Source organism: Acanthopagrus latus, chromosome 18 (assembly GCF_904848185.1).
Source record: "Acanthopagrus latus isolate v.2019 chromosome 18, fAcaLat1.1, whole genome shotgun sequence".
NCBI lineage: Eukaryota > Metazoa > Chordata > Actinopteri > Spariformes > Sparidae > Acanthopagrus > Acanthopagrus latus.
In genome coordinates, this window is record NC_051056.1 from 18360648 (window position 1) to 18431688 (window position 71041).

General features: G+C 41.7%; 5 protein-coding genes and 1 long non-coding RNA gene across 7 annotated transcripts; 2 read left to right on the plus strand and 4 right to left on the minus strand.

Moving 5' to 3' along the window:
• The first annotated feature begins 1453 nt into the window (after positions 1–1453).
• On the plus strand, positions 1454–4493 carry c1qtnf2 (C1q and TNF related 2). Its single transcript, XM_037077002.1, has 3 exons — positions 1454–1625; positions 1972–2229; positions 2572–4493. The coding sequence occupies exons 1-3, from the start codon at positions 1598–1600 to the stop codon at positions 3210–3212; spliced, it is 927 nt and encodes a 308-aa protein (XP_036932897.1). The 5' UTR covers positions 1454–1597; the 3' UTR covers positions 3213–4493.
• Positions 4494–4943: 450 nt separating this feature from the next.
• ccnjl (cyclin J-like) lies at positions 4944–25302 on the plus strand. Of its 2 annotated transcripts, none has more exons than XM_037077001.1 (6): positions 4944–5208; positions 5904–6014; positions 10491–10701; positions 20360–20659; positions 20755–20914; positions 21518–25302. In XM_037077001.1, the coding sequence occupies exons 2-6, from the start codon at positions 5937–5939 to the stop codon at positions 22041–22043; spliced, it is 1275 nt and encodes a 424-aa protein (XP_036932896.1). In that variant the 5' UTR covers positions 4944–5208; positions 5904–5936; the 3' UTR covers positions 22044–25302. The 2 variants fall into 2 exon arrangements, with proteins under 2 accessions (XP_036932896.1, XP_036932894.1); XM_037076999.1 differs by having other exon boundaries at positions 5907–6014.
• Positions 25303–31481: 6179 nt separating this feature from the next.
• LOC119007517 (gastrotropin-like) lies at positions 31482–32588 on the minus strand. The gene is made up of 4 exons (XM_037077269.1): positions 32437–32588; positions 32183–32343; positions 31974–32063; positions 31482–31832 (listed from the first exon to the last, which is right to left on the minus strand). The coding sequence occupies exons 1-4, from the start codon at positions 32501–32503 to the stop codon at positions 31773–31775; spliced, it is 378 nt and encodes a 125-aa protein (XP_036933164.1). The 5' UTR covers positions 32504–32588; the 3' UTR covers positions 31482–31772.
• A 2650-nt stretch (positions 32589–35238) lies between these two features.
• LOC119008125 (5-hydroxytryptamine receptor 4-like) lies at positions 35239–38728 on the minus strand. Its single transcript, XM_037078195.1, has one exon. It carries the CDS (start codon positions 38404–38406, stop codon positions 37276–37278), a length of 1131 nt encoding a protein of 376 aa, XP_036934090.1. The 5' UTR covers positions 38407–38728; the 3' UTR covers positions 35239–37275.
• A 132-nt stretch (positions 38729–38860) lies between these two features.
• On the minus strand, positions 38861–51206 carry LOC119008124 (alpha-1A adrenergic receptor-like). Its single transcript, XM_037078194.1, has 2 exons — positions 48222–51206; positions 38861–40058 (listed from the first exon to the last, which is right to left on the minus strand). Exons 1-2 carry the CDS (start codon positions 49192–49194, stop codon positions 39493–39495), a joined length of 1539 nt encoding a protein of 512 aa, XP_036934089.1. The 5' UTR covers positions 49195–51206; the 3' UTR covers positions 38861–39492.
• A 5437-nt stretch (positions 51207–56643) lies between these two features.
• LOC119007865 lies at positions 56644–58085 on the minus strand. Its single transcript, XR_005071254.1, has 3 exons — positions 57964–58085; positions 57771–57885; positions 56644–57215 (listed from the first exon to the last, which is right to left on the minus strand). It is a non-coding gene; the product is annotated as an uncharacterized LOC119007865 (long non-coding RNA).
• Between the last annotated feature and the right edge of the window lie 12956 nt (positions 58086–71041).

Genomic DNA, 71041 nt, shown 5'->3' on the forward strand with positions numbered 1-71041 from the left:
TGTATTTTTAAAAGAAGTTCATAACCTGAAGTTTATGCATGGGTTGTTTCACAGAAGATTGGAGAAACCAGAAATGTATATATCCTATCTTCTTTTTGTAGGTACTGGTAGGATCTCGCTTCAGTGGCTCATAAGTGTTAATGTCACTTGGCAGATTAGTCACTGTGGTATGGCGGTCTGCTGTGGACTTAAATGTCTAAATATTAGTGCTGGGCTTCATTCTGATCATTTATATCTACAGTAATGTTGTATGTATCAATGTCTTTCCGCTGTGGGACATCAGAGCAAAAGTACTGCATTTTTATATTTCTTCATTTTATCAGCAATCTGAAACACTAATACCGATAATCAGAATGCTGAATATCAAATAAGTAGGTAGTTAAAAATCCATGGAAACACTTCTGTTACCATGGAAACTCTTGGTAACCATGGAGACACGTCGCAACCATGGAAACGCATCCATAACCATGAAGAAGTGTCTGTAACCAAGGAGACACGCATGTATGCTTGGAAACACATCCGTTACCCTGGAGATATGTCCATAACCATGGAAACGCAAAAGTAACCATGGAGACACAATGGTAACAAATGACCCAAAAAAATTGTCAAAATTGCCGGGGATTCAACTAACAGTTGACGACTAATTGATTAATTTTTGCATGTCTAGTTACCAAAAATATTTTTTGATCATTTAACACAGATGTTAAATTATCCACCTGAAATAATGGTCATTTATTGAGTCATTAATGATGGATAGAGAAGCATTGTGTGACATTTGAACGTAACTGAAAGAAGAAATGAATAATATTTCAGGTTTTAAGCAAGTCATCCGTTGTTACAATCTGCAAGGAACAGATCTCAGCTTCATGAGATCGATGTACATTGTTTCATAAATAGCAGTGTAGTTGCACATGCATCAAATCCAACAGTTAACTCAGTCGGGAAGTGTTTTGGAGATCACTGATGTTTGATATCGAATAGGTTTTTGTCACCGTCACACAAGTTAAATATTACTCCAACAACTCATTTTGATTCTTTGATGGCTGTAGGATTTTGTGATTGTGATTGTGATTTAGTTTATATAATTTCTGTTCACATGTTTCCAGTTAAAGGTGAATGCAGTGGAGTGCTCAGCTCCAGGCTCTGCCTCACCCAACAGCTGCAACACTTTTATTGGTCTCTCAGCTATCAGCTTTGCCATAAACACATCTGGTATTATTCACAGTGCATTCTATAAACTTCTGCAGACCACCTTGTGCTGTTTGATTCTGAACAACGTTGTAACTGTTGACTTTGTTCTCTATGTTTAATCATGTCTGCAATACAGTGTGCTGTTTTCCCACAGTGTGAGTGTGAACACGGTGCGTCACCACTTCAGCTGTGCAACACTGCTGCACTGACTTGAATTTAATGACATCATGGTGAAAGTATTTTTTGGCAGTGTAAACAGGGCGGATGTTATGGACTGTGATTCACTGGGCTGCACATTTCTCTGCCGCACGTCCTTTGCAGAATGAAATCTCACCGATTATTGGAAAATCATGTAGGAGAGTTTGTGCACTCTCGTGCAGAAAAAGGACTTGGACAGAGCTGAAAAATGTCCATGGGTCATAATTTTTCCACTGGTAAGTTGTTTCTCCATGTTTTTGAAAGGGCTGGTTCACACCCGTCACTAAAACATGCCTTTAACGCCATAATTTGCTTCGATTTAAGCATTATTTATGGATTATTTATGTTTGTATCTCTCATCATGGCTTTTAGTCACAGCATGTTACTGACCACAACATTTACGCAACGACTGCTCAACATGTTTTTCGTCTGATTCTAGTTGTAGATAATATGCATGTACACTCTGCTCTCCTTTTCAGACTCTTTAACTGGGCACATATTATATTCTGTAAATCACCTGATTGTGACTAACTCAAACCTTAAACAAATATATTGTTGTGAAGAGTTACTTTTTCTCTACAGGGACCATCATGCTCCAGATATGTGTGATGTTCTGCTTGCTGTCAGCTGTCTTCTCCCAGTCAACAAATGCCTCACTCAAGAAAGGTCGAAACATCACCATCCACTCCTCCCAGCTGGTCTGCAGCCTGCCAGGCCCAGCCGGACCTGCAGGGAACCCTGGAGCCCCTGGATCACCAGGGTCCATGGGTCCCATGGGTCCCCCTGGGAAGGATGGCCCAGACGGGAAAGATGGAGCGAAGGGACAAAAGGGAGAGGGAGGTATTTACTCACTGACTTGCTGCTGTTGTAATTTGGCTGCCTTTAACAGCTCACACAACATATTTAACATTGTTTTATCAACATGACTCATCATGGTTTGTATAAGAATCGCTAAGAAACATGATTTTGTGTGTGTGTGTGTATATACACACATATACATATATTATGTGTACCATATAACAAGTAAGACATGAATAACAGTAATTTAAGGATGAATACATGTTAACCTGATACACTAGGAGACAGGTTCCATTAGAGCAGACAATAAACTGTGAGGTACAAAATCATATTGTGGTGCTTTTCAGTCCTTTAAGTCCTTCATCATTTTGCATCTGTTATCAGGTGATCCAGGGAGGCCCGGGAACCAAGGCAAGCCAGGTGTGACAGGGCGTGAAGGTGTCATAGGCAAGGCTGGACCTCGAGGACTGAAGGGACTTCGAGGAACACCTGGGACGGCTGGAAAACAAGGACCAAAAGGAGAGCAGGGTGACAAGGGTGAGCAAGGAGCTCCTGGAGGCTGCAACTGTGGCAGTACAGCCCGATCAGCCTTTTCAGTGGCGGTGACAAAGAGCTACCCCAAAGAACGACTGCCAATCCGCTTCAGCAGGATCATGCTGAACGAGGGAGGTCACTACAACACCAGCAGTGGGAAATTTGTCTGTGTCATCCCCGGGGTCTATTATTTCACTTACGATATCACTCTGGCCAATAAGCACCTGGCCATCGGGCTGGTCCACAATGGACAGTACAAGATCAAGACGTTTGATGCAAATACAGGGAACCATGATGTGGCATCTGGTTCTACTGTCCTCCATCTGCAGAAGTCAGACCAGGTGTGGCTGCAGATCTTCTACTCTGAACAGAACGGACTCTTCTTTGACCCTTTCTGGACAGACAGCACCTTCACGGGCTTTCTTATCTATGCTGACCAGGACTATCTTACTGAGGCTGATAGAAAAGCTAATGCTCAGGATGGAAGTTAATACAGTCACCATGGATTATGTTTATTTGATCCTAATAACTTGTAATTCTTATCAAAATGTTGTAAAAATACACATTGGCAGAGACAGCTGAACTATGGAAGGCTTCAGTGTATTTCAGTGTTTAACATGTTCTGACACCAGGGGGCGCACAAGGAGAGAGGAAAGTCAACCACAGTTGGAATCCACTCAATATGATTTATTATTGAAATGTGTTTTGCCTGCACTAACCTTAACAGTACCAAAACTCTGATAAAATATATTTCCAAAGATTTCTCCCATAAGTAACACATGGAGTTTCCTTTAAATTTATCGAAGAAGATCCACAAGTCTTGTTACATTTTTTTTTGCTCTTTAGCACAAAGCCATCTTCTGTCATGCAGAAGATATTTTAAATAGCAAAGAGCAACATCACATTGCAAGTGAAATTAAACCAATATTTGTTATATGATATTAAACATATGTGGCATACAGTCAATAAAAACCAAGACATTAATATATATAAATATATAATGCCTTGGTTTTAAAAGACATACATTGCTGTAAAAAAGGCACATATATCTTTATATGTACATATATTGTATACATATAGTTATATATATATATTTTTTTTACAGCAGTGTATTAAAATGTGGGTTGAAAAAAACAAAAAAATGGCTAAAATATTCTTAACATGTATTACTACGATATTCCCAGAGTCAGGTTCTCTGGATTAACGAAAATGTAAGAAGTAGTTTAAATTAACCAATTTTATTTAGATCACTTTAAGCCAATGAGATGCTTCAATGTAAAAGATACAGAGAAGAGATGGAACATGTGGATAGACAACTAGAGTATTATGTCTTGTATTGTTGTCCTATTCATATAACCCTGTTTATATCATCACATCATCATGACCATGGCTGGATTCCAAACTGTGTGTGATGTCACAAAGTCACGCTCATATCTTAAAGGCAAGCCCAGAAAAAAACAGCAGATGATTTTAAAACAGCCTTCTAGTGTTCAGCTTATACACACGGGCCTAATTCTGCACATTGAAGTTAAAGAATCCAAGTGATAATGAGCAAAACACATTTTTCAGTGGAGGGGGACTTTAAATTAGAAACCTCAGACAATTATTGTTCATTTTGGTGGTAATTAATGGCGGCGATCAAAGCATTGTTGGTCTTTGACATGGATGAAAAGTAAATGAAAGAATTTGTTGAATAGTATTTGTATTTAGTATTTGTGTCATTTGTATAGTGTTTAATTTACAACTTTGATTCTGCTCAGTGTTACCTCTTCATCTGCAGTGTTGATAGATGTCTTTGTTTAGCATTAGCTGACAGCATGTCCAAACAATTAAACTGGGCTGCCGAGAGAAAAGGTCATTTTTAACTAGAGGTTTTCGGTTTACTTTGTCCATGTAAACATTGAAATTAACCTCCCAGTCAAATGTTTGCTAGCTTGAAGAAGCTAGGTTCTCAGTGAGAAGTGCTTCGTCAGTATGCAACATTGTGAAATAAAAAAAAAGAAAAACAACTAAAATGAAAAGTGAGGTTATGAGTTGGACACAAATATAGCACAACAGAACAGGATAATAATTAAATGTCACGGTTTTGTGATCAATCCCGACTGTTTGTAGTCCTGACTCTGACGTCTGAAGGACTACAACTCCCAGGTTGGAGGAGGGACCTTCACGTCGAGCGCACGAGCCGCAACAGCAGCAGCTGGTGCAGCCGAGGAGGTTACTTTTGTTACCGCGGAGCCACCGGAGAGAAGACGGCCGAGCGAAACCTCTCGGAAAAGTGTGAACAGTTGGAGGAAAACGGCACGACCAAACGCCTGTTGCCGGTGCCTGGGGGTGGCAGGTGTTCCTCGAACTTGTCAGCGGATTTGAGCGTTGTGTTTTCGCCGACAAAAGGGGGTCTTTTTTCTCAAAGTTGAGCCGAAGAGGAGTTCTCTCGTTCAGGATGTCGGACTGAGACAAAGGGGTCTGGGGGGCATTCCCGTCGGAGCGGTGAGTGGCACATGTACTAACCACCGAGATGAAAAGTTCACCAGTGTGCTGCCGTGTTGACGATGCCGTCTGTGTCGGTGTGGAGGCGTTTAGTTTCATCTCAGCGTGTTGTTTTCGTTCTTTAAACCAGTATTTCTGAGCTGGGTGGCCAGTTAACTTGTGTAGCCTCACTGTTTGGCCAGTGTCTCGTGGTGCCGATGCGTTTTGAATGATAAGTGTGGGGTTTGTTAGTAATACTGTCCTCACACCGAACAACTACACGGTAAACGTAAGTGACATTAGCGAAAGGGTGTTTTTATTCGTTTGACCCACAGCGTGGTCGAGCGGGCATTTAACAGAGCCATTTAAATTCCCGAGTAGAGAAAATGGCCTGTGTAGGCAGAGCGACCACTGCTGTGGGGTTAGCTAGGTGTTCAAAAACTTTACCAAAACGGCTCTATTTCCCAAAAAACATTATTACTTTTCTTGCCAGTACACACACAATTATCTAGCTGATAAAATCCGAATTCAATTTTAATTAGCAATTGTGGAGAACAATTTAAAATTGACCCCTCTCTTGTAGCAGAGTGTTTTCTCTGTAAGCATCCTGTTTGAAAACTAAACATTTTCCAGCTATCCTCACTACTTCTGACCCAGCATGTCACTTCTCGTTTATTTTTATTTATTTATTTAAATTTTGCACACATCTGTCTCAGCAGGTTAAACTTGATTCTTGAGGTCTCCTCTGGATGGGAAAGATGGAGAGGGAGTTGCATTGGTGGAAAGGACAGCTAGCTGCAGATATCCATCAATCCCTCCGCATCAAGGTGAGTCTGCTCTAATTTTTTTCTAGCATGTCAGGAAACTGATGCTGACATAACGATTGCTTGTGTCTCACAAATCATGGTATTTACAGTGAAAATCCTTAAATCTGTGTAGCTTTTTCCAACCTCCAACAACATAAGAATACCATTTGGTGTTTAAAAAAACAAAACAAAAAAAAGGTTGGAACATCTAGGAAACTTAAATGACCAAACAGAAACAGTCAATCAAGAATATAAGTTCTGCAGTCATTTATCACTCTGCAGATAAGTGAGAGAAAATTTGCTGGGGAATTTTCACAATTTTCTTTCTTTTACGAGATTATATTGCCAGAAAAATGTCTTGGTATTTAATAATTATTGAAGTCCTGTTGAAGTTTACCTTTTCATTGTGTTAATTTAATTCTTTACGATAAAGATTGTTAGCTGTAAAATATCCTACCTCCAATCCCCGTTTTTGTCACAGTTGTTTGATAACCTTTTGAGAGATCAAGTGGCCAATATATGGATATCAGATATATTTACTCATTTATCAGTTCGGCTGTAGTCTTAACCAACAAACCTGTTTTGATATTCCACAGCAGCATCTAAGCGCATTATACACCACACAATATATTGAAAGTTATGGGGAAAATATAATTACATGGTCCTGTTGTCTATTTAAACATGGTCTAAATTAGATTACATGGTGGAGTTAAGGCTCATTAATTGAGAATGTCTTAATTAACCTCAGAGCACGATCATATTTCTTCCCATGTGTCACTTTAATGGAGACATCTGTCACTTGACTGGCATGTCAGAGCTGGGACTCTGCTGCCAGCGTCACACTCAGGGAGCTGAATACAGATCTGGTTTTAGATATCAGGTGCCTGAGCATATCGCAGATTGTATGTATGTGTAGAGTCAGGACTGAAGTCTACATCAGATTCTGAATCACATGTTTGTGAGCCTTTTATAATGAGTCATTCGTTTACGCACAGGTTTACTCATGCTGCACAATGTCTGACTCACAGTGAGCTGTCAATTAGCCTTAAAATCTGTATGCAGAGCGGGAAACTAAATGACACACCCACTCTTTTCTAACATACTATAATGAGATAGAGAGAGATGGTCCATCTAATGTTAGGTTTGATTGTTCTATGTCAGCATTTCTGGTGAAATCCCAAGCAAGTGGCTCACCACAGCATATAGTTTATATCAAAGAAATATCAGCTAGTGAAATGAGAAGTGTTCGCTCTTTTATTTTGTTTTGAGCAGATTATATTTGATTGCTTTATTCAAGGCATGCGTAGCAGACAAAATACTGTATATCTGTCTTTGTGTTTTATCTCATAGTAGTTCTGCCGGACCTTTAGAGCCTCTTTTCCTCTTGTTTGTAGATACTTTTGACTGTGTATCTCAAGCTTAGGGCTTTAGCTAACAACTGTTTTATGATCGATTACACTGACAGTTATTTTCACGATTAGTTGATAAACTGTCTTGTATGTGAAAACCCAAGATTATCTATTTTGATAGCTTGTGTAAATGCTCAGCAATAACTTTAACCATTAAATGATCTTTTTTTAAAATAGCTGCAGATTAATAACTGTTGATAGATAATTGTTGTAGCTCTGCTCACAATACATAAAGATACTTAAAAGTTTTTCCAGGAAGGCAATCTTTTGATTCCTCAGAGGAATAAAGGCTTGGGGTTTTGAAGACTTAAATATGTGTATTTAAGTGCTGTAACTTGCAACACTCTTGGATGTTATCAGGATATTTTTCTAATGTTGTAACACAGCATATTTATTTAGTTAAGTAATTAAGTTTAGTTAAGTAATATATTTAGTAATTAAATTGCACTTTTGCTGGAAAGAAAACTTGAATGATTTGACATCTTTATTTTTCACTTGCATGCAAGCAAAAGCAAAGCCCAGGGTGTAATAAATTGGAATTATGGTGACGAAGACCATAAGACCAATAAGGAAGACCAGGTCCTTACACTTAAGAACTTTCTGTGCCATGGGCCAAAATACACAAGATAAGAACAGGAACTCAGCTGGCTGACAATAATAAGACAACGCTTGGAATGGAAAAATTAAACAATAACAACAGATAAATAGATAAGCAGCACTCACTCATATCTAATACAAAGTAATATATTTACTAAGATGACAGAATGGAATTAAAGATACTGATATGTTTCATGGGTGCTTTATGTTCTGAAGGAAATTAATTGATGATGCTTGTATAATTAGATGATTATCAGAAAATACTGCAGAATAATTGTCTTTCCATTGAGTTATTGATTGAACAATGTTATGGGATTTTTTTGTATTTGGTTTGTGTTTTATTGACTAATCAACTAATCTGCAGATTGATTGAAAAAATCAATCATTTTCAGCCCTTATATTTCCTGTTATAAAGGAGCAGATTGCTATGAAATGCTTTACAGCACTAAAAACCTTTGATGGCTCGTGGTGTATATTTTACAGATGTGGGGTAAATTGAAAGCACAGTAAAATTTGTACTGGTGAAGAACGGTGAAACTGGTGTCAGAACTGCGTGTAAAAAGGCCCTCACAGTGTTCAGATTTCCTACATGGCGCCTGCTCCCCCACCGTCTCATCCAGCCTTAATGACGTTTGCTGCAGCGGTAATGCCCTGATGTGGGAGATAGCTGTGGTGTGTAGCATGTGGCAAATTATCAGACATGCAAATCAGGCGGAGGCAGCTGTGGAATCCTTAATTATGGTGCGGGTCCCCCACAAAGGCACCTCTCCACCCCTCACAACCCCCCCGTAGCCCCTCCAGACTCGGGCAGCCTCTCCCCCCTTCACATCCACCCCCATTCTCCTTCTGCCCTTGTACCCCCAGACAGACAGATGGACCAGAGGCAGAGGCTGAAGCAGTGGGAGGAGAGGAGAGTTTGGGGAGGATTGGGTGGTATGGGTAGTTGTGGCACTGGGGGTGGAGTGGCTGTATGTGGATTTGGGAGGAGGGCAGCTGTTACTGTTTATTTTTGGATTCCATTGAAGTGTCAGATTGAGCATCATTTGTTGTCTTAGTTCAGCTAAAAATAAAAAGTTGACATTTTGTCTGACAATGTTGGTACATTTTGCCCGCACAGCATAATGTGTTTTCAGGGTTTGTACAAAGTCTTGAAGTTTGGAAAATTCTAGCAGTTTTCAAGATGAATAATATGCTTGATTTCGTGTTTACTCTTGGAAACGCTTGATTTTCAACATAATCTTGTCTCATCTACACAAGCACTCATGTTATCAAAAATATCTTAACATTCTGAATGACACAATCCTGTCTGCATTGAAATTGGCAAACATTTAAATAATTATTAGATAACATAATTTGAGCAGCTTGTAAAAAAAAAAATACAAAAACAAAGTGATGATATTCATTGATTGCTGTGGGTGTAAAGGAATTCTAGAAGTTTATTCTTCACAGCTACATTTGTAACATGTTTTGGTTTAGGGACCTTGAAAGTGCTCAAACTGCTTAAATTTTACCCTTTACAGCTGTACGAACCCTGTGTTTTTCTAAGTACTGGCTGAATCATGCGTTCTTCTGATAAATACAGAGCCTTAAAGCCACAATGGGGCCCGTTGAATCCAGCTTCAGGTCAGGAATGTTCCTAAACAACAGTCCCGACATGATGCGGATGTTTCTGTATATCTCCTCTAATATCAGGACCCCTCGCGGTTTGAACTTAAGGAGATTAATGTACCAATCCCCAATCTCTTATTAAATCCAAATCAAAAGCCCTTGTTTTTACTCAGACTCACAACAAGCAAAAAAACAACTAATAAAATGTTTTTTTTAAATAAGCAGCTTAGACACAGAGATGGTACTTGCTGTTAGTTTTTACATGCACTACTACATGTTTTTTTTTTTGTTTGTTCCTCTGAGGCAAATTTTGAAACCGGAGCTTTGTGCTCTCCAGTTTTCTGTTGCTGATTGTAAAGATACCCGAGGCTGATTGAATGCTAATGCCCCCGAGTATCTTCCTTCCACTTTGAAACACATGCAGCTAATTGAACATGAATAGGAGATGTGCTAGGGGTGAAACCTAATCCTATCTTCTACTCAACCTCCGCTCGAGGAACCATGCCCCCCCCCCCCCCACCACACACACACACCCCCTCGGTTCTTTGCTCTAAGACCCCTGCAATGACCCATATTAGCTCCTGCTCTCTGCTGCGACGGTGAATTAAATGAAATTGAAATGAGGCTGAGGCATAATCAAGAATTTCTGATGGTAAATTGAGTTTTATTCTTGGTGTGGGCATTTTAGACATATAGCAGCTCTCCTGTCAGCAGTAAAACCCAGTCAGCAGGAGACATGCATGGCTCACCATTATTATGCATATTCCTAACAACCCCCGTGTTTCTCCGCGGCTTCTTCCTGGCCACCCTGCTCCTCTGCTGCACCTCACACCCTCCCTCGTTTATATCCCCCCCTCATCCCTGTTCTCTTCTCCCTCTCCAGGAGCTGAAGCTGCCGGTCTACCGGGCCCACTCCCCGCAGATTGGCATGCGACGGTACTTTGCAGACTTGTTGGCCATCCTGAGTAATCGCTACCAGCTATGTCCCACAGCACGCCACCTGGCCGTCTACCTGCTGGACTTGTTCATGGACCACTACGATGTGGCCGTCAAACAGCTCTATGTCATCGCCCTCTCCTGTCTGCTCCTAGCTAGTAAGATCATTACATCTTTCATTTATTCCATCTACTTGATTGTTTCATGCTTTAGGTGGCTTTTTGCTTGACAGGAACATTTTTGGATTTTTCTCTCAAGACTTGGTATAAATTGATGCTTTGGAAACTACTTCTTAACTAGGCTTAGGTTTTGTGTTCCATCTTGAAAAGCACAGTATGTTGACTTGATCTGTTAATGCAGAGGAGCTACACTGCAATTGTTCTGTGTTAAAGGAAATACTGTGACTGTAGTTTATGCACAGATGGCACAAGGTGAAACACTTCCTTTAACAAGGCTAATTTGAGTTATGCTCAAGAGACCATGGTGGTATTTTTTTCTCCCAGCTTCTCTTTTCAGACCGATCTGATAGGCTGTAATGACAGTTTACTGAAAAAAACAAGGTTGCCATTGTGGTAGGATGACTGTGCCATTGTTTAAGGAGAAACTGTTGGGGATTTAGTTTTCATCTGAAGAAAATTCAGTATGTCTTTGAATCCTGGCTGTGCTAACATGTCTGAGTCTGCTGCTGTTACTTTAGTCCCATCCAGTCAGTTTGACATGTACTAGTATCACACCTACTGAGGTCAAAATGCCCTCTAATCACAGGTGTGAGATTTAGTTTTTCTTTTTTTTTACTGTCATTGAACGGTTGCAGAGGACAGCTTTCTCCTAATACCCATACTACAATTTTGTCTTCAGGATTATTTTCCTGTGGCATCTTTCTCTGTGATCAGCTTATGTTTTTATACGTTAAGGATAGCTATAATTAAATTCATATTTGACCTATGAAATCCCTCAAAAGACCCAAACTAACAATAGATTGATCCGACTAACAAGTATTTCCTGTATCCAAAGCCAGATGTAGCTTAGTCCTCTGTGCCTTAGAGCTTCATTGTTTTCTCAAGGCCACACAAGTATACTGGGTGACATATTCTTTCTTTACATGAACATCTGTAATTTATTTTTAGATAGTCACACATGGAAAGTGATACTGCTGTAAACACTGACTTGAGCACTAAATGTGTATTAATCCACAGCTGAAAATAGTCCTCAACACATTTCCTCCAGTTTGAGTAATGTTTGCTGAGAACAACACTGACCAGCCAGGTTTCAGGAAATTACTGAACCATTTAAAAAATGAAAACAACAAAGAAAATCAAACTATAAGTAAAAGTTGTAAATTATTGAGAGTTGAATTAAGGAAATGGTCTTGGTCTTTTCATGAGATTTGTTAACAAGTAACACCTTCTTGTGAATTCCTGTCTGATGGTGTGTGGATCTTTTGTAGTCTCACGATTCTATACAGTTCACTATTTTTCATTATTTTCCCTTTGAAGATGAACTACCAAGTCTTGGTAGCGTGTACTCTAGCGTGTACACGCTGTAAATCAATTTTTGTTACTCTTACTCATGTTGGTCTTTGCTTGTACTTCGTTTCTTCCTCAAGCTGTCTGTGTTTCTGCAGGAGTGAGTGATCTAATGATCTAGCCTGATGATGACTAGTAAACATGCTTTTCTGCTGTGAAATGTAAAATTGCTTCTCTTTGTGTGTCTTGAGTAAAGCAGGTGTGATAATCATTCTTTCCCTGCTGATGCACGGTGCAGGATGTGTGGTAGTTATTAGTGTCTCTATGTCTGTCTGGTGATTAACAGACTGAGGTTTTCTGTACATTAATGCAGCCCTTGGCATCATGGGTAATTAGACTAATGATGCCGTCAAAGTGGGAGTCTGGAACAGGGCCTGCTCATTTGGGAGGGCTCTGTGTGTGTGTGTGTGTGTGTGTGTGTGTGTGTGTGTGTGTGTGTGTGTGTGTGTAGTCACACACAAGCCATCTTTGCAATCAGAGTAGGTTTCTGTGGTGGGATAAATTTGAATATGAGACTTGAAAGAGGTTTTATTTAAAAGCAATCTCCTGAGAATCCAAGAATAGCTTTGAGAGTTTGTGCACAAGTGATATAAATATTATCAAGACAACCTGGACAGAGGTTCTTTTTCTATTCTCTAATAGATTAATGAGTTTTTTTTATTAAATCTTCTGATTGTGTCTCTCTGTTAGTCACACTCTCTCTCCTCTCTGCTCCTCTGCCTCTGACTCCTCCAGGACTCTAGGGAGCCTCTGCCATGATTGATGAAGGCTTGAAAGGGCGTTTGATTCAAAGTTGTCTTGGGTTTTTATCTGTCCTGAGGTGCTTTGGAATCTGGCCTAGTTATTGAACAGCCTCCCCAGGTCCCTCTGCTTGCCTTTAACAAGCACATACATTGTCTTTCTTAAAATGTTCCTGGATTCCGCACTCGGTTAATTAATTGCTAGCTCTTTTGTGCCTCTCAGTAGTCACTGCTTAATCCTGTTACTCTATTGTGTGTGTGTTTTTGTGGGTGCGTGTGTGTTCATGTGTTTGTTCAAGGATGAGCTCTTCTTCATTTGCGCGAGTAAGATTATGGTCAGTTTTTTAAACCCTTAGGGATTGAGTGTTATTGACTGTTGGGCACTTATTTAGAGACTTCATCCCATTCCAGAAAATCCAATTACTCAAAGAACCCCAAATCCGGTGTAATTTAATGTGAATTTCAGTGGAAACGGAATTTTTCCATTTAAAAATTAGTCAGCTTCCTCAAACTTAAGTTTCTATTGTGTTTCATTCCATGAAGTCCTGCAGAGATCACATCAGTCTTCCTGGCAGATCCTGGTCCCTGAAGTCACAGCTCTGCATACTGCAGCTATTTGTTATGGTAAATGACATCACTGATGTGCCTCTGCTGCCAGCCAGCACAAGAATGTTAGATTTCTTTTGTTCAAGGCTTTGTTTATATATATTGTTAAGTTTTTGTTTAACTTCTGATTGTGGAAGGTCTTGTGATCTGTTCTGTGGTGGATCACTGCTGTAAGTTTTGTTGAAACTGGATTTAATCTATTTTGTTCACTGAACCGGATTCATTCCCAAAACAAAAAAAGAGCATCCTGTGAAATGCCCAAGAAGGTTAGTCATATTGACTGCACAGTGCACTTAGATAGGCCTTGGAGCCCGGGGGTGGGGTGGAACTGTGTGCTGAGGGGCACCTGCCATATGCTCTCCGAGCCAGGCCTCAAACAAAAGCCCGTCAAATGCAAGCAGGACAGCCAGCCAGGCAGCCAGACCCTTCCCAGAGAGGGGGAGGGGAGCAGAGACTGAGGGCTGGAGGTTGCAGTGTGTGCAGACGTGTGTTTGTGTGAGTGTGTATGGTTTTTGCTAAATGAGGAGATGGTCGCTGTGGCAACCTTTGGATAAACCTATGGACTTTTTTTTTGATTATCTAATTAAAATTCACATTGGAGTGTAATCCATTAGAGAATTTCCAACTGAAAGGGCACTACTTTACTGCCACATAACCATTTAAGCGACTGGGCTCTGGTGGTGTCTTTTTACCTTTTGCTGGCGGCTCTGTTTCCTCCTGTTCTCGCACCTTGTCGGGGACAGGCAGAGAGAGCCAGTCCTGGGACAGGCTGGCCAGTAAAAAGCAGCCCCACATCCCTGGGGGTTTGGGAAACGAGGGGAGCGGTACTTCAAAGGCAGGTTGGCTGCTGATGTTAAACAGGGCAGAAAGGGAGTTAGAGGTGGTGGCCTGCAAAATGGGATATGTTAGAACTGAACCACTCAGCAGGGGGCCCTGAAAATGTAGATTAACAGAAACCCACTTCCCCCATTTTCCCCCTCTTAGAGGTTTGACAATAATTCTGATGGAATGGTGGTGCTCTTGTAATTAAAGGAATTATGTAAAGAAGTACAGATGGGTTTGGAAAAGTTAATATTATTCATTATTATCACATGCTACAAAAGCACCAGTATTCTTTTTTTTGGTTCATATGCAAGTGCAAATGTTAGAATTTGATTACATTTTGTATTTTGTTGTGTAACGCCTGAGGCTCCGTTTGCCTACACACTCCCTCTGTCAGCCCTCATCACCCATACTGCAAGGTGCTTTACATCTTCAGTCAATAGATACCCTAAAAAACGCGCCACACACACATACAAAGATACACAGGGCTGGGTTTCAAGGATTCTCCTTGGTCACCCAGGCATTAGCATCAGGGGTCAAGGGTCGGCTGAGGCCTACATTGTGAGAGCTGGCAGGGCCAGGGGTGGCAACATGGAGATTCTGTGATGGAGCTGTGACCAATTTCACACTCCCAATGAAAGATGAACCAGCTAATAAAAAGGGTTTAAAGAGCAGAGGAAATTCCTCCATGGCTGTCAAGTCAAGGAGAATAGGAAGTGGAGAATGTGGGAGAAATGAAGATCACTTTAAATCTTCAATCTGTATTGGCAAGAGATCATCAACATTAAATAATAGTCAACTGTAGATGACTTAAAAACAGGTTAATATATCCACATTCTTTCCATCATACGGGCCAGTCCTGCTGATGGATTCATTTGTAGCGCTGCTTCCAGATGTGCTTCTTGTAGACTCAAGATATGTGCAAGTTTTTCTTCATGGAAGATACCTTCAAAAATGATAAACTACTAGCCCTGTGACAGGGGAGCTATTGGCTCCCAGTTCTTTGACATCGTTTTTTCAGTGGCTCATCTTTTGTATTTTTACCAAATCTATCTAGCTAGCTATCTAGTTAGCTATCTATCTATATATCTAGAAAAATTACAGAGATTGCAACTCAGAGGGACCTTCTGTCCTAGTACTTGTTGTAGCACTTTACATACAGTTATGGTTTGATATTCTTAAAAATGTGTGATCAGTATCCTGTCCAGCATGACGGATTTCGGCAGCTGCTTAATTTCTAATAGTGGTTTAGGGATTTGTGCATAGTGCATAATTTATTTTGGTCACCTAAAGCCATGTTTCCAACCAAAGTATCCACACTAAAATAATGTCCCCAGAACTTAATTTAGATCCTGGTCCCTGTGGTAAGTCCCTCCAAAAATTCCTAGTCTCTCAGCAAAGTTCCTGTTGTGCAACTGTGGCTTTACATTTCTTTTAGAGGAACTTAACTACTTTGAGGACTGATGGAAATGCACTAGAATTACATGTCTGCACTGTGAAGAGCAACAGAAACAGAGGCCTTTCTTTGTGTGAGAATACAGCTCTCAGGTTTCCAAACAACCCTATCACTCGAAACCTCTCCCCACCCCCACCTCCACCTCCACCTCTTTCTCAAACAGCACACCTGGGGGAAGGCCTTGCATCCCAGCCTTACCTCTCTCAAACCCCTGACCTTTAACTTCCCCCTGTTAACCTGACCTTTTCTCTTCATCACCATCACCTGTGGGTGTGATGAGAAAGAAGAGGTAGCAGTGTATGGACATAGTTATTTAGAAGAAAAGGAGTCTGGTTTTTTTTTTTCTTCATCAGTGTTTCTTCCCACATGGCTGATTAAAGATAGGATCATTCAGCCGTCTGCATTCCAGGTACTTGCAAGAGAGGAATGCGCCGACTCTTTTGGCCACATTCACATAGTAAAACGTTACAGGGGGCTGCATTAGTTTTGGCATGTCTTTACAGGGTATCCATGAGAAGATGACATACAGATAAGGAAGTGCAGTTTATGGCTCATCACCTAAAACAAGTTGTTTCAGATGTGCAACTTGTGTGTCAAAAAATGTAACAGTTGAATGACTACAAAGTATTCAAATTGGTATGTGCACTTGAATGGTTTTGATTACCCAGTGTGGTATACTGTGTGTCTGTAACTAGAAGCTTTAACTGTTGACATTTAATTTTTGGTCAGGTTTTTAGTCTTCTATACATATTCGATATGTCCTGGTCTAAATAGTTACTCAGGTAATAGTAGCTTCCATGTTCAATTAAAGATCCTGTACATCTGTTTGTAATGACGCTTTACAAACAAATCCTTTTTTTCACCCTAACAATTTGCTTCCTGTTTACAACAGCCTGCACATGCTGAGTGTATGTGAAAGGCCGTGGGAGATACAGTCTCAGCATTTTCAACACTGGTTATTCCTTCATTAACTGTGAACTCTTGAAGTCTTAATGAGTTGAACTACATTGTGGGTAAGAAAAGCAAGGGGACAACTCCTCTTCTGTAACTTTGTCAATTTAATTAACACTGATCATGGTGATAGATCACTTCACAGTCTTTCATGTATCACTCATGAGCTTAACCATCGCTAACAGGAGAGGGAAGTTGGACCACAGAATGTAGTTCCAAATTTAATGTAAAGAGGAGAATATTATTGATAAAAATAAAAAAGATCAATAATGAAATGATGCCAGTTGTCTTCATAAACCAGAAAATAAATATGTTAATCTACAAAATAAAATAAACTATCCCAAAGATACATCTTATTTTAGCTGAGATCAGTGAGTCAGTCAAATAGGTTTTGTAAATGATAGTTAGCCCTGGCCGAAATCAACACTTCAAAGGATGCCTGCCTCTGTTGCTTGATGATATTTGGTTTGACTGCAGATAAAGAAGAAACTGGATCAACTGTTTTTGCTACCCTGTGGCTGCACCCCTGCTGTGCCAGCTCATTGAAATGAATGAAACCACTGTTTTGTCATACTGACTGTAATATACTCAGGAGTCATCCCTTTATTCATTAAATGCAACCAGTTTGTGGCTCTAATCATACTGTAATTCTGTAGGTCCCTCTGAAGTTGCTTTGTTTTTTGTTTTTAAACCTTTTGGGCATCTCGTGTCTCTCATGTGCCTGGTCACCCACAGAAGAGTAATGACAGAGCACAATGATGAGATTGACTCGTGTGGTGTCTTTCCTAAGATCAAAGAGGCTGGGCCTGTGAGGAGATTGGGCCATTGATGGCTTTTTATGGCAGCGTCTGTGTGGACATAGGAGTCTAGCAACAGACAGTCCTGATCAAGAGGATATGAGGGTGAGAGAATGGGGCAAGTGTGGATGAGGGTGGTGGAACGATCGTGGTGGGTGTAAACAGCCCTGCTTCATAGTACTTCCTGTTCTGGTGGAGAGTTGCCATTATTGCCTCTCTGCTAATTACCCCTGTGGCCTGTTGGGCTGCAGACCCCCCTCCCCTCACCCTCTCATTCCCTCCCGCTTCCTCTCTCCTGCCCTGCTTAATGGTCGGTCACAACATCAGTGGTAAAACTCACACTTGGTAGGCAGACGCTCCACTCCCTGAGACGTGGGTATAAAGAGGTAAATGAGGTCCTTGAAAGATGACCGCAATAGCTCTATAGTCAATTGTTGTCCACTTCTCACTGGTCAATAAAGCCCTTGTTTTTAATGTTCGGTTGCCATGGTTTTAGATTAGAGGCCAAGATTTACCCCAACAGAAGATTAGAATTTCCAACTGGATGCATATTTGAAATAACTTAATAACCTAGCCAGAGGATGCAGTACCAAGCAGCAACTGAATGGCACAGTGTGTGCAAATGCATTCTTATTCTTGGTCTCATACTAAGCATATTTTCTTTAAATGAAGAATAATTCTGGGTAAATCTAGAGAAATTTAGAGCTCAAGCTCAGTAGGTCATGGCTAAATGAGCCATCTCTACAGTCTAAATAAGGCCAGTATATCAGTCAGTGTTAGATTATTGCAGACCTAAGTGCTGGTGTACATTTGCTGGTAAATAAGAAGAAGTGGGAGTGCAGAAGTGCGAAAGATTTTTCCAGTCATTTAGAATTTGTTGCCATTAAATGGCTTGTTTTTTAACTCCCCTACCGATCACAAAAATCGGTTAAAAAAAGAGCTCTTTATCAAAGTTAACACTTTGGGCCTCTGTGGAAGTTGTGCTGGAAGTCAGTCATTAGTGTATGGTAGCAAACTCTAGTTTCTAATCTGATGTTTGCCTCAGTTTTTACTCAGACCGGGAAGAGGCACTGAGCTGAGACACTCAAGAATGTGTATCAAGTCACATCCTTTGGGCTGTTGTGGGATTAACAGCCTAAACAATTAAAAAAAATCATCCCCAGGCTTGTGTAGGCTATTGAGAGAGGACGGGGAAGGTCTCATTTTCAGGTCATGCAACAATCTGCTCTCTCGTGGCCAATGACGATGTGAATGATTTACGAAAATTGCTTAAAGTAGTTATCTGCAGCCACTCTAAGTCTGCCATTGATGTATTGAAAACCTGTAAGGCCATTTTAATTTACTAAAAGGTATTTTCTGTTTAGGATTGTTCACAAAAGGAGTTATGATTGTTGACAAATACATGATCAATAAATATTTGCTGTTACTTTGATAAACCATTTATTGAATGTTGCTAAAAAGGGATCTTAGTGTTACCTTATTAAAAATAGTCATTCTTTTTTATAATACACATGTAAATTGGTCCACATATCATGCTTGTATTTGCAAATATTGAAGAAAAACTCCAGTATTGGTCAAACTGTAATTTTCAGTTTCAGTTTTTTCTGCCTTTCATTTTCATTGTAAGTTTTCAGTGTGTTCCCACATCTTCCTACTGAAAGCTATGAGTAGCTAAGGCACATGCTCCAGAGGGAAACCTGACACCCCCTCACCCTCATTCTTTAAAGTTTGAGCAGAGGAGGCCTGTTGGACCCTTGGATTAAAGGCAGAATTGCCCCTCTTCATTGGTCACATGGACCCTGGGGGCCTCGGGCTGTTGCCATGGAAAGAAGGATGTCTTGGGATGGGGAGGGGGCTCACCATAATGGCTCGACTGTAATGTCTGCAAGGGTCTGTAGTGAGTGAGAGGGACAGAAATATTAGAGATCGAGCCGACTGGCTATTTCATAGAAAGTGTGAGGCTATATAATCCACACTAAGTGCCCCACACTCTGTAAGCCTATAGTGAGGCTTCCCTGTTAGTGTTGAAGCCCAGCTTTACAGCCAGATGTTCAGTAATAGTCAGCTTAATTGCTAATGCTTAGCAGACACTTGTCAGGTTTTGTGGAAGCTGGAGTAAGTATCCTTAGGGCTGACCATAAACATTTTCCATGTGGTTGCAGATGATGATATTCATTGTGATAACCGGAGAATGCAGTTAATAATCCCTCTTTCACACAATGAACAAGGCCACATTTTCTATTTTAATAGTCCTTGCCCCATATCTAAAATTAAATTAATGTGTTTGTTGCGATTGTTTTGAATGAACAAAAATAATCTATATTTTTGGATTCCAGCTTCTTAAATGTGAGTAATTACTGGTTTATTTACTCCTTATCATGTGACAGTAAACGTCTTTGGACATTTGAACAAGACATTTTCAAGATGTTTCACAATTTTCCTACATTTTAAAGAGCTAACAACTCATCTATTAATCTAAAAGACTAATCAACAGAATAATCAGAACAATTGTTAGTTCCAGCCAGAATGGGATGTATGTCATGTTTCTCAACCAATATGATTGTTTCTCTGTTAAATTTGCCTTTCTGTGGGAAAATGTGTTTTCTTATAATTGTGAAAAACTGAAATACTGCTTTAATACATTTGAGGGTTTTCAGCCCATAATATAACCAAATCTAGGATTCAAAGACTGGATGTTCAATTCTATGCTGTAATTGTACATTTCAATCTTGTATACGTCTTGCAAGCTGAGCACTGTGTGTACAGAGAAAGCATTGTCAGGTATTCATGTGAATCATTGGAATTTAACTGTGTGTGATGCACAGAAATGTAGAGTATGGTTGGTTTGTATTTATAAAATGACAAAAGTGGCTGTGGAGTATTTATTAAACACCGTTCCTTATTACTTTTCTTTCCAGGTAAATTTGAGGAGAAGGAGGACCGGGTTCCCAAACTCGAGCAGCTGAACTCTCTGGGCTTCATGTGCAGCCTGAACTTGGTTCTCAACAAGAAGGATCTGATCAAAATGGAGCTTCTGCTGCTGGAGACCTTTGGCTGGAATTTGTGCATGCCCACACCCGCCCACTTTATTGACTACTACCTCCATGCCTCAGTGCAGGAGGGCGACCTCTACAACGGCTGGCCCCTCTCCTCCCTCTCCAAGACCAAGGCCTTCATGGACAAATACACTCACTACTTTCTAGAAGTCTCACTGCAAGGTGGGTTAGGAGGATGAAGATATGCTGGACATTGTTTAGCTCATGGTGTGAGTTTGATCAATAATGTATGAAGCTCTTTCTCTGTGTTCTTCTAGATCATGCCTTCCTAAGTTTCAGACCATCCCAGGTTGCTTCTGCGTGTGTGGCAGCGTCGCGAATTTGCCTTCAGATTTCCCCAAGCTGGACGACTGCACTGCATCTGCTAACAGGCTACAGCTGGGACCACCTCAGTCAGTGCATTGAACTCATGTTGCTGTAAGGAACACACACACACACTCTCTCTCTCTCTCTCTCTCTCTCGCTCTCTCTCGCTCTCTCTCTCTCTCTCTCGCTCTCTCTCGCTCTCTCTCGCTCTCTCTCTCTCTCTCTCTCTCTCTCTCTCTCTCTCTCTCTCTCTCTCTCTCTCTCTCAAGGAAAGAAAAAAGATCTTGAAGAAAGCCCAGCTATCAGATGAGCCTCTTGAAGTATAGTGAGCATCTTAAGATGGATGGCATCAAGGTCCCTGCCTTTCTGTGTTTATGGTTGCCATGGTTTTAAGAAGCCTGTGACTGGTTTATGATGTATGCATCATCTGACTGAGCTTGTCCATCTGATAATCCTCGCTGATAACCTCACAGCTATAACAAAGATGAACATTTCTTGGCTCGCGGGTGACTGATTATTTGTGTGCATCTGTCTTGTGTTTGCACATGTTCACACTAATTGTGTGGGAGTAAAAAGGCTTGGTACAGACTGACGCTAATGAATTTATGTGAGCAGCAGAGTGAAAGATGAGGCTTTCAGTCCAACACTCTGCTCTCTGTCTTAAGTGTGGATTTGGTTGTAATGTTTATTTATGCGTCCCTTTCCTTTCCACAGTGCTCATGACAATGACGTTAAAGAGGCCAACAAGACCAAATCCACTCCTCCTCACCGGCCCTCCTCTCTGCAGTCTCAGCCCCAGACCTCCCACCTTTCTCCGGTGTCAGCCATTCAGAGACCAGCCTCATCCTCCTCCTCCTCCACCACCTCCACACCACAGCTGCTCTTTCAGCCGGATGGCTTTCCACATCTTTCCCAGCATTCCCCGTCCCTCTCCCAGCTTCAAGTGCTAGCTGACTCCCAGGCTTTGGGGCCTGTGGTGAACATGTCTCAGGACTTCCTTCAGAGCCACAGGATGGGTCTCCTTACTGGGGCCCATTCCATGACTCCTGGGGGTGGGTTTCCCTCCTACCCAAGCCTCACCTCTGGTCTCCAGCCTGGGGCTCGTGCGCTGCCTCTCCAGGGTCCCATTTCTGTTCAGATGGCCCTCGCTGGAGAGCCACGTCACTGTCTAAGTATGGCCTACAGCGGGAGTTACCTGGGGGCTCATCACACTTTCACAGCCGGCTGCTTTGACAGGTGACGCCAGGAGACGGAGAGGGAACACAAACCCTTGCGGGAGTGCACTATGCTTCCGTCCCAGATCCCTACCCCAAAATATCCTTTTACGGATCTCCACTCTCTCTCCGTCAGCTCCGCAACACCATCAGCTTGTCCAGCCCCCCCGTCCCTCTCACAGAGACGCCTCAAACGAAAGCAGAGGTCTAAAGGCAAGACTGACCCGGTGGAAATCATCACACTGACGTGACAAATGCTCCACGGACTGTGTGAAAAACTGAGGCATTGCAAGAAATGTATTCTGAACTGGTTTTTATAAATCTGTGTTATTATGAGACTGTCATCACTGTGAATGAGATGAAAGCAGCAGTGTGATCTAACACCCACCTCATTCAGTGCCTGTTCTCAGTTGAGTGAAAGCTGAGCCAATTTTAGAAGTGCACAGAACAAAAATTATCTGTGATAAGGATATCTTGCTGCTCAACATCATTTTTTATTTTAGATATTTGTAATCCAAAAAATGTAACCCATTTTAGAGAGGAACAATTGGTGGTTATTATTTCTTGAGCCAACATTTTGAGGGAGCTAGAAGAAGAAATAGATGCTTGTCGCTGACTTGGCAGGTAGTACAGAGGCTGTTGTAGGTCAGTTTTTGGTTGCGTTTCCTGAAAGTCTGCGAAGACTGATCGAACATCTATATTCTCTGTTGGAAATGAAGGGCCCCTCTGGGAATTCCTCACCACCGTCAGCCCTCAGAGGGGACGAAGAATTCACTGTTTTGAGCACAGCAGATGAAGTCCGCCATTCGAACAAGCCTGCTGTTTTTTTTTTTTTTTTAATGTTTTTTCTCCCCTTTTTCCTCGTCATCTCTTCTCTCCCATCTCCAAAGTCGAGCCTCGTGGCAGAGCCGTCGCACACCTGGCTGGCAGCTGCAGGCTTTGTCGTACTAAAGTTTTAATTTCAGTCTCCGGCACCACTCAAAGATTTTAACACAAACTGATGTGACTGGACCAGCACGGTGAAGGAGACGTGGACGTCGGTTTTGTATTGTACATATGAATTGCTGCTGCCTTCTTACGAAATGTTGGTTCTGTGTCTGTGTTACTGACTCAAATGTTTACATGAACCACTAAGTATCAGGGACTTGAACAAGATTACTTGAATATGATGCCATTGAAACATGCCATAGCTTTTATTTATGATGACTCCTTTTTTTTTCTTGAGCTTGATTTTATTTTATTTGTTTGATGTAGTGTAGCTTTTTATACCAGCTTAGAAACACATCATTTACTAATTAGTTTTTTTGTACCTGATTATAGAAACTGTATTCGGGCTCAGGTTTCAAGGCTGAAACTAGCAGCCTTCTCATTATTCTGTACTTTTATGCTTTAAAGTGGATGCTAATGCAGCGTCTCAGGGGCTGGAATATTCCCCTTCTTCATCACTGGACCGTACTCTGCTTACAAGTCAGTAACTGAATGCATGAAACAGTTGGTTTGCATCGTAGTGGAACAACCTCGTGGTCACTGGCCTCACACACAAACATCTGTAGCCAGTCGGCGGTAATTGCTTCCAAGATTTCTAAAGCTGCAATGCCCAATCTTCCACTTCCTGTTTAACTATAAACACGTCCAGATTCCCAGTGTCGGTCACAAATGTTGCCCTCTAGTTACCTTGGTGATACTTTAAAGGTCCAGTGTATATAATTTAGTGGCATCTCGCCATGAGGCAGCAGATTGCAGTCACCTCGTCTCACCCTCACGTACAGTGGGCATGAAAGACTCCAGTGGTAGGCTCATTCTAAGGTAACAAAAACACTATGATTCCTATTTTCAGGTGATTAAATACTAATGGCAACACAAATATGAACATTATATTTAATTTCTGCCAATATATCCCCTTAAATCCTACATACTGGACCGTTAAATGACTGGATTGGATGTTGTCTGTACTGAACTGTGGCTGAAATAGGGCTGCAGCAATTATTTTACCCAATTAATCCTTTTTATAAAAACTTAAAATTGACAGCAAAATCGTGAAAAGTGTCTGTTTATAGATTCCCAGAGCTCATGGTGATATGTTTAAATAGTTTGCTTTACATCACCAGCAGTCCAAAACCCAAAGATACTCAATTATTAAGCATTTATGACAAAGAAAAGCAGCATTTGAGAAACTGGAACCAGAGAATTTGGGGCAAAAAGGAAAGGAAAGGAAGAATAAGACAATTTTTCTATACGTCCCCTACTTAATCAGTTAATCTACTAATCATGTAACTGTACTGTGGACCCCAACTTCTGAGATGACTGAACTGAAACTGGCCCCTCAGTAAGCTTGACTTGGTTGCCATTTCTCACCTGAATCTGGATGTGTGTGTAATTAAGTTCTGACTTGATGCTTCAAACTGTTCTGCTGTGGACTTTGGACTTTTAACCATGTTGGGTCAAGTTCTCAGCAGTTGCCACGCTTGAGATGTGAACCTTAAATTCTCAGTAAGACGTGTGCATTTCTCAGAAAACACTACGTGAAGCCTTGTGAAACTAACACTCAAACTATTACAGTCATGAATCACGAGTCCATGTTTGTTTTCCCACCACTGATCAAGGTGTGTCATTGTGCTTCTCAGTGATATGAACTCAGATACTACGCCTTTTGTTTTAACTTTATGTACAGTTTTGTTATGTTTTCATTACATTCCCTTTCAGTGTATTTTAGTTAAAGCCATTTGTGGTTCTGATGAATGCTGTTGGTGTGAACTAGACTCCTTTTTTTTTATTTCTAGAGTTCAACTTTTCCTCATAATTCATGAGCAACTTCTCACTGAGACGTCAATGGTGCAATATATTGTTTTTTCTGTTGAAACTGACCACAGCCATCACTGTCTCGTGTACACCACTGGTTCATCTTTTGTAACTTATTTTTGATTGTTGTGTGATTTGACTTGCTGTAGCTTGATCTCCTCTAGAGAGCAGTGGGCTCTGAACACAATGAATATGTTGCATATTGCAGCCACCTCCTTCGAGTGATAGATCTTACTGAATGATTTTGTCTTTTAGCTGTTAGCTGAGATTTACCCTGCATTTTTCCCTCTTGTGAAAGGTGCTGATGTCACTCACACCAAACTACACTTTTTGTGATAGTGATGAAACGACACCACAAACTTCCAGTTTATATTTTTCTATTATTTTGTACCAATTTGTAGTCTTGGTTTATGTGACACTGAGTGATAGAAGGGATTCTTTTATCATAATGTGCCATGATAAAAATAAACACACACATGAACTGAGTTTCTGAGGGCTGTGTTTCTTCACAGGAGGCATGACAGAAGCAGTGCCTGCCTGCAGCTTTAAGGGAACCACTGCGTGCATCAGTATCGGTAGGAAGTCCATGCTGCAGCTCCAGTGTGAAGCCCACACACAGTCGTCCAGCTGTGACCACATGCTGTCACCGCAACACATTATTCATTAAAACAGTGGAGAACCACCAAACTGAAGCCAGTGGTGGACACTAACCACATTTACTGAAGGACTTTACTTAAATACAGTTTTATTGGATTTTTGCCTACAATAAGTTGAGTATTTCCTTTCCTCCTCTGCTTTATATCTCTGCTTATCAGAGAGCACACATTTTTCTGACAGCTATAGTTAAGAGTTACTCTGCAGATTACTTTTTTTTTTTTTTTTTAAACATACACACAAATGATCATGCCTAAGACTTTGACTTCAAGTATTTTGATAACGATTTGTATCAGTCAAATTTTATCAGATGTTCAATATATAAAGCTGCTATTAATGCAGCATTTTTCTATTATGTCGAGTCAACAAGAATAGATTAAACTGGATTTAATAAACTGGAATAATTGAGACTTACATTTTACAAAAACCTTGTGCATTTATTCAGTTGTTAAATATACTGTTTTTGGGGGGAAGAAATTTTAATCAGAAGAGAAAAAACGTTACTGATTGAGATTCTTGACTGTATAAACAAACTACAGTCTCGTTCCACTTTACCTTACTGAACCTTTCTAGTTCTGGGATCATAACCAGTCTGAGGACAGCTTGTTTAATCAGCTGAGGAAAGATATTCATCAAGTGAATATTTCTGGGATGCACATTTAGTTGACATGATGGAAAAGCTTTCCACTATATGTCACCCTTTGAACCTATGTAATAGGATTAGATGGAAACTGTATAATAAGGTTTTATATTGTTATAACAACATACGTTTACATAATTAAATACTTGAAGTCAGTTTTTACACACAAGTGTATAAAAAACATGCAAGGAATGTAAAAGATATGCAGCACCAATTGGCCAACAGCATTTAAGATTGTTAAACTGAGTTTCACCTACATCAAATATGAAAATGTTTTAGTCAAATAGATAATAAAAATCCACCAATAGACTGTGAAATTGGCTTTTTTTAAATGTCCTATAGTCTTTTGTTTAAGTTCTTATTCTATGTCGTTGCTACTTTTACTAAAGTTTGTATTTGAATAGCATGTAATCTGTCATTCCCACACTCCATGGGTGGAATAATGAATCCATGAGCAGAACTACTTTTCTAACCACAGACAACGTTATTATTCAGCATCTGAGACGCAAGTTCTGTCTCTCATCTGCGTCTTCACTCCGCCTCCTCGGCTCGATCACAGCGCTCTGTGTTTGACAACATTTTGATATATAGAAATCTATTCAGTGCCGGGGCCCTCTCACACACATAAGACATTATGCTCCTATACAATGCTTGCAAATTGGCCGCCTTCCTCGTGCTTGACACAGTACAGTGGACTGTGGAAGTTTGAAATCTCGGCTCTGTTCTCTCAAACAGCAGCGTATTTATTTACCATGTTTGGTAGTTTTTTCCTGAGTCAGAAATGTGGCACATGTGCGAATGCCCAATCATACCAGCTCACACATCTTTGATTAGCATTAAATTAGATAAGAAAAGGCTAAAAACGAAACAAAGAAGCCACATCCTCCACATAAGCCTGATCTAAATGTAATTAACTTGGCATGCAGATTAAAGAGCAGTCAGTATCTGTCAGTGCTCTCGTGCAGACTGTTTACATGACTTGCCTCTTATTTAGCATCTGCTTAAAAAAAAAAATAAATAAATAAAATAAAGGTGTATCTTGATGTTGAGATCGAGGGGATTTTTTTTCCCAAGATCCCCAGAGTTAAGTGGCCCAGCTGTAAAGAGGGTGGAGGGGGTGGAGACAGGGGGAGTGCTTGAAGCTGTCAGTCTGATAATGGATCATTCTCACAGCCTCCTGTAAGCTTTTGTACGACGGGCTAAAGAAACAGACTGCTGGCTTCTCTCGCTGTGCCCTCGAGGAAGAATTTGAAGGGATGGTCGGGGGTGCAGGAAGGGCTGCTCACCTTCTGTTTGTGGTGGGTATCTTAGTACATGTGTGCTTTAAACCTACAATACAACATTTAATAAGCAGGATTGAAGGGATCACGGCAGGCTGCATGTAGGCAGAGGCAGAGGCAGAATAAAGGTTATTGTAGTCTGACGAGGACTCCTTTTTTTGAAAATACGATCAATAGTTTAACACAGTGTAGGATGACGCACATTTTCCCTCTTACCTGTAGTGCTATTTTATCCATCTGGGTAGTTTGACTGTGAGCTGCCAGGTTTGGGAGATATCGGCCGTAGAGATGTTTGCCTTTAGTAGAAAGTAGATGGCTCTTGGCATGTTGTTCTCAAAGTGCCAAAAACACCCCCAAACAAAATACATTTTAAAAAAAACTCAACAGCAGTGTCTCTTCCCAGAAATGATGATCCCCGTTTCTCTAAGATAATCCACATCCATGTTATGAACAGTATCGCTCAGGAACTATTTCCTTTCTTCTGAACTACACCCGCTAATTGCCCAGAGGGAAAAAACGTAAGATCGACTAGCTATGTGTGCCAACAAGCGTCGAGGAAGAGGCCATCAGAAACTGCTCAGTGGATTATCCTTTGGGGTGACCAGGGTCGTGATTTCTGGTAGGAGACATAGCTGTTGAATTTTTTTCTGCCGCTTTGAGCTCCACGAGCTGCCAATTCGTGAGAGGGCAGACATCTCCTGTGCCAATATCTCCAAAACTCAGCAACTCAGACCACAATTATATAGATAGATAAATACCAGCATGGGGAAGAGGGAACATTTGATATTTTTGATTTGGAGATGTACTATCCCTTTAATTGGGGCCAGGCTGCTCATTACACTGGGGCTCCCTGGCAGGTTCATCCAGCCATGCAACTTTATTTTGTAACATCTACTTGACAAATGAACATGAATGTCTTGTGTTGCTTCATCCAGTCTTAAACCTTTACGTACTACAGTAATCTGATCAGTGTGTATTAGAATAAATCTGTCTATCTAGTAGTGGTGATACCTTTCCATGGTGCACGTACTTTATCATATTTCATTCGAAAGGTATTTAAGAATATAGAAGTTTTGTGCTGCAGATAAAAAGGACACCTACTCTTTAAGTTGGCTTGAAGTGCTTAAGAAAAAAAAGCCATCACCAAACCATTTGAAGGATCATGCGTTTCAAATGCCTTGCTGTTGTTTAAGTGACGCTCTTTGACAATCTCAGTTGCATTCTGTGATTCAAGAGTCGGTGAGTGAAAACAGGCCCCTGTATTAGAACAGTTGTATCACTCATAGGAATGCATGACCAAAAAGCAGCCATACCTCCCTGTTATGTGTGATGTCACACTTGTTAAAAACTCCATGACAGGAACCTTGTGTTGTGACACTATGAGCAGGATTTTTTGGTGGACTGCTGAAGCAAACGGACTCTTTGATGAACAAGTTTCTCCTTTTTTTCTCTTCGACATGATGAAACGCAGCATGTCAAATGTCCACGAGGAGCGGCTGGATGTCAGCAAGACGAGTCTGTGACAGAGGGAGCAATGTGTTGGTGTCTCCACAAGAACACAGTTAAAGAAAAGACCTCTTATCATTCATCTCCCACCATGCAACAGCACTCCTCTATTAATAGGAGCTCTGCTGAACTAATATAAGCTGAAGATTTGTAAGAAGAATCTGGTAGCACAGAGGAATAAGTAGTTCTTATTAACCCATAAAGGCCACTTAATGCATAGAAATAGATAAACAAGGGTTTGAGGGGCAAAGACTGTGTAGATTTATTGAGGTGTGATGGCGCCCCTTAGTGGTGAGAATGGAAACGTGCAGTTTGTTGTGCCTCTCCTCTCCAGTAGCTGGGTAAGTGTACGCACAACGTTAGTATGGATGGTACTCACAAGATTTCTGACTATAGCTGCTGGAGACTCTAACCCTTAATTTCAGTTTCAACACATGCACATTGGGTTTCACTGATGAGGTAAAATAGTTGGTCTAAGTGAATCAGGTAACGGGAGAAGAGTGTTTTTTGATTTGATGAATTTTATAATGGTACTGTGTCCAAGATTTGGAGTCAGAGCTGTTTTGTGATTTTATTTGAAAGACAGATTTTGAAGCGTAAGAGAAACCAGGATGAACTCTGCTGGTTTTGGAAAACCTGACCAAGACGTGCATGTTTGTTTGAAGCAAAACTGTAGAGACAGAGGAGCAGCAAAATGAATGTTTATGTCATTTTATGGGGCTGATTTCAAATCACTGAAAAAAGAAAAGAAAAAAAAATCTCTCTTCTTCAACAATAACATTTTACTAGTTAAGTATTTTGGTCACGTTTGCCTGATTGTGGGTTTCTCAGATGCTCATGTAACCGACAGGTTAGCTTGATTATCAGACTGAAGTGGTATTTATTTTACTCTTCATTACTGTTCTTATTACGAACAGACATGGTCATTATTAAGAGGTCTTGAACCAGCCAGCATTTGAAATCAGTCCTCAAATGTCAAACACTTCACAGCATTCGCTTTGCACAGACGGTGTTCATGATATTTTCATCATGACATCAGAACCTCAGGCGCAGATCACAGTAGTCGAACATCTATTAACATGATCTGTTTAACTCTATCCCAGCACCTGGGCCGAGCCGAGGCCCAGCCCTGCTCAGCTGCAGTGCCTGCAGTCATTCCTTTTTCCTTAACGCTGACATCCCCTGCAGATATCTGCATTCATCATTCAGTATCTGGATTTCAAAGATCAAGGCAGCGATAAGAAGAAGGGAACAAAACAAAATGAGAGAAATGATGAGACCAGAAAGTCAACAGACTTAGAGAGGCATGTCAACAGGGTTCATGTAACGATCAAACACAATAAATACAACAAAAACAAGTCAAACTAACAAAACCAACTTTATCATAACTGTTTAAAATAATGGACTGATGTATAAAAGATAAATAAATATTGAAATGTTTAATGCATTTTATAATATTCTGCCTCTATGCCCCCAAACAGGTTGAGTATATTCCAGATGTATACTTTATCAGATTTAGACCCTCCAGTATCTCTGAGCTATGTTTATCATACTGTCATAATTCTTTCAGATATTGTTACAACAATGTGATTCACAGTAAGTGGGAATGATCATTTTTGCATCACAATTTTCTTATCTACTGAAAACCATTAAAATCCTGATGATGTCACAAATGTGTTGGGTTCTGCACCACACAAACATTTTCTTACATCTGCAGAATGAGATTTGTAGGTCGGAGCATCTCTGCAGTGCTCCAGTGCTTCATTATAATGCTGCTTTGCCAAACATTTGATCTTTATCAAAATAATTGCATCCATATTACAATTTCCATAACACTGCAGTTAATGCAGATCAGCTGTGCGAACGCTTCATCAGGATCACAGGGTTAATAAACGGATTAAACAAACTGACCTTACAGGACAACACAATTTCACAGTGGTTACTTTGTTTATATGTGGCGGACCCTGCCAAACAGTGTTCTTGGGACCTTACCTTCCCCTGAGAACAGCTCGTTTATTCAGTTATGGAAAAATACATATTTATGAGTTTGTATTTTTACCTCACTGATATTGGACCTTCCAGTATTAAAATTCTGAGTTTTAATTTATTCGCCAAAACTAGGACACACAGACAAAAGATACAAAATATAACAGAAGTAACTTTTTAACATTTGCTTCTTTCTGACATAACTCGCCATCTCACCAAGCTCGTCAACATCTTCTCAATGTACTCGGCCCCAGTTTGCTGATAGCCGTTCCATCGGTGTGTGGCTGGCTAAGCACTGAAATATTGACTTGTGATCTGGATCAAAAAGCAGTGCGTCATCGCCGACCTGCTACTTGCATGGCAGCCACTGCCATCAGTGACGAATGCATGTTTGTGAATGGGTGAATGTGGCATGTATAGCACTTTGAATAGTGGCAATGAAGTCCACAGTGCACTACAAATGAGTTGGTTGTGTTTGTGTTGTTTTGAATGTTTGTTACATGTGGATTTGACTTCAGAAAACTCTAATGCCAAAGATGATCAATCTGCCCAACATGTCCGTTCTGACCTGTAAAGTCAAGTGAAAGAAAGTCCCAATATCGCTTGGCACAACAGGAAATACTTTTATTGGATCAAACCTGGACTCTGGTACAGGCAAATTGTTTCATCCTTGTTGAAACACTGTTAATACTTTCACCGCTTCTATCTGTAGGTAAAACAACAAAATGCAGTCCTGTGAAGACAAGAGGTGTTCCACTCGCTCCTCGCTACAGATGGTGACTTTGTTCCTCTGGCCTCGGTCGTTGGAGTTGGAGTAAGCATTTGCACGGTGTGTTTTACCTCCCACGGACACTTTCCTCTCTTGTTCAAGCATGTTGAGTCACGCAGCATTAGATCCTCTTGCTTACTCTTTTGAAAGTCACACCCTTCTCTCCTGGAGTTGTGCAAATCTAGAACACACATGATGGAAAAGAGACAGATGATTTTAGGTGACAATCCAACACTCTGCAATTTCTATCAAGGTTATTGAACACGTTTTGATAGCAGTGTGTGTTCAGAGTTGAACTGCTTGAACCGGTTGCCTCTCTCACCATGACTAGCTTGTCTTCGATGATCTCTGCTGTGAGGTGATACTGGGGGAACGGTATTAAAATCTTGCCGCCTTCCATGGTGACAAGAGCCTGCAGGTCAAAGAGGGAAATGTCCGGTAAGCTTGACCGCACGACAGCTCGAAGACAAGCTGTGGCAGGTTTGCTGTTCAGCGATCAGTTTCTCTGTAACTCACCTTTCTTTAACTCACCTTAAATTTGGCGCCCGTCATTGTCGCCAGCTCACATTCCTGACCAACGCTGAACGCATTGGACCAGGTCTTGCCGGGAATGCTTTGCTTCCAGGTGAAGTTGTTCCCATCTTGAACCAAGTCCGTTATCACCTTGTCGTCCGTCTTGGCCTGCAGGAGCCCTGCGACCCCGAATTCGACAAAGTTTAAATGCATGACAAGTCACATGAATCCGTTTATGGCTTTGTGTCAATGAGAAACAAAAAACAGTTTACCGATTGCTCCCAGAAACTCCTCATAGTTCTCTTGACTCTCAAGCTCATACTTCCCAGTGAAAGCCATGATGGTGAAAGAGAAGAGACGAAATGGGGAAGGAGTTTATGAGACGAGTACAAAAAAAAAGAGGAGTGGCCTTCTGCAGAAACTCTCTCAGGTCATTTCGATATCGCTGCTCATATCCGCCTCTTCCCTTTCCTCTGTGTCAGCCCCACGTGAGTGCGAGAAATGTCTGTCGTCATCTCTACAAGACAAACTGTCACATTGTTTTCTGCCACACTGATGTAACCTGGCAGAAATCCCAAGTACTTACCTGCTCCTGTCAGTGTCAGGTTTTTCCACACACAAGTTCAAGCTTGCATGGTACAGTGACAACAGTGGAACATGAAATCTTACCAACATCCTCTAAATAGAGGTCCTGTAGGTCTTTCAACTATGTAATAATTTTTTGTGGGGAGGTGGGGGGAGCTTCTATTAAGAACTTTAAATAGAGTTCCATTTTTTAATTGAAGTGTAATAATTAGAAGAATAAGAATACTTTGTGTGAGCCTGCATACAATAAACATGAGTTACTGCTATGGTATGTAGTTGTGCAATCAGCTTCCAGTACCTGCCAATCTTGCAGAGAGAGGAATGCAATGGGTTTTTTCATTATTTGTCATTCTTCTGATTTTTTTTCTTCTGATTTTTTTAAATTACTGTTTCGTCTATAACACATCAGAAAATAGTGAAAAATCAAAAAATTCAGTAAGAAAAAAATATACTGCAATACTCATAATAAGACTAAAAAGATATATGTATTGTATATGAAAGCAGTGACCCAAACTTCTTTCAAGTGTCCTTTGGAAATCCAGACAGTAATTTCCATCTCACGCTGGGACATGAATGTGGACCGGTCTGGACCCTGTGCACTTGGAAAAGGTCAATCTTTATAAATCAGTATTTCGAGCTGTGTACGAGTGATTTTCCACTAAAATGCCTCATCAGTGTATTGAGTTTGAATGCAAAACACAAAACCATTAACTCAAACAAATTTAAATATTTTATTTTCTGCATTTGATTTCAGACGACTATCAAAATGCTGGTGATGTTCAGGTGAGGCACGCTGAGACACTGTACATGATGATGTTTAGGAGAAATACAGCTGTTTGAAGTGGCAACATATCTGCTGCAGATCATCACATACAGATTACAAACCAATCAATCGTCCTCCTATGGTATTGTTGATATGACTAGCATAGACGAAATTTAATGGGTTAACAACAATAACATTAGTAATAGCCTATAGTATTCTTCGCAGAAACCCTTGACACTGATCATTGAAATTTGCTACAAATATCAATTTCATGACGTTAATACATACATCAAAATCTGTTTTCAGCTCTTGGGGATCACTACCTTTCGCGTGAATAAGTTGTATAAAGCCCTTCGTGGCTCTAAAGGGAGCTACACAAAGTTGGACACATTGCCTCAAGTGATGTCACTTGAGTCAGCATCGGTTTGAGTTTGTGCGGTGACTTTATAAAATGTGGACGGAGCTTCCAGGTCTGAAAAGTGAAGCCACCAGATGTGCCTTAATCCTGAATTCTTTCTAAGGGCCAGTAGGGTACAACAAAAAGTCTGATTGTATGTAAACTTAATAGAAAATGGCCTGACTCTTCACTTGATTTCACGATCAAGCAGAGGTAAGCTTTAGGGCGAGGCCACTGGTGATTGATAAATTGCTACCATGGCTCAGATCCAGCCAGGACATCCTCCCCAGTTACACGCTCTCTCGTTCAAGTATGGTCATTTGTGGTTCCAGGAAAATTAAGACAGCGAAGGGCTCTCTGCAAAATTCAGGTGTCCAAAACCCATTTATTTGGATCAAAGTAATAAAAAATAATAAACTATTAGCCCACTTGGCAATGGCATTTTTTTCTCTCTTTATAGATCATGAGCTTGCCAGAGTGAGGCCTCGACTTGTGGAGAGAGTCTCCAGTAATTAAGTAATGAATCAGCAGCTGGATTATTTTTTAAAGGATGGTGTCTTGAATTATGCGTGCCCGGGCAGACAGGGCATGTTGCCTTACTGACACGGTGAAGAGGGAAAGACGCTAAGTCAGCAGGAAGTTCACTCACATCCAAAGCAGAGACCTGAGCTGAGGCTGCCCTCTGGCCTGCCTGTTTAGCCAAGTGAAGTTTCACTGGTCTACGTTAATGAGTTTAATGAGCTTAATTTTTCACTTTAGTCTTTTGACAACATACTGTAGTGGGACCTTTATTATCTTGATACTTGATTTTAAATGTTTGACTTCTTTTGCATGGGGAAATATGATTTAAAACAATAAGCTGACCGCAGTGGTTCTGTATTGTGTTGTTCCTGCAGGGAGAAATCCACACCCGTCCCTGCTGCTGACGCATTGTGAACAGGAGAAAACGAAGACACGCCAAATTTATGCACTGAGAGCCACATCAGGTGACCTACATGATTAGCATTTCTATTGTTATGTTAAATGACTCAAAGCACTTGATTAAAGATGCAATAATCAGTATTTTTGTGTTAACAAAGGATAAAATTATGTGACAGGCGTCACCAAATTAAAGCTAGGGTCTGTAATGTTGTTTAGAAACACATTTTCTTATACTGGGTGAAATGGTCCTGCTATCCTGAGAGTAGTCAAGACATTATGTATTCAGAAAAAGAAAGGAAAAATAATCAGACCTCTGTGGCAGCTGCAGGACTGAGAAAAAAGCTGACCAATCCGTGCTTTTTGTCCTGAATAGCAGGGATTGGTCAGATGCCTTCATGTCTCCTCCTCTGTCCCTCCCTCCTCCACCGTGCACACCTTACATTTCACTGATGCCGGAAATATTCAGCACACTGCTCTGCAGAAATATGGAGTTGCAGGAGAAGACCTTAATTTGGTTACAATGGTAGAGAAAATGCAGCCAGCGTTACTTGTAACAGCTCACCCTGCTAAAAAGGCAAGGAAAAGAAAGCCTGAGGCAGAAAAGGCAACAGACGAAAATAGGCTCTGGATAAAGAAAGAAGTCAGACCCGAGTCAACATGGTGGTGGCATGTGAAGGGCCTAAAAAGTGATGCAGAGGTTGCTTTCTTTCAGTTGGACAGGTAATTATTTGTTTTGTTTTGGGGGGATTTGTTATTTTCATGAAATATGTAAGGTTTGCTGACTTGGCTACGTTTGTTGCTCGTATTAGCCCAGTGCTAACGTTAGCTTCTTTGTGTGCTGTATTAAGCCATGAGGATGGCTAATGAGTCGGCCCAGTTTCCACTGGATGTGTGTCCGCTGCGTTGCGGCTCCGATCCGGTTTTGCTCCGCCCTCTGGCAGTCCCCACCGGCTGCGTTTGAGTCCGCCAAGGTGCAGTAGGGTAAACAGCTGGCCTCACGACGTGTGCTGGTGTCAACGCGGAGTGTTTTATTTTGAAAAGTAACTGGGTGTTGTTTGTTTGGCACTTTACTTCCTGTCTGCGCTGCACTAAATTTAGCTAATTGGTGCGTTGTGCTTCGACATCTCCTTCTCCCTGCTGAGTCCCACTGCCAGACGCGCGTTCAAGTTTTTGGGGGCGTGGCTTTGGACGGAGCACTGATGGGATATTTTTTATAAAACTTGTCAGTGGTTGCCCTGCCTCATCATTATTATATTCAAAACATACTGTACACGTGTTAATGAGAAAGAATGAACACAAATACGTTTGTTGAAATAGAAACAAACACACAAAGAAAGACTTGTTAAATGTGGCGTTCCTCCTAAACTCAGTGGACGTGCTCAACAACTCTTTCAAATGAGGAAATTTCTGTTTATAGAGATTTAAAAGCTGTCCACTGATGGTCTTTACCAGGTGTGGAAAAATGTCTGAGTCATACACAATCAGTAACTTAGTTTCTGGCATTTGTCTCTCTTGTGTGACCCGAGCCTTTAAGACATAATTAAAAATAAAAATGAAGTTCTTGGTGGCAGTACTTTTAGATGACTGTTTTTTTTTTCCAGAATGAATAAGTTGCCAGAACACTTTCTCACAAAGATGTATTTATTCTTCTGCGTCAAGTTGGTACTTTTTTATTACTATGTATATTGTCCAGGCCACAGAGGGAAATTAAAGTGGCCTGAACTACTAATAACCACCACATCATTACTACTCGATCGGTTTCCATGACGAGAATATGTGCAGCGTTTGACACCAAGAAGAACATTACATTACATTAATTCAGTTATATTAGTGTGACTAATCTGCCTCTGTACATACGTGGCAAGACTGGAGATGATTTTGCACATCAAGATCAGTATACTTTTCATTGTGTTAACCTTTATGCCAAATTATAAAAACCAAACCATTATAGCTGTATTGAAGCCGCCATGTTGTCTCTAACTGGCTGTTGGTTTGGGACAACAACCCCGAGGGAGTGTGGTAGTCTGTGCACAACACGCCAGTGAGAGGGATGCATTGTTTAGATTTTGACAGACTGACTTGACGCACAATTGGGGGGTATGTCCATCTTTCGAATGTCCGATGACTGGCATTTTATTCCCGTCTCATCTCGTCAGTGCAGACAAAACATTTTATGATTGCTTTGACTGTCAAAGATCTATCTTTAGCGCAACCCTATATAGATTGCTGGATGTTTTATTTCTTCAAAGTTTTCAGTAACGAAAAACACTGCATTGGGGAAACAAAGGATCACACTAAAAGTCACCATGTTTCAGCTTCTGCTACACTGGTTTATAACTATCATTAGTCCACCTCTCTTCAGTGATTGTTTAAGGCGAAATGGAACAAAAAACCCCCTCCCTGCCCACGAGGAATTGGCAAACATTATCAAGCTAATGCCTATGATCATCTTGAAATGGTCTCCAAGGTAACAACAGTATGTGCTTGTCTACTGAATGGTGATGAATCCAAACCTGCTCTTATCTGCCTCCCCAAAGGTCCACAGTCTAACATGGCTGCAAATGTGTGACGGTAGTTCTTGTTGAACAAGGTGTAGAGGAAAGGGTTCAGAGAGGAGTTAGCATATCCAAGCCACATGGAGGCCTCCAGGACCAGGGGGCTGATGCTGTAGCCCTTCAGAGGACGAGCCATGTTCAGGCAAAAGAAAGGAAGCCAGCAGAGCAGGAAGACCCCAATGATCAGACCCAGTGTCTTCACTGCCTTTTGTTCCTTCTTCAGGGAATGGCTTTCAACACGAGTCTGGACTCGTCTGCTGGTGTCAGTCCTCATCGAACTCTGGTTCATCTGCTGATCGATTGCGTGGATCCACCTCGCTTGTCTCCGGGCAGCCTTGAAGATTTTCCCATAGGCAAACAGCATGAAACACACGGGAATGAAGAAGGAGATGGCTGAGGTTGCAAAGGCGTAAGGAGCTTGAAACATGGCTGGACAGCTCTGAGGAAGAAACTGAGTGTTCATGCCGAGGGAGACACAGAGAGAGGAGAAGACCAGAGGCAGAATCCAGCAGAGCAGCAGCAGCATGGTCACACGTCTGGGAGACATCCGGGCAGGATAGTGCAGCGGGTCGCACACTGCTATGTATCGGTCCAGTGCCACGCAGCTGAGATTAAAAATGGAGGACGTACAGAAGGTGACATCGAGCAGGAAGTGGACTCGGCAGAAGCAGCGCCCGAAGCGCCATCTGTCGATGGAACGCACCAGACTGAAAGGCATCACCAGCGTGGCAACCAGGAGGTCTGCCACTGCCAGGGAAACCATGAAAGCATTGGCGAGTGTCCGGAGGCTCTGGAAACGTGCCACCGCGGCCATGATGAGGAGATTTCCCATGATGGCCAGGACGGGGATGGGTAGGAGCAGGCACAGCACAGAGACTTTGGCAGCGGTGCTATGAAATAAAGCAGGAGGATTAGTCAGGGTGTGGTTATCTGAGGTGTTAGTTCCTGCTGTGGAAATCATGATGAGGCAAGACGCGAGCCACCAGCCACTCCAAATAAATCCATGCGGATGCCTTTCCATTCAGTGCCGATCATGTCTCACTGGCTGATCTAAACCTGTCCCTGTTCCTTCAACATATGGAGCTGCGTGTCCTGTGATTTATACCTGACTGTCCGTGTGAATGTTTGTGTGTGTGTGCATATGCCCATTATTGATCCACTGACATAACAAAGCCCGTCAAGGAGTAAATGATTAACTGGCATGTACCAGGAGTCAGTGGGCCATGAGGTAAGGGGACAGGTGGGTACATAGTCAGATGTGTCATGGCTGAGCTGTGATCACAGGTGGGAGAGTGGTCTGTATAAGCAATAAACACACATTTATCTCTTCTCAGTGGAAATGTTCGGCCTAATGTTTGCTCTTCAGCTCAGACACTCAAAACTGTCACACCCCAGCTCAGAACAAACAACATCCATCGAAGTTCTTTTTTTTTTTTTTTAACATCCAGCAAAAGAGAGAGTTTGTCTCCAAGCAGCACATTTGAGCAACGTTCTATGTTTATTCATGTATCAATCAATCACATTTTCTAATACTGATATTCAGAACTTTTCGAACATCAAACATACAAACAGGATGATATCTGATGATTGTGCGCACAGCAGATAAACCAGGTTATACTTACATTCCACAACATACTATGAAGATGTCAAGTGACTGCAACAGAAAGGTGGTTGTTTGTCTTATCACACATTTTACACGAGTCAGGTTCTTTGTCATGTTCAGTCTTTTTTTTTTTTTTTTTTTACAAGGCAGATTTTTTTGAAGGGAAGATTGTGTCGGGTGAGGTTCCTTTTCCTTTAAATTATTCTTTGCATGCACTCATGTTCCAGTCCCAAAGAAGGCAGTGAACAGTGGTTTTTGTCTTGAACTCCTTACTGTCCATTGAAAGAACCCTTCTATGCCGATGTGAACCACAGCTACAGAAACATAGACACAATATCTCTGATACAGCAGCATAGTCAATACTCAATATCTTCAGCTTACATTGACCACTAATGACACTGACAATCCACTGACTGATGGGTGATCATGGGATCTTGTACAGTGAACGTAGGAAATCTGTTAAATCCTAATCCACAAGGAATGAAAGAGTCACGTCTCAGTGAGTCACACCTTATCATCAGGCACGGTGCTATCTCTGTTGAGCCCTCCCTTGTCTCGATTCTTCCCAAAGGAGAAAGAGAAAACACCCCCAGTCATCTCCTCGCCTGCTTTCCCTCCTCTCACCTCCCCTCTCAGGGCTCCCTGCTGGAAGTCTGCAGGGCTGCCGGGCAGCAGGTTGGGTGTGGAGGGAGTCGGGGTGGTGGCCCCCCAGATGTATAATGTTTCCCCTTCGGGGCAGGGTGGGAGTCCCTTGCTCAGGTAGCTGGGGCTCGGACTGGCTGAGGAGGGCAGGGTACGCTGGCTGCCGTTCAAGCAGCTGGAGTTGTGATCCGCTGAGCCTTTGCGCGAATTTCCAGAGGAGCTGATGTTGGAGGAACGGTAGTTGTACGCCCTCCAGCCGGGACGTTTACGCTGATGACACTGGCATTTGAGGATGCGGATGAAGGCAAGCTTGAACTCGCGGTTGTAGCAGGGGTAGATGATGGGGTTCAGGCAGCTGTTGAAGTAGCCCAGCCAGAAGATCACTTTGAAGAGGACATCTGGTGGGCGCAGGTTCACATTAAAAGACCCTGGAGACAGTAGCAAATGGAGATATTCAATCCAATCATTCACGGGCAATGGATTTGTACAGAAAACTGTAATGAACTTCTTCAAGACCCTGAACACACTTTCTTATTGCACAGCTCCTTACTGTGAGCGAAGATCTGCCTCTCCAGTGCTTCTGCTAAAGTTTTTCTCTCCATTGTCTTTTCACTAGTTTGCTGTGGGCAAGGCTCAGTTGGAACTTGCGTGCACCAATCAACATTTATCAACATTTAAATTAAAATGTGGTGACAGCTGTGGGATGTCCAGAGTTAAAAATAAACTGACACCTAGCAGCATCCCCAAAGCAAACACGTTGAATCCTGTTTGTTAATCTGCACATAAGAAAGGCAAACTCCACTAACCCCTCCCTTCAGTCTATGCTAAGCTAAGCTTAACACCTCCATCTCTGTAATTAATGCGCAGACACGATAGTCATATTGATCTTCGCGTCCAACGTTCAGGGAGGAAGTGATTAAGCGTATTTCCCCAAACGTCAACCTTTTGTCCTTACAAACACATGGTCAAAGATGCTCAAATCTCTCAAGAAGCTGGATATCAGATGTCAGGCAGGATTTAAGGGGATGTATAGAATGATGCTCAAGACATATTTTTATTGAATGGGCTGGTGAAGTGTCTCGCTTGAACATTTCATTCATTGGAAAAGAGGCTGTTACAAAAGGGGTTCAATAACTAATAATCAGGGATGCATGGACTCCTGTGACTAAATGAATCCATCTGATGTTGAAAACATTGAACTTTAGAACGACAGTAATGTACATCAGGATGTATTCTGTCTGTTTAATCAGGTAACTATCCAATCAGTACATTGACTGACTGCTGGGTTAGGATTTGTTGAGCCTGTCTGTCGCTTGCATCTTATATTTTACCCAGCAGGTGGCACCATTGATTTAGACTGACACACATGGCTCCACAGTGAGACTTTGGACAGACAGGATATGAAGCCTAAGAGTGAAAAGCGCAGGGAGGACACCCAACATTATTAACCATCATTAAAGAAAGACCTTGTGCTTCCTTTTTTCAGGAAAAAAACAACATAGACGCTCTATCACAGTTCATTTGGAGGACTTTTATAAGCACACAGAGAGAGTCGGATGACCCTGAGTGTCTTTTAAGATCAATACACTGGCAGAAATGAAAAGGGAAGACGTTTTATTTGAAAACTCGACAGCAGCTTTGTCTCTCCGACGTTGTGGAGGTTACACTGACACAGCAGGCTCTCTCTTTCAGCACCGGCGGCTGCTGTGTATACATGGGCAGGTGTCGTTTTGTCACCCACATATTAATGAACGAAGCAACAACATTGCACATCATCCTGAAGAAAGGTTGTCCTGTGTGCTAATGAGTGAGTTAAACCCTGTTAATCTGCCCTTGCGGTGCCATTTCTTCTCCTGTGGCCAAGCTTAAATAGAGGGTGAATATTTTACCAGCTAATGAGGTTAGAGGGGGAAGCCTGGAGATACAAAAAAACAAAAAACAAAAAACAAAACTGAGGATTTATAAGCGAGTGTGGGATCAGTGTGAAAGAAAAAAAAATAAAATAATTGTGTGTGTGGGCAGATGTGAGTGAAACAGTTTCTTTACACCAACCCACATTCTTAAATTAATATCATATTCCTGGAGAGGCTGATGATGCACTATAATCTCGGGCTTTCAAGTGTGAAATTACCTCTGCTAAGATATTACAGACACCTCAGCTTTCCTCTCCATAAACATCAGATCAACAGCTTTAATTATGAAGCGCTACAAGGTACATTATATCCTACATAGCTGAGGGGTGAGATGTATCACTGGCTGCAAGCAGTGATAACAGCCTGGGGGCAGTTGTGTCCACCAGATGAGTTGAGAAATAATCAAAAACTTCTCGTATAGTCTTGGAAAGAGAAGCAGCTGCGACTATATGAACTTGACCTCGCAGAGGGTCTGGTCCACACACACACACTCACTCACACACCAGACTCCACAGAAAGCTGTCTGAACGCGTCTTGCCCTCCTGTTCCGTAGATGAATGGGTCTCTGCTCAGTGGCTGGTATTTTCACATGCTATTTTCGCCTCTGGACGACCACTTGACTGTGATTACATAACTAAGTGACTGATGCTCGTGATTGGGATTCAGGGCTCAATGGAGCAGAAACACAACTTGGTCATTCTTTAATTTCTCTCCCAGTCTGTCTCTTCCTCCTTTGTCTGTCTGTCTTTGAGAGCGGCTGGTTGCAGGCACTGATCACTGCCTGCATCACAAGTCATCACAAGCATATATCAAATAAAAGAAAACCCAATGAAAGACACAAAGTGGACTGCCAAATCTTCAGTATTCTTACATGATAAATGACTAAATCAATACAGAAGATCACTGTGTGATGATTTAACAAACACATTTTTATCACTAGAAAATTGGATAACAAGTAATAAACAGTAATAGTAAGGGTGATGATTTTGAGTAGAAAGCTGTGTAATGTTAAATAATTATACGTATTTTTCCATCATTCTTCACGGGTCTTATTCAAAAGAAAGGTTTATTTTTGAGTGCCATTACCGACTTGTCAAATACTGATGCTTTGGGATTGTGGGTCATATCAGCGGCCGAACCAAAGTGTCTGTGTTTGAGGAATTGGGAATGACACTCAAAAATAAACATTTAGTGAAATGTGAAAAATGTCCACAAAATGTTTTCCAGCCTGATGTGAGACTTCATCTGTACTTTCATCTTAGACTCACTGACTGTGAATGCTCAAAATGGAGAGCCAGTATCTGTTTTTGGTTGTGCATGTTTTACTTGAAAATGGACTTAATCAACTTAATCAAGTATTAATTGGTTATAAAAAAGAAATGTTTGTCATTTGTCATTTCAAATCATCACAAATCACATCTTTCTTTCTTTCTTTCTTTCTTTCTTTCTTTCTTTCTTTCTTTCTTAATTAAAATAATATTATGGTATCTTTAGGGAATGTTCTGACACACCTTATAAATCTCTTTATATTGAAATCTCCTCAAACACACTGCATAAATGCTGCTGTTAGCAGAGTACCCACCAATATTGACTGTGACTGTTGAGACACTCACAAAATATCAATTCATTGAGAGTTTTCATAAATAATCGTCAGTAATGTGGATGTATTGACTCAGTGGAGTAGAACAGTCTGGTAAATATGACATCACTTTACTGCAACGTAGCTTTAAAAAACAGGAAAAGGCAACACTTAACCCACGTCACCATATAACAATATCCAAAAACATTTCATAAATAAACCTCCCAGGTGGGCTATAAGTGGCATCTGGAGGGGCAAACACAGCTGTGTGGCTCTAGAGGCCCCGACAGAGAACAACACTGCCAGCGTGCTCCTGTGGCTCCTTTCTGCAGGATAAAAGTGTCGGAAACACAGAAAGAAATCTGGTTGACAACAGACTTTCCTGTGGCCAGATAAGGTTTGTGTGTTTCTGTGCTTGTCTCCTGAAGTGTGTTTATGTTGAAAGGCAGTAGTAAAAACAGCAGAGGATGCGAGGGGCTTGGCTGTGAGACAATGGTACATAGATAACTGTGGGAGGGTTGTTGATGGTGGTCTCGCCCTTTTCTGTTAGGAGAAATGTTTGCACCTCCTTCTTGAGGACAGGCACACGTACACACATCTCACTATGAAACACAGGAACATCTTAACAAAACAGGCATCCTGTTATTCTCATTAATTGGAAGAGGCAATGCCTAGTCTGTGCCACACACATGCACACACATGCAAACACACACACACACGCGCACGCACACACAACACGATCTGCTCCCCAAAAACTTCCACATCCTGTTTCATAACACACCCATAAATATGATTAATATGTTTTAATCTGAAAGGACAGAAGTGTTATTGCCCTTGCAGATTGCTTTCAATGAAATCATAGCATGAAGCTATTTATGGAAAATTGGGCTGACATGGCAGAGACCCTCACTTTCACCCCCGCTGCCCTGTGGCCCCTCCAGCTCAGCTCTGCCACCTCCTCTCTTCTTCATCGCTTTGACACTTAGCACTCTCATTATTTCTCCCCTTCAAAAACCACTTCAATTACCCCCTCGAGCGGCGGGGGCCGGTCAGATCGTACAACAAGTCCCCAACCCCCTGCAAAACATGCACATGTATGAGATACACCCAGATGGACGCAGTATACATGGAAACAATTGGTTAACACCCCAAAGTGTTGGTTTCTCTCACATATGGGCTGACGGTTTGCACCAGTTGCTATTTGCGAGGCCTTCACAGGGGATTAGTGCGCGCGCTGGGTGTTAAAGAGCCGTGGGACAATGTGTGCAATGAAATATCATGAGTACCCCCCAAGGACTGTTGAATTCTTTTTCGGTTGAGTTTGGAGCTGAGAGCAAGTGAAAGCAGCTCGGTGAAGCCTGAAAAGTAGAAGATTCCCTCCACTGAATCTTCAATTTAGAAGTTAAAACTATTTATGACATTGGTAACACTTTATAATAACAGTTAAACAAACAATTAAATTCTTTAAAAGCCACTAACGAAATGTTATAAACAGCAATTGCAACTTTCTAAAAGACAATTGCATAATTAACAGATTATAAAATGTTTCATCGTTTGTAAACAGTGAATGAACTACTAGTTACAGTAGTTATAAAGTGTTGTGAAGATGCTTTAATGCTTATAATAGTTCTCCTCATCTTAGTTCATCATCTATCTTAACCTTTTTGCTGATTACTATATAAAATAATGGACAGGAAATTACTATCAATAACAGTTTTTCACAATCAATAAATCATCAATTGGTTTCGGCTTCTTTGCATTTTCTTGTTGTTCATGGGTGCAGGAAGCATTTAAAATGCATGTGGGACAGTTTAACCAGAGGTTTCGAGGTTCTCCTCTAGAGTTTTAGTGTATTAAACAGGTGATTTGATAAAAAAAGATAAAAGTATGTTAATTCATTAAATTACTAATTTATAATACCTTAAATAGCTTCTTTAATAGAAATGGCGATGAATTAAGCTGCTAGGCACTTTTTAAAATTGAAAAGTCCACTGAATGAAGTTTGATCGCAATCATTTTAAATGATGCAATGATACTTTATTTGAAAACTGGTGGGTGGCGTGGAGACAGGAGGACAGCCCAAACCAGACACTCTACTGTAGGTCCCACCGATCTCTTTACCTCTTGTCCAGTGGACTACCAGGGCCACGAAAATCTCCATTAGCGTAACTGACAAACGTATTATTTCCTAAACGTATGTTCAGTGGCTTTCTAGTGGTTCAGTGCGCTGTGCTTGTGTTTTCTCGTGGTTGCTTAAAGCAAGCAGCCAGCGCTGGAGCTGATGGAGCGGAGCCTGAGTCGTAGTTTCCTTGGTACACTACACCACCGCAGCATCTCTGGGCTTGTTAGGTAGAGCAGACAGGCTGGGTGGTGGAGCGGTGGCAGCCTGACCGCCTGCAGATAGACCAGTCTGCTGGCCGACATCACTGAAGGCATTTCATCAGATTAGATGAAGCTTCCTCTACAAAGGAGCCACACAGACTTTATACTACTTTTTCACCAAAAGATATCGATATTGTGAAAACCTTGTCGGGATGAATGATGAGATTTTTGATAAAGATCTCAAATCTATTATGATGTATAGTCTCATATCATAAAAACTATATGATATGGATATTGTCCAGCCCTGCATCACATAGATGATCTAGAAGCATTTTCATGAAGCTCTGGCTTCTTTCATTGCGTCTGACCCATTTTAAAAGCCTTTTTTGGTCGGTTTCTGCAGTAGTCTCGGATTCTCACTGTGCAAAAGGGATGATAAGGTGTCATATTTTTCCTAATGTGGAACAAGAATGTGTCATGAAATAACTTTAAGTTTTATGTCAGCATCACTGACATACAAGCGAAGCCAGACGGGTCACTGAGTGTGTGTGAAACTTCTGGGCTGCGTTTTGTCCAAGGAAGCTTGCCCGGAGTGCCATTAACTTAAAATCTTTGATCTTCTGTTTATAATCTTGGAGTCTTTATACCTAGCTTTGCTCCAAGTTAAAGGTGTAATAGGCAGTGAAAGGGAACAACTCAAACTGGACTGTCAGCTGCATGTTTGCCATTCATGTGCAAAAACAAAAACAACAACAACAAAAGGATATTGATCTGATGGATCAGATGTTGAGGAGACAGTTCACATATGTCCTTACTCAATATGTTCAGGGGTCAGAGGTCACAGCGGTTCTTGCCTAAGGTTAATCATCAAAGGCTTATCAGCAGTGATGCATGAGAGAGAAGCAGCTGCAGTCACACCGACAAATCACTCAAAACACACATGACCATTCTTGCACACATCTACACAAACACAAAGACTTTTTCAGCACACAAACAGAACACTCATGCCATCCACTGCCAGCGGCTCACACCCCCTCCCCCGATCATAACCCCCCACTTACGCCACATATCAGCGACAGTGTGCAGAGGAGGAAGCAGAGTAATAACAAGTGTGAGACAGGAAATCCCACTCTGTGGGTGGAGGCTAACGAATGCACACAGGGAGCAACACCAGGAGTGCGGCGCTGCCCTTTAAGGCTTTTTAGTATTTAAGTTCAGACGGGAAACCGAGGCACAAACATAAATGGAAAATCTCCTTTTGGAAATAAAAGAGGCAGGAGACAGTTTCTGTGTCCCGCTTGGACTTAGTGGACATACAGTTGATGCATCATGTGGCATTCCCCTCCAGGAGACTAGTTTGTGTTCTTTCCTTTAACACTTCCAGTTAAGAATCAGCATGAAATAAGGCTGTTTGGCGCTTTGTTGCTGTTTATCAGTATGCTACACCAGACAGGGTACAGAGAAACATACCCTCTCTCTGGGGTTTCTTGGCACTTTGTTGATTAGTGTTACGTAAACAGGCCCCTCCTGAACCTCCAGTCCCTCTCTCCTATCTGCTCTCTGAAGCCTCTCAGATCTGGAAATCTGAAGTTTGGAAAATTACATTTCCTACGTGCGTCTGGTATCTAAGAACGCCTCGAGGCGAAATAATTCCTACTATGTGACCCTGCATAGTGTTCCTGCCCCAGGTACTAATGCATGTTTGTGTGCGTGTCCATGTGAGGATGTAATGAGCTGTGGCTTGAAGGCCGGAGCATAAACACATTCCCATATGACTGCACACACATGCTGACAGACAAACACACACTCCGTACGGGATCAATGCTCTGGCAAATCAGGCAAAAGATCATCTAAGGAAGAGCAGCCGTGCTCGTGGTTCAGACGCCATCGCTACTGTTGTCTTAGCTTCCTCGCCATGACACAGCCGGCGGCCATTTCACCACAGAATGTAATGTTCGATTGCATCTGCAGTTGTTTTAAATTACCGTGACAGCAGCGTGTTGACTGCCTGCCAGTCTGAGTGGCATCAGAGAGCCCCGGCCGGCCCCACAGGCCTCTGAATCAACTGACCAGAGCAGAGAGAAGCCATCGAGTCTGCAACTTGGCACACTCGGGCGGTGTATTTGTTGCACCAAGTGACTGACTCAGACTCGGGGGGATAGTGCAAAGATAACACTAATAATGTTTGGAAAAGCTTGAGAAGAATTCCCTCTCAGTCCCTTAAAAACATCATTTCTCCCCAGACTATGAGCCACAAATTGAGACACTATGACGCAAGCACAGGTTTGGCACTGTGGAGTGGACGCAGCACAACCGGAATATTAGATCACATTTTAAAGACTGTGTCATAAAACATCATTTTAATTACATAAACAGAGGCTGTAAAGTCAGATGTGCTCCCACAGTGTCATATATTGAAAGCTGCAGTATGGGTGATGTTATTTTTTCATTCCTGCAGTATGGATCGACCACCACAGTATATCAAAGCCCACTCATAGGTTCGGTGACAGAGCAGTAAATTGGAGAGTTTGCAGTGCCGGCAGCCACAGATATGATTTAAAGGCCCGCAGCCGCCTTTAACCGCCTCATTTTTCAGCTTCCTACAGACATGTAGATGACTGTAATATCTTTCTGTGTGAGCTCATTGACTAATGGAATATTATTGTGTGGTTTGGAGCGTGTTGTGAGGTAAAGAAGTTGGGGGTTGTGCGTGTTCTGTGTAAATGGCTGAACTTTTTTTTTTTTTTTTTTTTCTGACAGTGTAACAGACCACATACCTATGGGTAAGGCGAGAAAGAAGGGCAGCCAACAGAGCGTAAACATGCCGACCACAACTCCCAAAGTTTTTGCCGCTTTCTTCTCTCGGGAGAATTTCAGAAGTTTCACCGTGAGGGAACTTCTCGCCTGGGACGCGCGGCCCTTCCCGGTGCCGGAGCTGCCGGGCTCCTCCTGCACCTGCGAGCCCTTGTGGATCCTGAGGGTCAGCTCGCTGGAGTTCATCCTCTCGCGCATCACGCCGGCCTCCAGGTTCTTAGTGGTCCGTTTGGCGACTATGTACACCCGACAGTACATGGCCAGGATAACGACCAGGGGGATGTAGAAGGAGCCGAGGGAGGAGAAGAGCGCGTAAAACGGCTCCTCGGTGATGGGGCACACCGTGTCGTCCGGCGACGGCGGCTGCTTCCACCCGAACAGAGGTCCGATGGAGATGACCACCGACAGCGCCCACACCCCGAGCATGGCCCACAGGGCGCGCTTCTCCGTCACGATGCCCGGGTACTGCAGCGGGTGGCTCACTCCGATGTAGCGGTCGATGGATATTACGCACAGGCTCATGATGGACGCGGTGCAGCACAGCACATCCACCGCCGCCCAGATGTCACAGAAGATCCTGCCGAACACCCAGTAGTCGAGGATCTCCAGGGTGGCGGACACCGGCAGCACCGTGGTGCTCAGCAGCAGGTCGGCGATGGCCAGGTTGATGATGAAGTAGTTCGTCGGGGTGCGCAGGTGCCTGTTGCACACCACCGAGAGGATGACGAGGATGTTGCCCGCGATGGCGAACACGATGAAAGCCCCGAGCACCAAGCCGAGCGGGATGGCTCGGGTGAGATCCACCACGCCGGGCTCCGTGTGGTTCCCCCCGGAGCTGTTGGTGAAGTTGACCGGGGAGGACGCGCCCAGAGTCCCGCCGAGTTCCGCGGAACCATTTTTCCACAAGTTTGTGACATTGTCAGTGCTCAGACTCATTTTGACTAAAGAAGTCCTCCATAGCAGGCTTCAGATCACTTATAACTGCAACTCACGAAAGAGCATTGAACATGAAATAGGCTGTCTAGGCGGCGCGAGTCTGCATGGTGTAACCGCGTGTTTGCAATCTCGGTTCCAAACCAGCGCCGAGGACAAGAAAAGCAACGCTCAGTGTGCAGCCGCGCGGTCCCCCCGTGCAGCCCTCCTTCTCCCTGCGCTCTCCTGAGGCTCACTGGAGGAGTGAGGGGGGCAGCAGTCTTCTCCTGCCTCCTCTGCGCCACGCACAGCTCTGCCATGCACTGACCAGACATACCTAAACACGAGACCGCGAAGCGCGCATGACGCACCGTGACTGCGCACAGAACGCGAAACATACATTTGGATCATTTTTGCGCACCTATTGCGGGATGGAGTGGAGATTTGCGCGTTTTGGGAGAGACGCCTCTTCGGTGTGTTATTTGTTTTGTGGGAGGGTGCTTAGCGGGACAATTACGAGTGGAAGTCCTCGGTGCCAAACCACCTGAGATTTGTAGCAGAAAACAAGATCATTTCAGACCCGACTACAAAAAGTCGTGACCTCAGTTACGCTTGAGGAAGTAGGTTTTGCTTCTACTATGTGAGGTCCCTGAACATATTTCAGATGCCCAGGCAGTTAACTAACAAGGTTAAGCTGCTGAGGTAACTTTTCATTAAGTTGAGAAGCAGATAAAGTCACGCACAATCCTCTCGGCTTTAACAGGTACTTCTCTCCTATTTTGGTCAAACGTCGGAGTTTCTTATTTTGGATAAGAGTTAGTGAGGAGTGACTGATTTACTGGGCTGAGTTAAAAAAAACAAAAAACAAAAAACAAAACATGCACATTCCTAGAACCGATGTTCATCCTGTTTAAGAGCTTACTGACTACTCCTGATTTAACATGAACTGGAGGATGAAATAAAAGTTAAGTATGAAGTACAGTGACCTTTCAGATCCTTTCCAGTGATTGAACAAATTCTCTTTAAAGGTCTTGTGAATGTGTTTTTATTCACTCACCAGGAGTCGTTTGGATTTACAACCACGCAGCGTCGTGCCAAACTCTGCGCAGTCTTTGTGGTCCTGATCTGCACTGACTTATTGTGTTTGTAGCCTCAGGTTCTCTTTTTGAGCCCCGAGCTCTGGGATTTGGTTAGAATTTCAGCGTTGATTCTCAATATTCATTGCTGTCTTGTAGCAATATTTTGTTGGATTAGAAGATATTTTCTTTTTTCTTTTTTTTTTTTTCAGGCATCGTTATGGTGGCCCAGACACAACAACATTTCAGTTTGTTTTCTGAAATGGTTGGAAAATGTTGTGTTTTGTTAAATGTTTTGCTGTGTTCTGTGAATATACTGTATGCTGTCGTGTTCTGAGATGTTGTGTTTTCTGAAATGTTATTAATTTGGAAATCTTGTGCATTCTGAAATGTTGTATTGTTTTGGCCATTGTACATCACGTTGTCATGTTTTTTTTTTTTTTTTTTTTTAATCAAACCAAAACTTGCCCTTTACTCTCTTTTTCTTAATGTTTCCTTCGTTTTTCATTCTTTCATTGAAACACAATCCCGTCAAGCCCTTACTTAAGCACTTAGTCAAATTATGTAAAGGCTAAATGTCCTCTTCTCTGAGATGAACTTGCTGATGATTGACGTACCTGGTGAAAGTTGCATTAACATGAAATGTAACATTAACAGCTTCTTCACAGCTGTTGACAGCCTCCACCTCTTGCATATTCAGAAGGCTTGACAACGTCCGTTTCCATAGAAACTCGAATCAATCATAAAAACAAGAGCAGAGATAAAGTAAAAGCATTCATTTATATCCTCATTCTAAGGATCCCAAGAAGTTGGTACTTTTAAAGAGTTAATGCAACTCTGAAATACATAAATGATTAAAAGACAATTACGTCTTTCCCTTAAAGATCCCCTCACTGTGGAGCTCATCTTCTGTGGTTGGTCCCTGTTTGGTTTAGCTGGACAGAGGTGACAGTCTGACCAAGAGTTTCACACTATGCTGCAGTGACACATTACAAAAGTCAGAAAAAAAATACTGAATACTGAATTTAAAATACCTTGAAAATGCTTGATGACAGAGGAAATGCATCTGTCATGTTTATTAGACCTAAAGTTCAAATTAATTCTGTCTCTCTTTGGGTTCCCTGGCTTCACATCTAGTCTGGATAAATGCTGGCTCTGGTGTGTTTGGGTGTTCCAACTTGGCCTTGGGTGCTCAAAAATGTAACTGTAGGAGGGCCTCTTGGACTCAGACTGAGTTTGTGAGAGGTGCTCTTTGGATTATTGTAGACGTAAAGTCTAAAGCATGTTTTTCTTTCAGCATATAAAAGGCTTTTAAGTGTCGCGATCATGTTAGACTGCCTGCTTGCTTTGAGTGCCCTCATAAGAATGTTGTTAATTACACAAGGCACATCATCAGATGAATGAATGAAACACACAATTTGATATGAAATCAAATGTAAAATTTAAAAGGAAAATTGAGCTCAAGTGACAGCTTAATGTGATATCCAACAAGGTGGTAGACCAGAGCAAGGAGCTGCAGGAATAATACATTAATCCCGAATAGCAAAAATAAGATTATAAACCTTTAAAAGTCTGTCAAAATGAATGTTCCTGCTGCTGAAAAGATCTGTCTGACTGGGATGTCACCTTAATAATCAGGGGAGCCACTTAACACTTCGTGGATTATATTTGTGTTAAAAAACAACTGAGGGTGTCGTTTTTATTTCCAATTACCATCACAAAGTCAACCCGACATCGTTACTCTGAGCTTCAGTGATTTAATATGAGAACATAAAGCTCCTGCTGGGAATGCAACCAAAACACAGCTTTAAGAGTCATTATACATTTAGCGTCATTAACTACTCACGCTTGTTTTGGAAGCAAAGCGATTTTAAATGTTGCTCTCTATTATTTGCCACTTTACTGTAAAGTCCCTACATTTGTCCCGGTCACGATCCTGTAGGACTGATGACTTTGTTTTACAGATGATTGGTCTGTTGGCAGGTTTTGATCTGATTCTCTGATTTGTGATCCTGCGTTAACCCTTTGTTAAAGATATAATATGTAACATTTGTAACTAGACCATGGTTATATTTTGTGAGGCTGTTTCCTTACATTATTCCAAATGTTCAAACGATGATCAAGACAAGAGAAGTTTTTTTTATTTTATTCCAGGTAACGATGTGAATCACTTGGTCGTGATGGTGGTGGTTGTTTACCAATGAAGACAACTGTCCCGTTATTACTTGCTCTTTTAAGACTTCAGCAAACTACATCTCTTGTTTTTTATTGTTTTGATGGAGAGACCAGGGTGCATTTAAACCCACAGATAGCAGGAAAACCCAAAATCATAATAATAATTTGTGTTCCGGGTTCCATGTTGGTCAGCATGTCATATTATTCGTTTCTGTCGTCCACATAGGCGATAAGAGATGCTTTAATTTAGACTGAATGAAATCTCAGAAAACATCATAATCAAACTAGTTCTTCTTGGTGTCAAGTCCATGTAAGTTTGGAGTTGAAAAGTTCATAATGCAGCGTTGAAAGTAAACTTCAACCATTTATGTTACTCAGAGTGGCATTCCTTCAGAGAGGACGGATTAGATGAAATCTTTCAAATGTTCAGTCCTTCAACAGAGCACTTGGTTATTATGAGCATCTGTCTTAAACGATGAATCACCTGGAATTGTACGATTTCACATCTTAGGTCAGATTTCAGTGTTGGGATAAAGTGCATTTCACTGTCCATTTCACTTGATTGAATACATGCAGCCTTCAAATAACATAAAAGCTTCTGCCGCTTCGCGTGCTGCCAAGTGCTCCAAAATTTGCGAGCATCCTCCGTCTGTCCGTGTGCTTCAGCCGTGAGGATTTGCCTTCAGTTCAAAAGGATCAACTTTTCTTCTTGGCAGGGCAAGCAGCATAAATCCTGAATTACATAAGACATGGTGCAATTTGATTCCTTTTTAAAGACATGGCTCAGAGTTTTGCTCAGTAATTTGTCATTAGTTCAATGTAAATGTAACATTAGTCGAATGAGATTAATAAAGATGAAGTTTGTTCTAGATTGCAGATAAAGAAAATTTCCACATTTAGAATAGTTTGTTTTGTTATGACAGACATTTATTTGTTTGGAACTTTGTCAAAGTTGAGCAACTGGAGGAGGTTTTCAGTTTGACGTGGCTCATTGTGCTGTAAAACAATAGTTCATTTTATTTCTGGCACACGTCCACAACGTATGCATTAAAGTCTTTGGGTTCAGCGATCTTGGCTGAGTGTTTTTCCCGCTGTGAAGAGTGATGAGGGCAGAGGTCTGGGTCTTTTTTTCACCTTGCGCCTCTCGGTCTGACCTCCGACCGAGCCGGTCACAGCAATGCTGTGCCCACTGACACCACATGTTTGGCATTATCCAGCTCGACAAGAGACACTTTTCCTTCTGCCTTCACCCTGAATAGACGGAACTGATATAAGAGCAGCGTCATTGATTGAGTGTGCAGAACAAGTGGTTAAACAGTTCAGTGCTGACAGGTTTGCGGCTTATTGGTCTTATTGGCTTATCAGGTTCTTTACTCAAGAAAAAGTAACGATACATAACATTAAAATGGGGGAAAATAATCCCAGCATCAGTCCCTTTTCCCAGATCCACTCTAGGCTGAGACCAACTCTTAATCCAAGTATCACGGAAATCTGTTCTGTAGTTTTAGTGTAATCCTGATGACAAACCAATCAACAAACTAATAGACACGGGAGAAAACAAAACCTTTGTGGCGGAAGTGCTGTAGGTAGTTCAGTCTTATGGTTCCCAATTTAGGGGATAGGCCTCCTACAAATGTCACAAAATACAATTGGCAGGTAATTCATTAATTGACGGGGCATAAAAGCTGACAAAATAAAGTTCTGTTACATATATTTAATGTTAATATTCAAAATGTTGTCAAATCTTTGCTTTTTGTGAAACATTTGAAACATTTGTACCTTTTTGGGCCTCAAACAGAGAAGTTCATGAGGAAAATGTCTCTGCATTTGAACTGCTAAACACTCATTTTATAAGACGTGACAAAAACTGGTTTATCTCACACCTCATTGTATTCTATGAACTTACATGTTTTGTGTGATGTTAAATTCTGATTTTAAAGTAAGTAAGTATTAACTGCAACAAATATAATGGCGTGGAAAATATCATTCTGGACAGGGTTGTCTGGTCTGAAAAAGTGAAGCCAATGCAGAAGTGCCTCCAACCTGCATTCTTTTTAATGGCGAGCAGGGGGTGACTTCACTGGTTTCAGAAAGAAGTCAGATTGTAAATAAGCTTATGAGAAAATGACCCTATTTCTAACTTAACTAATTACATCATTAAACAGTTTCCTAATTATTTCATGGTCTCAGTTCCTACTTTCAAGTCCTCTTCAGCACAGGATATTGATTTTGTGCATTTAGGGTTAAAAAGACGATAAAGCAGGGTAGTTACTTCATGAGCAGCAAGTCACTTTAGGGCGCTGATTGTAAAGTTGTGGATGCTAAAATAAACAGCAACTTTTTGCCACATTACTACCTGAAGGAGACCGCGGATAGCACTCGTTTACGTCAATGAGCTTTTATTGAAGTACTTCCAGTGCCAGGGATATTAGCTAAATATTTAGTTTCACCCGTGACATTTATATTTAACATTTAACATTTAGAGTTACATTTAACATTTAGATTTAGATCTAACATTTAGATTTAGATTTAACATTCAGATTAAACACTGAACCTGAGTTAAATATCATAAAATTCACATATATTGCTGAAAATTTGGTCAAAAGCAAAATTTTAAAAATGCATTTTTTATATGTTGTTTTTTGCTAAATGTCGTATTAAGTAGCATGAAGAGGAAATACTAAGATGGAAGAAAAGTACCTCACCGCTGTACTTTTGTATTGGATGAACTGCATAAGCACTCATTCTTACAACCACCAGAGAGGCAAATAAGTGGAAGTGGTTAAAGTCAACATTTATATAACACAAAGTCCTGCTCATTTTAGGGTAAAACTCCTCGTATATAGAGGTTTTGATTTTTTTCATCCTATCGATAAGCGGATGGATGCCAGCTGGTAGTGAAGCCCACACACAGACACATTGTATGGCGGCCCACCTGGATATGTGGGCTCCTGCTGCCTGGTCGTGTAGTCTCTCCCACACCATATATGGATAATCTTGTGTAAGACCCAGAAAATACTTTTTGTTGTATAACTGTTTTTTAGGGATTAGTAATATGATTTTGGACTGACCATAAATAGACTTAAGGAGCCAGGATACAAAGATAGAGAGCACGATTAGCACTTCCACTTTTTGTGGTGGAGGGAAATATTGGCCCCTGAGGGTCATAAATAACTGGAACGTTGCACCTCACCTTATAATGAGAGGACTGAAGCTTGTACGTCCTGTATCTGTCACTCAGAGGAAGTTTTATTTCAGCAAGTCATTATATGATAACCTTTTTGCATGTACCTGCAATTATGTGCGAGAGCAACTCTGTCATTAGCGAGCTTATTTTCTCCTTTTTGCAGTAATCCCTCTCACTTCATCTCATTCCCCAGAACACTGCAAATAAACTGGCAGTAAAAATATTAACTGAGCCACAAAGGTTATGTAATTAACCACACATTTCCGTTACCTTCATCATTATTTAGGTCTGACCTGGACTCTTGAATACAAGAGAAATAGCCTTGAATTGAACATCTTCCAGCTCTTCATTCTCATCTTCAGGGCTGGTACGTTGAGTTCTGGTGGTATAAACTAACATATCATATTAAAATACTAACCACAGAGAGCGCGAGGGAGAGAAAATGAGGAAAACAGATGAGAGAGCTGAGCTAAAAGACATTAGTTCAAGGTTGCCCTCGTTAGATGAAACCATTATAGCACACTCGCTCACTGAAAAAAAAACAAAAAAACTCCACACACACTGTGTGCTTTCTTAACTGACTGAGGCCGGGGTGATTCGTCAGACTGGGCTGTGGAGAGACCTGGATGACCCTGTTTTTATCTGCTCTGTCGGTGACCTCTCAACCTCGCCGGACAGAGGGCAAACAAATGAAGGGGATGGTATCACTGAAGCATGACTTCATGTGTGCACATGTATGTGGTGAGTCTGGAGCTGGTCAGGAGCGTTGTTGTGGTTAGAATGACGACAGGGCCACCAGGCAATCCTTCGCTGGAAGTGAAAGCAGCATACGCTTAAAGCTGCACAAGTCAATATTTTTATATTTGAATTAAATGTTCAATGTGTAAAGGGTCACTTATAGTGATGAACTGATGGAGAATTATGACTGAACTGTGCAGCGTAGCGGTTGCGGCCTCTCTCTTCTGCTGTGTGATGAGTCAGGCACAAACCATCACTTTCTGGCTCCAAGCTGCCATTTTATTCCGGTAAGAACAGATTCATATTAATACTCTCACAGGCAACTGCGTAGTGACAAGCTCCAGAAAAAGACAAAATACAGAAAGGAATCATTCAGCTCATGTAAGGCAAGGAAGTCACACTGCATTACTTATGAAGCTACAACCAAGCTACAGTAGCAAAGTCATGATACGAGGTGAGGTCGATGAATTACTTTACAACGAACCATTATCATCACAGACGTATTACATATTGAACTTGGAGGTCCTCTTAACAATACGATCTGCAGAAAATAACACTTTTACCAACAAAAGCAAACTTTTTGAAGTATTTTAGCAGAGCTTATAATGAATCAAAATGCCACAGAGACAGGATAAAGCAGACTGGACGGTACGTGAGCGGCACTCCTCAAGTCTGCAGCGTTGTTTTGGTTGAAGGCACAGACATGAGTTGAGTACGCAACACAGGCTTGTTTAAGAAGGTAAAGTGTGGTGTCAGGAATCAGCCGCAGTTGCAAAATGTCGCCGCGGCCCTCGCAGAGGAAAGGTCTCGGCTCAACTCAGCGCAGTAAAACCGTTAGTGGAAAAGAAGCCAACACAGCACAGCTTGATCTGGTGGAGACCAAAACAGAGATAAAAGGAGAGATTTTCCACATGGCACTTTCACTGTGTAAAGCTTCCCAGACACACATTACTTTGCTGAATGATAATTATATGTCCCCTTCATTCTTTCAACACCCTACCCTCCCTTGGAAAAAGTGGAAGGTCCCATCTGGTTTCCATCAGAGGAGCAGAGGATTCACACCTCAGCTCATAAAAGTGACAGGCATAGCCACCTGGTAGCACATTTCAACCGCAACATATGTAGAAACCAGATCCAGGCCAGTAGAGGCTGAGTTAATATTTATTGTTTCCTTGACAACCAACCTCTGGAGCTGCTGCTGAATGTTTCTTATTTTGGACAAGAAATCCACAGTTTGGTCCAAGTCTCCAAAGATTGTCAATCAAATTTGGAAGTAAAGTTAAAGTGTCCTTAGGGAATCTGCTGGGACAGGCAATCAAGAATAGTAATACCACTAAGTCTGAAAACTATTTAGAAACACCGACTGGTTACAAAATTCACTTTAGACCCAAACTTAAACAACCTTATATTCTGTTCTTACATACTTGTCTTCTTCTTGCAGCTCCAAAATTGATTCTTAGACTCGCCATGGCACCTGTGTCGCAGAGCTCCTTCATATTTCAGTCACTTTTTCAGCTTTAATGCTGAAACATGTCTTGCCTATGGCAGAAATACATTCATCATCACCGAAAATGTATGTTTTTGATTGAGAACAGCTGACTTCGAGACAATCATTACCCCCAGCATCTTTCAATCATCCATCCTGACCAGCCAGATTGCCCCATAGAGAAGAGGAAGAGAGACGGGATAAGAGCCATGCTGATTCATCTTGGATTTAAAGGTCCCACATTATGAATATCACATTTTCTCTGGTCTCTACAAATATAAACTGGTCCTCCCTGAGCCTGCTAACTTGCAGAATGAGGAAAGCAAGCAAGTCCTGCCTGGTCTCTGCAGCCCACCCACTGGTAAAACAGCGCTCCTACAGGCTGTTCAGATTCAGCTCCTTTTGTTACGTAATGAAAGGTGTAATTTTACATAGGCCGGCCTCCTCTGCGCGGTGATAGGAGATATCAGAGAGGGGGATGTTCATCCACGAGGTGAAGTTCGGTGTGGCCAGCAGTAACATAGCAGTGTTTCCAGTGTTGTCGCTCAGAGTTAGGCACGGAAATAACTCTGTTGTTGGTTGTAAAAATCAACATCACTGCCCATATTCTGTCCCAGTTACAGAAGAACAGATGAGACAGTGGATGCATTTCATTTTTTATGACAGCGTGCCGTGGTTCGTGTTAGCTTGTGTGTGTGCTAACCACTTCACTTCAGACTACCGTATTTTCACGACCATAGGGTGCACCGGGTTATAGGGCGCGGTTTCAGTTACGGGTGCTTTTTCTGTATTTAACAAATACATAAGGCGCACTGGACCATAGGGCGCGGGCATGGTAAAACACACCAGTAAAACATGCATGCTAGTGTGTGTATTTAAAAAGGCAGCGGGAGCAAAACTGAGTTTGGTTGTGCTTTATTGAAATCCTGGCCCGGATGGAAAGATGGCACCGTTTCATGAAGCGAAAGCACCAAGACGGACCTTCTTGAAAATGTTCAATTTTCATTTCTTCCGCTAGCGTTACTGCCCGCTAGTCGTATGGTGACTGTAGAGACGCTTCTTCCAGCTGTCCTTTGACCGGCAATCCATTGCTCGAGTCGGTCTTCCAACTCGGGCCATCTCGCCTTGTGTCCGCGGAAACTCAGCTGTGTCTTCTTGACCTGTCGCAGCTCGTTTTCCATCTTCCTCCACTTGCGAACCATGGATTCATTGATATTGTATTCCCTCGCGGCTGCTCGATTCCCATGTTCCACCTCGTAACTGACAGCTTTCAGTTTAAACTGTGCTTCGTAAGCGTGTCTCTTTGCCATTATCGGGGTTGCCAAAACAATGACGCACATACCGGCACAACGTTCTCATCTAGTCCTCTGTTACCTCCGCCTTACAACAACAACAATAACGCCCACACTTCACACTTCAACGTTCTCATGTAATCCGCCTTACAAAAAAACAACACATTAGGCGCACTGCACTATAGGGCGCGCCACACATTTTGGAGAAAATTTGAGACGTTTAGGTGCGCCTTATGGTCGTGAAAATACGATAATTCAGTAATGAGGGTCAGTACAAAGCTGTTTTGCCTCGACACTGATCCTCATTAAAGGATCAGTCCCAACCAGTTTGGAGACTGTGTTAGAGACAAACACAACTTTCTAAAGGTACAGGCACAGAAACAGCCTGCTCAGTAGAGCTCACTTGAGCGACTTTTAGACAGCTGAAATTCAGGACCACGGATGGGTTTGGGGCAATGCATTTCAAATACAGTGTTGTTGGACCTCTGACAGCTGTGTGAAATTGATGAATAACAGTATAATATGGGACCTTTAAGGCAAACATCCAGTCATGGAAAAATTGAGTGGATGACTCATTTGGCCAAACAATGGGAAATCAGAGACTGTTGTGCCTACATCTTTACAGTGACCTAACTCCATAATACCATCCTAGAACAAGCTGTTGCACTCGATGAGCGGGCTGTGTTCTGAGCCGATAGAGTCCTGGACGAGGAGAGGTGGACTCTGTGCCCACATCACTGATGCTGGGTGGTCACACACAGTCAAAGTTGATGGACAGTGTTCACCTGATGTCGAACTTTTGGTGTGTTAATACCGACCATATTTTCATCCCCATCTTGTTGCAGCTGTTTACATTCCTCCAGATGCAAATCCAAAAATTGCATATTTGTGTATATACGTATCTGAATAACTGTATATTTGTTCTATGTTTGTGTATCGTGGAGTACCAAACGTTCCCTTAGTTGTGCAAGCCTGTGTTGCACAATGACATATAAATGATGCTGAACCTCTCGAACCTTCCTGACAGTCCACAGCAATGTAGCATCAGACTGATTATTGAGCTGCTAAATCGCTGTGGATAAAGCCCAAAGCTCTTCTGCTGAAATGTAGAAGAGATGAATAGAAACCATTTCCTCTCACTCGCCATAAGTCAAACTGCTGAATTTGGCGGTTTGCTAATGTTTCATGAATGCAGATCTGCTTATACTGCTCTGCAAATTCCTCCTGCTGCAAATGGAAATACCTGCAGAGACGTTGGATATTATGTACACCGTCGTGACTACCTACCATTTAATATACTTAACAATGCGTGCATCACACATTGCCTTCTCAGCTCCATTATCCCGTGTCATATTGGAATTTGTGTGTGAACAGCAACCAACCAATTTTTTTCCATTTCACAGTCCTTATCCAGTTTCTGTGTTTCGTCAGTGGTATCACAGTGGAGTTAAAGGCTGAGAGAAAGGTTGGAGTGAGGATAAGAATGGATTTAATTTTTAAACATCTGTGAGGGATCAATTATTTTCTTGTCAGGAACAATTTTACCATAAAAATGAGTTGAAAAGTGTCGGGTTTCCTTTCAGTGAACTTTCTTCTGTGGTTTTGCACAGATTTGACCTATTTACGTTATTATAACACCAAGGAAGTTTCCCTCCTTGATATTAACTTAGCTGGCAGACATTACTGCAGTTAGACTTGAAGTTATTTAACTTTCAAGACCTTTCACATGCACAATATCATATAAAATGCACTGAGGGAAAGAAAAACAATGAAAAATAGGTCTCCTTTAAACATTCTTATATGGTTTAAACATTATATGCTCAGGGTGACTTGATTCCATCGTCCCACAGCTGAAACAGCATCCTGAATTATCTAGCAAACACACAATATTTCTTAAATTTAACAGACAATCAGATTATTAATTCTAAATTACCATTTAACATTGAAGAAAATTATATCTGCATATGTATTGAAATATAATTCACTAACCTAGTGCACATTCACTGGTGCAGTTTATCTGGCTGCTGCTGGTTATTATGTGTTGATAACATCGTAATACGAACCTCTTCTGTAAATGCCTCACTGAAGATTGGCAATAAACTAGAACTTTGACATACAGCAACAGTGCTGTTGACACAATGACTATTATCTGTCTGATCGGATCTCTTAATTTGTTTTTGTCTAATGTGAATCGCAGTAGTTTAAACTATCTGAAGATCGCTCTCTTTCTTGTGGATCTTGGACCGGAGCGCTACAATCATTTAGGGGGGAAAACAAGATCCTGGCGGTTACATCACAGCTCCAGGACATCTCAGGAGCAGGCATCAGTCAGGCAGGAGTAATGGAAAGAGAACAACATGGATTTCATCAATGCTACGCAGCTGTCAGTGTGCCAGGTGAGACCAAATTGTTTTGGCTGCACAAAAGAGCAGATGAATAGCCTTTCTCTTGCCTGTAAAGAGCCTGCGGCTTTATTGGGCTTATCTGGTCAAAGACACAATGAAATGCTATTTTTTTGTAGCTCACCGTCTCTCCAGCTCTCACTTTGTCTGTCCTCAGCTCCTTCTCTCACTCTTTCTCTCATAACATAAGTGGCCGTTCAGGATAACTTATCATACCTGCCCACACAGTCACAATGACTGCCCATACAGTTATATACACCATGCAATGGGCCATTTACTGCCGCACACCGGTATAGTACCTGCCCTGCTGGAAATGAACAGCTGGCAAAGAGGTGATTTCCTCCCTCAGTTTGAAAACTGCAAGTCCAGCACTCTCTGAAGCGCTATTTATACTTGACAAAAGGGAATCGGAAGCAGTGAACGCAGGTCCGCATCACATAAATTTGATAAACTGTTGGTGTGGTTCCTGGCTGACCCCATCAGAAATGCTCATGGCTGCAAAAGCAGTGCGTTAGTGCAGGTTGTTTGACAAAGACAAAAACAGGACTGTGCCAGGGGTATGTGTGTATGCGTGTGAGGATGATGGACTGTACGGTAGTGATGTAAGAAGGTGCATTCATCAGAGCGGATTCCTGGCTGATGATGCCTGAGGCTGGAAATGGTCTGGCTGGAGCCCAGGCTCGACGTACGCAGAGTGCTGCTGAGTGGACACTTTAGCTGTGTGGTGAGACCCAACCATTAGATGATTGCCTCAGAGATTTTGTGGGGAGAATGAGAGTTGTTATGTCTTTAATGTTTCCCCTGCAGCATCATTACGATGATTTTGATTCATCGCAGTTGGCAACGACATCCTTGGAACTTCATAAAAATGAACTGTCCTCTGTGTGTTTTTCTTACCAATGAGGAAGAGATACCAGTGGATGTGATGTATCAGTTTCTGATGAGAGAGGCCTCCAGGTGATTGTTTGGAATGTGAATGACATTGTGGCATTATTACCCTGTAAAATCAGAGAAAAATGAGGAGAGAATTTCACCTCAATGACAGGTTGTTAGCTCTGCACAGATCGGCTCTATCAAACAGAGTCCTGTTCATGGCAGCCTCAGGCTTTCCATCAGCTAAAGAAATACATTTATATCGCAGTAATTTGGCTTCATGGACGAGCCTCTGAGCTGCTCATTATCATGCCATCTGAACTGCACCTTATTCCTCCTGGAGGTAACTAGCAATTTCTGCTTGGAGAAATGTTTTGCCCATATTCAAATGAATGTGCTTGTGCATCTTTGTGTGTTTATAACCCAAGATTGATTGTCAGTTTGGCACAGAGTGAGTACTCAGACGTAATTCATGTACTGCAGATGTATGCCTGTCAGTGTGAGTGTGTGACTGTGCGGTTAACCCTAAACCCTTCTGTTGAACAAATGGAGCTGACAAACCAATATTGACAAGAAAATAAGAACTGATCAGATAAATTATAGTGTTTTAGCTGTCTTTGTGCGTCATCTTTTCAGCAAATATGATTGAAATCAAAGTTGGGACAAACATAAATGTAGATCTTTACTCTGACTAACACAGTCACATTTAGTGCCAGCGCTCATATCCGGCTTCGGCCTGAGTCTCAGCCCATTAAGGAAATTAAAAGGGGAAAACCAGGAATGGAAATCTTTGTGAAGTGATGGGTGACTGATGCGTACATCTCTGTATGTTAATCAATGTTGTCCTGCAAACTAAATTTAAACTTGGCGCTGTGCCTGTAGAGTTGAATGAATTACTGTTGGTAAAAGCCACTCATTCAAATTACGCACTCACAATATATCACGGGAAAATGTTTTTGTTGTCCCGCTTGTCTCAATTAGACACAGAAAATCTTAAGGTTGAGGAAAGAAAGAGAAAGGCTAAGACGGCATCACATTCCCGGTGAGTTACTGGATAATACACATTATGGATTTGTCATGGTGAAAATTTGTGATGTGCTTCTTTAGCATTTATAGCCACATTAGCAACATGGCTGTGGGCAGTGGGCCCATTTGAGGGGGGATGTGGGGAGGTGTCATCCCCTTGTTGGTAAAATAACTAAAATGTTGTTAACCTGCCAGCTGACCAGGCTGTGTTTTGATCAATCAATCAATCAATCAATCAATCAATCAATCAATCAATCAATCAATCAATCAATCAATCAATCAATCAATCAATCAATCAACCAATCAACCAATCAATCATTCAAACAAACAATCAAACAAACAAACAAACAAAATCTGAACTGAGGGCACAGGAAATTAAATACATCTTTTTTATTTCTATGTTACTGACTGGCTGGGTGGCTAAGGGTGCTTGACAATATTATGATGTCAGAAGCCTGAAGTGTTGAACATCGCTCTACAGACATTGAAGGTAATGGAAACTGATCTCATTGTTGCTGGTGAGCTTTTATATCTATGTCTTGAACCGAGATGCCCCACTGATGGACACCCTGATTTCAGACATTCATGTTTGCCTTAGGATAAATTGTTATAACTTTGTTGTCCCTTTAACTCCTTACATAGCAGTATCCTCAGGTCAAAAGGTTTATCCTGTCCTGCTTGTTGCGTAACTATTGATTGACACCTCATTTGACTCGTTAGGAACTTCTATGCACGCCCTGTGGCCTGCAACAGCCAACAAGTGATTTCAGAGACCCATACCTCGGCCGTCTTCTCTCCTGAGCCACTTACACACCAGCCTCCAGATAATCGAAGCAACATGTAGCCGATGAGTTTTTAAGTTGTGTAAATAAGAAATTAAAATGAATCATTTATACATAACAACGTTATGGAAATAAAGAACTCTAATGAGCTTAATGTTCCTGTTCATTTCAGCCAGGGGGGATTTTGGGGTCAAAAAATTGCATCTGAATATTTCCTTTGATAAAAAATCAAGTGCTTATAATTCATTTTCATTTGATAATGACCATGTAAGACTATATGATGTGGACCCATCGTGTTTTCCAGCTCATAAGTTAGTTATAGATCATGTGGAGGCTTATTTTTGCGTGGAATAAAATAAGACAGCCCACATTTCCAGAGAAGTCTGCCACAAATCTTTTCAGATTTGGCTGATGACCTCTCTGGATTTGGTCATAATTTTGCAACACCATGCAGTCATGTTTTCCAGTAACTTCGTTTTCTTATCTGTTCATACTGTTTCATATTTCTGATGATAAATGATGATGAGAGTTGGGAAATAACACATTACAAGTTAAGTATTCAACTAAAGCAAAATAGTCACTTTGGAGATTATCTGCAAATCAAACTTCATTCATCACTTGTTTTACCCAGTAGGATCGACACAGGTCACCTCTGAATCCCTCCAGAAGTTTTGTGCCTGCGCTTATTTGTCTTTTCTACACACAAAAAAATGCAGAAAAGTTGGAAATAAAACCTGAATCGTCAGCACAGACGGTCCGTGCACAACACATCAGTTGCTGTGAGGTATTGCTTGTTTAGCAAAGTAGAGCGAGCAAACCCATTTTTGTCCATTGATCCAAAAAGAACACCGAGCCAAGATGGGTCACATGAGCTCAGCTTTGAAGCCTTAATGAGAACCTATTGAGTTTGGGTGAAGGGATGGTGAGTCCGCTTGCGTCAGTGGCTCTCCGCTTCTCAGAATATCCTGTCAAAACTAGTACATACGTCCCTGCGCCCGAGGTGTTTTCTGAAGCCAAACAAACACAACAAGCAAATGTCCTCCTCAGGCAGCAAGGTTAAGACAGATGAGCAATGGCCTCCCGAAGCTGCCTATTCAAATCGATTTTCTTCATTGAAGAGAAGGAACATGTTGTCCTCCTCCAGGTTCAGGTGCACTGCGCTCAGCCCACACTCATTTTTCTTTACCCTTGAGAGCTGGTTTATTTTGAGCTGCTAAAAAACCTTCAGAGGCTTCCTGATCATCGGAAGCTGTCTCGTACATTTAAAAGGAATGTACACATTGCGATTAATAGCCAAAACAAGAAGGACCTTAAATCTACAGGAGGCCTTTCCTGTAAAGTAAACATATTTACGGAAAAATAATTTAACATTTTGTATGGGAAGAAGCTCTGTTTGTATTTGGTTAGCCTGGACATCTGACATCGGAAACCAGCAAGAGTTTTCTGATGATATGACCACTGAGGTCACACCAGGCCCCCTGCAGGCAAAGAATAAGATGTCAGCATACAATACTAACTTTTCCTCATCATTTGAGCCCCACGGCCTTCGCTGTGTTTTGAAAAAAAAAAAAAAAAAGTCTACAACACAGCTGTGGTCTAGCACTTGAGTTGAAGGTCATCGCCCTTCGGGCAGTTTTCCATCCCGAGAAGCATGAATACACCGTATGACTTCAGTGTCAACAACATGTTCTTAAATTAGTCACTGTCAAGAACAGAAACATGCAATTGACAAAGAAGGATTCTCTCTTATTCTCTTATCGTGGTTGTTCTGTTACCAGAATCCCCTCTGGACACTTTAATAATGTCTATTTCACATGTGAGAGAGAGTGAATTGTTTTAGAGAAAGAACATTATTGACTGCATTGGGCTCGACACATGAAAACACATTTGTCTCATGAGATTTCTTTTTTTTTATCTCACTCAATTTCACACATGAAAATGCTTTTTTTTTTTTTTTTTTCTATTTTATCACTGTTTTTTGAAAGTGGAGCACAAAAAAAATCGAACTTGCTCCTCAGGGCTTCCGCATATTAACCGAAATCTAAACCCTCCCAAACAGCATCTGTAACACAAAGGTCCGGTCTGCCTGTCCCATGTTTTTTTTGGGAATAGATATGTATCATTTTGAGAGTCCTCTTATTCAGTCGTTTTGATATGAGGATCTGCTGATTTCAGAGCAGTCTCTGAGAAATCCTATTGTTGCGTCCATTTTGCATGAAAGCAAAATAGTACAATGCAAAATGAGCTGCGGCCGCTGTTGCCATGCAGATGACGGCTGTCGCACACAGTGTGCCATGATGACAAAAAAAAAAATGCTTGTAGTTTTCTCAACACTTCAGCTTCAGCCAGTGGTGGATGTAACAGCGTTCTAGGGTCAATTTAAAAAAAAAAAACACTTCTTTCTTTTAGCATAGAATATCAGATCTTTTATATTTTGTATCAGAACTCACTTCTCAATATGTGAGACTGATGATTCAGCCACAAGAGCTTCATTCTCATTCAAACCGTGTAAGTGCTTTAACTTTGTCCACTTTTATCTCCAGAACCTGAAACACCTCCTCCTACCTCAAAACCCTGAAATTCATAATGGATTCATAATTTCAAAAGCTTTAGGAAGCTGTTTTGCTACAGTTTCCATTATCTCTACCATGAAGGTGAGTCAGCTTGTAAGAAAAAGACCCAGGCTGAAAAATACCAACATTCTTCTTGAATTGGTTGTCGCAAAGTGTCATTAGATGTTGAGTCAGTAACGCCCTGGCAGTCTGTGTCTTTCATTATTTTATTCTGTCACCATTGGTTCACCTTCTGTTCGTGATATCCATGGACTGAATAGCTGCAAAAGAAGCTTCACTGTGTCGTGATGCTCCCGTTCTGCCAGCTGGAAGACCTCATCACATCAAGTCTGAGAAGAGCGATGCTTTCCTCGCTGGACAGAGCAATCATTCCCAAAGGTAGACGGTATATTTATAGGGTCATATGTTTTTGCTGCTATTATAAATCTCAGCTCCCAGGATCCTTCACAGTGTTTGGACATCAAGTGCATCCTCACAGCGGCGTCGATATCTGGCAGCAGATAATGAGAATCTGTTGTTATGAGTAATCATGAGCTGAGATGATACGTGAGCAATTTGTGGCTGTTTCCAACAAACCGTGGAAAATATCCCTCCTGTGTTCCAGCTCGAGGGGGTTTGTACGCAAGAAACACACAACATGAGGAGCAAAAAAGTACCATTGAAGCATTGTGATAATAACATTTAGGAGGACTTGCCAAAAGGGAAAAGTACATGATTAAAATAAACTTTGCGTGGAAGTTTGTAAATAAGTCCCTAAATAAGGCCAAACAGATAACTCTCTTGACATTGACCATGGCCAAACCTCTGTGAAATGGGAGATATTTTCATCCTGAGAATTGTTGTGGACCATGAGATCCTCAGACAGCGAGGAGGACCAGGGACTTAAAGTATTTCTGTAGACGATCGAAAAATAGGTCTGGACACATTCAAAGCCACTGAGAGCGAGATGGATTACCAGCGTTCGCTGAATTCCCCATTGTCAGACGTACAGCGAAGTTTCCAACTTCATCCCCCACTGGAAACTAATTTCAGGTCGCAAGCGATCAAACACAGACATCAAAAGCACTTCTGTTCAGCGTCGTTCATCACTTTGCAGATTTATGCCTCGTCCCAGGAGTGAGGGGTGAGGAAACGTGCTCGGGCCATGATCAAGTTATTCTTAAGCCTCAATTCAGGAATCGTTCAGGCATATCTGCTGATAGAAATCGTTCCCTGAGAGGACATCAGCAGCAGTTTAACCCAATGAAAACACATCTCAGCTGAATTTTTGGACGTCGTGCAACGGTTTGAGTGCAGCCACTTGGAGCACGCGGATAGGAAAATCTCAGATTCTTCCATATTGGGAGCAAATGTTAGCTGGAAGAGAACCATGGTCGATGACAAATATGTTCACATCTGTATGTTTTATTTTTACAAGCATGAGTGGATCTACTGTGTGTAAGTGTGTGTGTGTGTGTATGTTGGGTGCAGTTTTTTAAAAGTAGCATTAGGTTTAGGTGATTTTGGTGACACTACACTGAATATTAGTGAAGTTATTGAATATTTCTCCCAATAGAAATTCCCCCAAATTATGGCAAAGCACATTTTTTTTCCAAACAAACAGCTGTAGAATAACAGCAGGAGACCACTAATGTGTGGAGTGAAGTTATTGAATATTTTTTGTAGTTTCTCTTTTCAGTGTTGCACTTTGTAGATGGCCCCTGTGCCCTCGTCTCACAGACGGCTGACCATAGAGACCAATGATACTGTCCAGCCTGGAGGACCGCTTGTTTTGATGAAAAAACGGTTGTAGCTCGTTGTCTACCTTACTATGGTAGGAAAGAGTTGTCGTTTGTGTTTTAACAATATTTCGCTTATGAGTTATTGATCCGGGAGGTTCGAATCTGTGAATATGTTTCCAACTTTACTGAACTAAATCGTACCACATGTCAGTTACGTATCGTATCAAAACCGACTGAGCTCGCCTGCGTACCTGTGCTGTAAGTGTTGTTCTTCTGTTTTGAGCTGCTGCTGCTGTTTGAGAGGCTTTCACATGAGATCATCGATGTGATGATGAGACTCCACCTGTGCAAACCGAAGTTTTACATGGAACTTGGGCAGGGCCAGGAGCACAAAGGCCACTGTGGCTGTATGATGATTTTTTTTTTTTCACGGGGCATCAAGGAATAAGAAAAAAATTACATGTCGCACGAGCTTGTTAAGCTATTAACTGTGTTCACCAGATTCAATTGTAAGTTCAAATGACTGATGTATCCAGAGAGCTCTGTGTTCAGTTGAGTTTACATTGGAAAACTGATTGACAGATTGTCTCACTACCTGCGTTCATTTGGGTTACTGATGCAGAACAAACAACTAATGAGGAGGAGAGCACTCAGACACTTCGCTTTTCTTTTTACCCCCTCCTTCGTTGTACCTCACCTCCCTCCTTCTGCTTCTCTTCTCTTCTCTTCTCTTCTCTTCTCTTCTCACTCTCTCCAGCTTTTGGCAGACGTGTGCTTATGAGGCTATTTTCTTAATTAGTGTGAAAAGGTGCCGTTCAATTTGAGCTCAGGTAATGGATCAATACCCAGGATGATACCGATGAGAAACAGCTAATTTCAAGGAACATTGGTTTCTGGAGAGACGACAGAGTGAATAACTAGAAATTCATTTTCATTAACAGCGTGTTAGTGATGAATTTTTGAGCGGAGGAGGATTAATCACATTCTTGCTTCTTTTAAACTTTGTGGAAAAGTCTTGAAATATTATAATGACATTAAGTGGTGTGACTGCAAGTGGTTGGCGTCAGTTTCAACATTGGGATTGTGTGAATTAGGTCTGACGAGGTCAAAAATATTTAATTCAAGAAAAGAAGCGAATGATCTTTGGCGGCACTGAGGAGCCAGACAGGAGGATCAGTGCTGAAATCCCTCTGATGATAACAAAGACATCGAACCCCGACCAGCACTGAGGTTGCTGCTGTGAAGTTGATCCTGACCTCCGACTGACCGTCTCCGTTCAGATGCACAACAGAGAAACCAGAAAAATCCCTGCATATATAGAAAACTTTTTTTTCACAGTGTTCGTACGTATGTTTCACTTTGGCATCCTTTTGCTCGTTTGCTGTACTTGCTAGTCGTCCGTCTCCCTCTCCGATGATGGCCGGCTTTTACCAGTTGAAAATCAAAATAAAACCCACCCGCGCACTTCCGATCAACTCGTCATCAAGTTTTTGGCACTTGTTGCGTCCACGCTTAAATCGTTGTGCCTGGATACCTGTTCTGATAGCTTGCCTTTCCGCCAAACAGATTGACAACATCAAATTCACAATCTGTTTATCTAAGCTTTGACAGATAGTTGCACTTTCCCCGAAAACACCCTCTAATCTTAAAATAGCACGATGGAGAACAAAAAGCCCTTTTCGTCAAAATCAATCTGACATGTCACGGCAAGAAAAGCACAGGTGTACATATTAAAATTAATGAAAGCTTCACGGTGCCTCATATTGTTCATGCTGGCTCACTGTCATCGTCACTGTCACGCTCACTGGGACACTTGAGTTGACAAAGCCCATCATTAATATAAATACCAACAGCTGTGCGTCAAAGCTGTGTGTAAACAATAACTTCACTTTTTCCATTTTAACGGATTAATTTACTTGTTTGTGGACACCATAGAAACCACCTGTGCTGAAGGACTACTACTGACCTCTACCATTACACATAAATAACTCACATCTCACATAAACAGACAGGTGACAAACTAAAGGAAACCTGAAATAAATTATTGGAGACAAAGAGTGGGGAGGTCTGAAGCGAAACTGTTGTGGTTGGCCACGTGGCACATCCGATTCTTCTTTAATGTGGATTAATGTTCACCCCTGTTTATCAACCCGACTGCAGCAGCGATCTGCAGAGGAGACGTCTGTTGTCGTTGTTTATGTCACGCTACTGTAGTGCTGACTGCTGACTGGGAGCTGGGTGAGAGCTGGATGTACTCATGGAGACGTTACAGAGAGGCGACAGGACCAGATTCTCTGTTGAGTGCCAAATGGTGTGAGCTTAAACAAATTTAAATACGGACACTCTCCCCTTGTGTGTCGGTGATGGCTAATGGCAGCTCCCAGCTAATCTGGGTGAATAAACACAACATGAGTAAGGTGAATAAACTACAATCAAACTTGCTTTGCTGGTGGTTAACACACCATTTTGCTGCTCTGGCTGTTTGTAGTGAACCATTGTTATGTTGTTCTGTTTGATCCATTTGCACTGTGTATAAACCA

Bases quoted from the DNA above. Each gene is read 5' to 3' on its own strand.
- c1qtnf2 (XM_037077002.1), top strand. From the start codon at position 1,598: ATGTCCATGGGTCATAATTTTTCCACTG. The intron at 1,626-1,971 runs GTAAGTTGTTTC...TTTTCTCTACAG, and splicing joins GGGTCATAATTTTTCCACTG to GGACCATCATGCTCCAGATA. The intron at 2,230-2,571 runs GTATTTACTCAC...ATCTGTTATCAG, and splicing joins GGGACAAAAGGGAGAGGGAG to GTGATCCAGGGAGGCCCGGG.
- ccnjl (XM_037077001.1), top strand. From the start codon at position 5,937: ATGGGAAAGATGGAGAGGGAGTTGCATTGGTGGAAAGGACAGCTAGCT. The intron at 6,015-10,490 runs GTGAGTCTGCTC...CTCCCTCTCCAG, and splicing joins ATCAATCCCTCCGCATCAAG to GAGCTGAAGCTGCCGGTCTA. The intron at 20,915-21,517 runs GTAAGGAACACA...TCCTTTCCACAG, and splicing joins TGCATTGAACTCATGTTGCT to TGCTCATGACAATGACGTTA.
- LOC119007517 (XM_037077269.1), bottom strand. From the start codon at position 32,503: ATGGCTTTCACTGGGAAGTATGAGCTTGAGAGTCAAGAGAACTATGAG. The intron at 32,064-32,182 runs GTGAGTTAAAGA...TTTGACCTGCAG, and splicing joins TGACGGGCGCCAAATTTAAG to GCTCTTGTCACCATGGAAGG. The intron at 31,833-31,973 runs GTGAGAGAGGCA...TGTGTGTTCTAG, and splicing joins TCGAAGACAAGCTAGTCATG to ATTTGCACAACTCCAGGAGA.
- LOC119008125 (XM_037078195.1), bottom strand. From the start codon at position 38,406: ATGGAAAGGCATCCGCATGGATTTATTTGGAGTGGCTGGTGGCTCGCG.
- LOC119008124 (XM_037078194.1), bottom strand. From the start codon at position 49,194: ATGAGTCTGAGCACTGACAATGTCACAAACTTGTGGAAAAATGGTTCC. The intron at 40,059-48,221 runs GTATGTGGTCTG...TACTGTCTCCAG, and splicing joins CTTTCTCGCCTTACCCATAG to GGTCTTTTAATGTGAACCTG.